Here is a 72089-nt window from a genome sequence, read left to right as displayed (position 1 = left end):
CAAATGAAAAAACACAAATACAGGCAACAGAATAAAAACTGCAAAAATTAAGCAACCCAATAGTTTTCAACTCTGATTCCTGATGGGTTGTGAGGGTCACCAAATGAAGGGATTGCATAAGAGATGCAGTTTCAGGTCCTTGGTCTACCCCAGATCAGTAGTCCATTCAGCCAGAGGATCCACTGGTCTTTTCATTTTGGTATATGAGTATCCAACCTTACTGCAATGTTCAAAGTTAGGAGTATTCAGAAGGGTTCTTCCCAAACTGAAGCCAGCTTCTCCCACCTTACACATCTGGATCAGGACCCAATTTCTTGGTTTGAACTTGTGCACAGGAAATCCTAGAGGGATTGTCTGAGAAGTAATACCTTTAAGCTGTATTTCATGCAAATACTTACCCAAAACAGCCACATACCCCTTGTATATATCTTTACTCTAAGATAGAATCCCAGTTTTTCTCAGAAAGCCCTGGATATGGATGTCCATACAAAAGCTCATAGGAAAACAATCCAATGTCTCTACAAGCTTTATTCTCATTTTTATAACTGCCAATGGCAGACACTGGTCCAAGGTGGTCTCAAAGTCTAGTTTAGTTAATTGTCTTTTGATTTCTTGATTCATTCTCTGGACCTTACTATAGGAAGGAGGATGCTAAGGAATATGAAACTTCCAAGAAATCACTAAGGCTTGCATGAGAGATTAGAGTATCTTAGCAGACAAATGTGTTCCCTGGTCCAAGTCTATTCTTCCACTATCCCATACTTGGAGATTATTAATTCCAGTATGATTTTGCTGACTGCATTTTTCAACAGATTTTTTTTGTTTTCTTAATTTCTTAATCACATTTAATGGGTGTCAGAGTCTAGTGGGCACCTTCAAAAGGCATTCTTTAAATCTTCCATGCTAAACCAAGAACTATCTTCTGGAATTCTTTCCAAAATAGTGTAGGTATGAGGAATTACTGTGTGAGAAGGCAACACTATTTTATTAATTTCCCTCAGGTCTTGCATCATTCTGTATTTCCTATCATTCTTTCTTACAGGGACTATCAGGATGTTAAATGGGGAAATGTAGGGCTCCAGCAATCCAGTCATAATGAGTCTCCCTATTACTGGCTTTAATCCCATCAAGAGAGAGATAGGTTAATTTTTTATCCTCATTATAACCCTTGGATTCCTCAGTCTAATTCTTATAAGGATAATGTACAATTTCCCAGGGTTGGAGGGACTGACCCAGACTTTAGGATTAATTTGGTTTTCTTCTACCTTTTTTATCAAGGTGGGGGGGGGAGGGAGTAGCAGAGACTCCTTAGGCATTAAGCTAATAGACAATTTAATTTTGTGAAGAGAACTAAAATTTCCCCCTTTATTCCAAACATAATTAATGTTTCTGAGGACAACCCCACTCTTTGGGATAGATGTGTGATGAAGGAGAGGGCTCCAAAATATATCAGGAATTCTAACTCATTGTCAGTGCGTCCCATCCCTACGTTTATCAAGGTGGGACTTATCTGTATCCAAGACCCCCTGATGTTCCTGATCTTAAAGTTCCAGTAAGGAGTACACTTTCTACTTCTGCTCCTGTTGATGTCAGTTTCTAAGCAAATGCCTTTCCTTTCCACAACCCCAACAGGTTAAGGGCTTTCTCTTATCTCCTCTTTGAGACTTTCTGGCTCTGCCCACTGTCTTGGGGGCCTGCATCTCCTTTTTTGGAGGATGGACCTTTCTGTTCTCCAACTTCTCTGATAATTGGTACTAATATCCTAGCTTTTTGCTTATATCCCTCCTCACATACATTTTGATTGCTTCCTCCAATGGTCTATGATTCCACCTATCTATCTTTTGTAATTTCCTACTTAAGTCTGGCCATGCATTTGTCATGAAATGTCCTTTCAACATAGACTCATTATCTCTATCAGAGGGATCCAAACCTGAGTATTTCCTTGTACTTTCTTTCAGCCTGTCTTAAAACTCAGAAGGGGTTCCTCTTTCCTATGCATTATGTCAAATGTTTTCTTCAGATTCTGAGGTTTGGATTTTTGATTCCTATTCCTCTGATTATTAAATCTCTTAGGTCTTAAATATGACCCTAACAACCCTCAGGGGTCTGATTGAGGTATTTTCAATCAGATGATGCTACCTCATTTTCAGGAGGATGTGACAAGGCAGCCCTCCTTACTAAAGCTCTCTCCTCTGGAGAAAAAAGTATATTCAATATAGACATCAACTTTCCCTAGGTGTATATATACACACACACACACACACCTAGACCCCAAAATTGGTCTAATTGTTCTGATAGATCTGTTGGGTCTTCCTTGAGTGACTTCATTTCTTTTTTTTTTAATAAATCCTAATGTTCCTTGGGTTAAAAATACCACCATTAGAGTGTACATATGGATCCCCAGAGTAAATGGATCTGTTCTCAGATGTCTTTAGATAGGAGTGGAAGGGATTAACAGGTGCTAGAACTAGAAGGAATTTTGAATAAGGCCATAGGGTGAACACAGCCCCACCATCTAGAGAGGATAGGGAGCATATGGGACAAGGAAAGAGCAAATGGGGTCCAATAAGTATGGCAGGACCAATTCCTGTTCTGTCCTCCCTTTCTCATCTTTTTTTTTTATTTGTGAAAGGAAGAGATGGACCTCTGATAACCAAAGATTTGCATAAATGACTTCCTCTGGATTTAGAGGATCTTTTCCATTCACATCCATATTTAGCTTTTAACATACCCAATCCTCAGAAGACCCACATTTTGGCTAAATTGTCCCTCCTTCATTGTCTTCGTTCCCCCATATAAAACAGCAATATGTTATAATTTTCTTTTATATCTTTTATATTTTTGCAATTCATTCTAATTGTGTAGCTGACTTCCTAGACTTATCTGGTAGTATTTAGATTTTTGCTTCAAAGACTTGGTTTTGGACTATTCTTTTTCCATTCTGTTGAAGGTCTGGGGGCAGGAGCTCTAATTCAATGAGCTTGTGATGTTGTAAAATATGGAGTCAGCTTTCTGACTCAGATCAGCTAGTTCGATAGGATCACCTCCACCAAGCTGTCACGAGGAGTGCTCCCTCTCTATGCCCATTTATCAGAACCTTCCCTTCTAAGTAGGGCAGTTCAAGGATACAGGAACAATCCTTCCCTCCAGGTTATGTACACAAAAGTTGTTGACTGTACTCTCAACAATTGGTTGGGCTTCTTCAGAGACTTTTGCTTTCTGTTTTTACCAAGTTCCTAGGTTTTGGGCTGATACTTCCCAGATATGGGAAGCCTGATTCCCAGGAATGTTGGAGAAAATCTCTCAATGGGTCCCGCATCAGAACCCAACTGTGTCTCTGGGAAGTTATATGATCCTGGACGAGACCACCAAAATGTATGGGATGGAGACATAGGTCCTTCTAGCCAAATTAAGTACTTGAAGGCCTCTGCAGGTACAAACAGAAAGTATTTGTTTCTTGTAAGAAGTGGACCAACTTGTTAACTGGGTCCAATAAAGTGTGGTACTTTACAGGAGGAAGAGCAGGGTGATATAGCCCCAAACCCCGAATCCTCCCCCATCCTATTGACCTAAACATTTTTTGACTACAATAATATGTGAGGAACAAGGAAGAGAAAACCTTAGCCAATGTTAAGACATAATATCTTATTTGGCACATCTAGTGCTGATGTGGCTCAAATTTTTCAGTTTCACTATATTCATATGATCCTCAGGAACCTGAAACTTAGACCTAGGGTCTGATCTACTTTACTTTGGAAAATCTTCATGAATTCCATTTGTCTGATTGGGTGGAATTAGTGTCTGAGCACTGAAGAAAAACATTCTGCACTTGTTAAATGTCTCACACCAAAGTGGATTCAAGGATGTGATAGACTCATTCCTGGATAGATTGTTATATTTTTACCATTAACAAATACACTAAAGAATCAACAAATGTTACATATTAAATCTTAGGTGTATTGTTCATTGATTTCCTAGGATTAAGAAATTCATGGAGAAAATTTTAATAATGGAGATTAAATTTAAAAGTGTTACCTGAATACAGTTTTTAGGGAGCCAGCTGGTTAACATTTACTAGCATATTGTTAATTTACCATTGAATGGAATTCAACATAAGCCCCAAGTGCAAGAGTCAGTTTGAACATCCTTGAAGGAATTACACTTTGGAGAGATTTTCTTTTATTTTTCTCCCACAGATTTGAACTTTATTTGCTTTGGATGTAAGAATTCCTCTTTAGAGGAGTTTTTGAGAAGTAATGATATCTAAGGTCATTATCTCTTTTGCCAGCTTGTTGGTTCAGTGACTCAGAATACCTTATTATAATGAAGTCATCTTCATAATAGTTTTTTTTTGCAAAACACTTTTCATAAATGCAATATAAGATGACCAATTTGTTCATGATTTTTTTTTTAGTTGTTAGTTATATTACTTGTTGGCACACAACAAATTAACACTTTTATTTTATTTTTTTTTATTTCCTGTAGAATCCTTGAATCAATTTTTTTAAGCTACAACTTTTTTGTTATAGTTTTACTTCTAGCACAAATGTGAAAATAATTATGTTTCAATTTCTAGTATGTCCATTCTTTAGACCCCAGAATATATGTGGGATGCTGAGGCTCTTACTCAAAAGGATTGCTCATATGCATCTCTAGGTACAAAAGAGAAAGGCTTTGCTATTCATTTCTTTGAAGAAGTTGATTTCACCCCCATTAGGCAGTCTAGTAAAATGAGGCACAATACAGAAGCAGGATGATTATATAGCCAAAATCCACAATTTCCCCCCATCACTTATTGACTTTTAAATTCATTAGTTTGTGACTCTCAGGCAGAAACAAGGAAAAGAATTTTTGTCCAATGTAAACTCATTAATACATTATTTGACTCAAAGGATCCTGAGAAGGCACAGAAGCAAGGACATTACATAAGGTGGAAACCTAAAAAAAAAAAATTGTACAGCTCCTTATTTCCATAAATCATGAGATTTCTAGGAAACCAAATTTACACCTATGATCTTATCTAATTTACCCCATAGTATCTTTTTTTTTTATTATTATTATAACTTTTTATTGACAGAACATATGCATGGGTAATTTTTTACATTATCCCTTGCACTCACTTCTGTTCTGACTTTTCCCTTCCCTCCCTCCACCTCCTCCCCTAGATGGCAGGCCGTCTTATACATGCTAAATATGCTATAGTATATCCTAGATATAATATACATGTGCAGAATCATACAGTTCTCTTGTTGCACAAGAAGAATTGGATTCAGAAGATAAAAATAACCTGGATAAAAAAAATGCAAGTCTACATTCATTTCTCAGTGCCCCTTCTTTGGGTATAGCTGATTCTGTACACCATTGATCAGTTGGAACTGAATTAGCTCTTCTCTGTGTTGAAGATATCCACTTCCACCAGAATATATCCTCGCACAGTATAGTTGTTGAAGTGTTAATGATCTCCTGATTCTGCTCATTTCATTCAGCATCAGTTAATGTAAGTCTCTCCAAGCCTCTCTGTATTCATCCTGCTGGTCATTTCTTACAGAACAATAATATTCCATAACATTAATATACCACAATTTATCCAACCATTCTCAAGTTGATAGGCATCCTTTCATTTTTCAGTATCTAACCACTACAAAAAGGGCTGCCACAAACATTCTGGCACATACAGGTCCCTTTCCCTTCTTTAGTATTTCTTTGGGATATAAGCCCAGTGGTAGCACTGTTGGATCAAAGGGTATGCACAGTTTGATAACTTTTTAGATCATAATTCCAGATTGCTCTCCAGAATGGTTGGATTCATTCACAACTCCACCAAAAATGCATCTGTGCCCCAGTTTTCCCACAGCCCCTCCAACACTCATCATTATTTGTTCCTGTCATCTTAGCCAATCTGACAGGTGTGTAGTGGTATCTCAGAGTTGTCTTAATTTGCATTTCTCTGATCAATAGTGATTTGGAACACTCTTTCATATGAGTAGAAATAATTTCAATTTCATCATCTGAAAATTGTCTCTTCATATCCTTTGACCATTTGTCAATTGGAGAATGGCTTGATTTTTTTATAAATTAAAATCAATTCTCTCTATATTTTGGAAGTTAGGCCTTTATCATAACCTTTAACTGTAAAAATGTTTTCCCAGTTTGTTGTTTCTCTTCTAATATTGTTTGCATTAGTGTTGTTTATACAAAGGCTTTTTAATTTGATATAATTAAAATTTTCTATTTTGAGATCCATAATGATCTCTAGTTCTTCTTTGGTCACAAATTCCTTCCACCTCCACAAGTCTGAGAGGTAAACTATCCTATGTTCCTCTAGTTTATTTATAATCTCATTCTTTATGTATAAATCATGGACCCATTTTGATCTTATCTTGGTGTAATGTGTTAAGTATGCGTCCATGCCTAATTTCTGCCATTACCCCATAGTTTCTTAAGAAGTCTTCACTTAACTAACCACTCAAATAGAAGGCTATAGCATTTAGAGTATGAAAAGTTAAGTTAATGTATACAAATGTTAGTAAAACTTAATTTTAGTTTTTGACCTCTTCCCTTCATGTCATTCAGGAATTTACATAAAAATAGAGGGAACTAACAAGTTGTGGTATATGAAGGTAATAAAATATTATTGTGGTACAAAAAAATGAACACATTGATTTTAGAAAAGCCTAGAAAGATTTATATGAACTGATGCTGAGCCAAACAAACAGAACCAGGAATACATTGTACACAATAACACCAAGAATGTGTGATGATTAACTGTAAAAGACTTGGTTCTTTTCAGTGGTTCAAAAAGCCAAAGCAATCCCAGCCAAAGCAATCCTAGTAGACATTAGACAGAAAATGCCATCTGCATTCAGAAAAAGAGCTAAGGAGACTGAATGTAAATTAAGAATGTTTTTCCTGTTTTTTAATCTCTCTATTATTTTTCCCTTTTGCTCTGATTTTTTTTGTCCTCCAACATGATTCATAAAATTATGTGAATTAAAAATAAATTTATCAGGGAAAAAAAAAAAGTAGAAAGAACTGCTTATACTAAAACAGGGCTCTTTGAGAATTTTTCTTATTTTTAAAAATTTCTATTACCAATGAATTAATGCTCAAACAGTAACATGGAGTTTAAAAATAGTTATTACGAAAATTTATTATATAATTATGAAACAATATATTCAAATTAATTGGGTAAGTGCTCATCTGCAACATATTTTTTCAGCTTTTATTTTAGCTATAAAAATATACTTTTTACTTAAAATGTTGACTTTTTTCATTCCATTAATATCAATAGTTATTTAGATTTTGCAAATGGGAAGTGCTATATAATTATAATCCATTAATATAAGATGTTACACAGATTTATAAAGTTTAGGGGGTATTATATAAATGTTTTCATAAGGAACATGTTGGGTTGAATTGCTTTTCTAATATAACTTGTCTAAATTATTGAAGATTGAGGTAAAAAATTGAAAGCTTTTCAATGAGCTCTCACAATTTGGAAGTACAATTTCACTATCAGGAAATAAACTATTGTAAAGTTAAATTTCTTGAGTACATTTGATATTCTTACTAAATCTCCACACATGAAATTGGTGAGGGTGGAATATATAATCTTAAGAAAATTTTCTGGAGTCCCTAGAAAAGAATAAATTTTGTAATCAATCTATGTAATACTATGATATATACTCCATTTTTGTGAATTAGAAAAGAACTAAAAAGAAATTTATCAAAAGCAACTTCCAAACCAAGATTTATCTGACTGGGAAAAGATAGCATCTAAAATCTGTGGAGGACACATTCACATTTTGCAATCAATCATATCTTTAAATCTCTGAGCAGTGTTCATTTCATAATATATGCTGTTTTGAGAAATATTTTTCTTTTTAGAAATCTTTACTTCATCATTATTATCTTTTATAGTGCCCATTAGTTTGGGACCTAAGAGTCACAACCATTTAGATCAGGACAATGTACATACTGAAACATCTGAGAAACACCAATTTTTCATCTTACCTCTTCTATGCAAAATACTGTGCCAGAAAATGTAAATAAAAAACAAATATTTATTTCTAGAAAAACAAAATAGTTATTTGCACTTTTCTACTATAAAATCAATATTTTAATAGAGTAAGGAAAAGAAACATAATTATTTTTAAATTATTATTTATGTTATTCTGTTAACAGATAATTTTGATGCACAGTATCTCTTTTTCTTCTCAAATATTTTACAAGTCCATATTTTATGCATTTATTGGTACTTAATGTTGAGTAAGACAAGACCTAGGGCCAGAATTGGTGCCTATAGGACTAGTGATAAGAGAAATTTTCTGGGGTTGAGAAGTACACTTAGGAAAATCCCAGGCATCATCACATGTGAAGTCTCTAAAGGCCAGTAGACTGTGCCTCAATGGAAAGATGCTTGATAAAGATGGTCACATGAAGAATTCTAGCTAAGTGCATATTTTTTGAAAATTATATAGAAAACAAAGAACCACAGATCTATTCTAGAGCTATGGGCTAGCATCTCCAACTACATCTTTCATCTTTCATGTAATCCAAATTGGATATCCCATATCTTTCAATTTCAATTTTCCTGATATGCTATGAACCAGTTATGAGGAGAGAGTCCCCAATGGGCAAGAGAATATGACACATGGTTCCTTTGTCCTGCCTTGTTTGCTTGCTTTCTCCCAGGATGTTCACCACATCCTGCTTGCCCACTGGGGGTTGTGGCTACGAACAATTAATCTCAGCCTGAGTACTCCATTTTAATGTCTTAAACAAAAACACAAAAAAATGGTTTCTAGTGGAATCAGGCCAAACAATTCAGGTTCTTTGGATACTTTTTTGATAAAGACCAGGCTGGCAGCCAGTAAGAATTAATGCATCAATCACACTTTAATAAGGCACAAAGAAAACTGAGGCAAATAGTATGAGAAGGGGAAAAGAGACGAAAGGGGTACAAAAATTCACTTCTGTAACTGCAAAAGATTTGATTGTATTTTGGGAACAGAGTTGAGAACACTGGCAATATGGACTGTAGCAGATGGAAGAGTACTCAGGGGCCAGAATTTGTGGGTTCCATTCTTATAGGTTTATGATGGTTGATTTATCTGTACCATCTTATAAATTCACTCATTAACATATCAATATTATCAAAAAGTTTTTTTGGCCATTGTGGGCTTATTTAATTTCCATAATATTTCTATGGTTTTACTGTGCATATTTGGAGTTTATTTGCATTTGAGGGGCCATGATATTGTGAGTTTTCAGGCTTTTCCTAATTGAGCACATTGTCTATGGATGTAGTCTTAATAACTTAAGGGACAGTTTGGGATAAGTAATTACTTTGTCAGCCATTGTATTATCAATTCCTCTTTTCTATTTATTGTGATCTTACACCAGCCACTTATAAATCTACTTATTATCATAACTGGAAGGGTGATCAGGAGGATCATAAAGTGATAGAATTTCAACACAATGTCCCAAAAAGAACTCATTATCTTTTTCTCAACACATTCCCTTATTCCTAATATTGTCAAAAATATCACTAGTCCCCTAATCATATAGACTTAAAATAATTGTCATCTTTAAAACCTTACTCTCAACCTATCGTCATATTTTTTTTTCATCTTCACAGTGCTGGCCCTATAAATTGCATGCTCTTTATTGCTCACTGTCATCCTTTTTACGCATATAGGTATCATATATTTTATACATATATATCTCTCTCCTCACTTTTACCTTTTACTCTCTCTTGAAGGAGAGCAAGTCCATGGATAAAGGGTTCAAAGAAAGTTTCCTTTTTATACACAGGAGAAATCATGTTCTGCACTATAGGATGAAGAATAAAAATATAATTAGCCTCTCCATGCTTATTTTATACCTTAAAATTATCTATCAAATTTAGGAACTGCAGTTCATAAATTAGTAGATCTTTAGCTAGAAAGCTACCTTTCCTGAGGAAAGGAGCTGAGATGGGGAAAAATCCAGTGTGGGAGGAAGGATGATGAATCAGTGAAACAAAGTGGCTGATACTAAGGGATTGCAATTAATGGCATTCTTAGAACTGATTAAAATTGCCTAATTTTATAAGGGTTTCATTTAAAGAAATTGTTAGTACATTTCATTTACTTCAGCTAAGATGTGATATTACACAAAGATGGCATCCCATTTAAAGAAAATGTCAAGTAGATTTCAATTTTATCAGCTTGCAATAACATTACCTGGTTTATGAAAGCAATCTTTAAGAGCTCAAAAGACAAAGAATAAGTTGATGAAAGTGTCCTCACTAAGAGCAAATTATGAAAAGAAAAAATAAAAGCAAAAAAAAATCCTGTCTATATTTATTTTGAACTTAGAAAATAAGTTGATTTCTTTCTTTTTAACTTTTTCCCTTGTACTTTATTTTCCCCAATTAAATGTAAAAACAACTCTTAACATTCATTATTAAAACCTCTAGTTCTAAATTATTTCTCTTCTCTCCCCATCCTTTCTCATTAAGAAAGTAAATAATTTGGCAGGTAGCTATGCAAACCCTTTCCTTAATACTCATGTGACTATGATGGAAAATGGCCCCTTTGCTCCTCATCTCCCCAAATAAACCCTCAGGAAAACTAAGAAAGTTTAAAAAACAGTATGTTTTTATATGTGTTCAGGCACTCTCAGTTCTTTCTTTGGTAATGGTTGGTATTTTTCATCAAAAGTTCTTTAGAGTTGTCTTAGATCACTAATTTTCTAAGAATAATTCATTTGCATCTATATCTTACAATATTGCTGTTACTTTGTAGGTAGTATGCTTTACTTTTGAATCAGCTCATGTAAGTCTTTCCAGGTTTTTCTGAGAGAACCCTATTCATTATTTGTTGTAGCAGGAGAATATTCCACCATAATCCCATACCATAATTTATTCAGCCATTCTGCAGCTGATGGGCATCCCCTCAATTTCTAATTCTTTGCCACCAAAAAAACAGCTGCTACAAATATTTATTTTATATATGTTTTTTCCTTTTTGTTATTTATATTTTTGGGGTTATAGACCCAGTAGTGGTAGGCATGGTTTTATAGATTTTTGTGATAATTTCAAATTGCTATACAAAATAGTTGAATCAGTTAACAATTTCAGCAACAGTTCATTTGTCATTTTTCCTATATTTCTTCTAATATTTCTCATTTTCCTTTTCTATTCTATTAATTAATCCAGTTGGTATGAGGTAGTATCTCTGTATTATTTTAATTTGTACTTCTCCAATCAAGGGTGAGGTAGAACATTTTTACATGGCTATAGTTTTGATTACTTCATCTGAAAACTGTTCGTATCTTTGCTCATTTATCAGTTGGGAAATGGATCTTGTTTTTTATAAATTTGACTCAGTTCTCTACATTTTTGAGAAATGAGGCTTGTATGAGAAAAGCTTGTTTGAATTTTTTTTCACATACTAAAAAAGTGAAAGGGACCTGTATGTGCCAAAATGTTTGTGGCAGCCCTTTTCATAGTGACTAGAAACTGGAAGATGAATGGATGCCCATCAATTAGAGAATGGTTGGGTAAATTATGGTATATGAATGTTATGGAATATTATTGTTCTGTAAGAAATTACCAACAGGAGGAATACAGAGAGGCTTGGAGAGACTTACACCAACTGATGCTGAGTGAAATGAGCAGAACTAGGAGATCATTATACACTTCAACAATGATACTGTATGAGGATGTATTCTGATAGAAGTGGATATTTTTGACAAAGAGAGGATCTAATTCAGTTTCAATTGATGGACAGAATCAATACATCCAGAAAAGGAACACTGGGAAATGAGTATAAACTGTGGGCATTGTTTTTGTTTGTTTGTTTGTTTTGTTTTGTTTCTCTTCCCAGATTATTTTTACCTTCCTAATACAATCCTTCATTTGCAACAGCAACAACAACAAATTTCGGTTCTGCACATATATATTGTACCTAGGATATACTATAAGATATTTTATATGTATGGGAATGCCTGCCATCTAGGGAAGGGAGTGGAGAGAAGGAGGGGAAAAACTCGGAACAGAAGGGAGTACAAGGGATAATGTAAAAAAAAAAAAAAAAAATTACCTATGAATATGTACTGTCAAAGGAAATGTTATAATTATAAAAATTAATAAAAATATTTTTTTCACAATTTTTACTGCAAACTGTATTTTCCTGTATTCTATTTACACTTCCCCCTTTTATTTTATTCTCTCTTCTTTCACCCTGTCCCTCCTAAAAATGTTTTGCTTCTATCACTTCCCCAATCTGCTCTCCTTTTTATCACCACCCCCTTTCTCTTCTCCCCTTTCCCTCTTACTTTCCTGTATGGTAATATAGATTTTTATACCCAACTGAATATGTATTTTATTCCCTTTTTGAGACAATTCTAATGAAAGTAAGGTTCACTCACTCCACCCTACCTATCTCATCTTCTCTCTCCACTGTAAAAGCTTTTTATTTACCCTTTTATGTGAGATAATTTACTCCATTCTACCTTTTTTCCCCCTCTTTCTCCCAGTACATTCCTCTCTTTCCCCTAATTTTTATTTGTTTAGTTAATTCAAATTCAACATATATATATATATATATATATATACATATACATATATATATACATATATGTAAAACACACGCCCACACGTTTATCTTTCCTGTTTATCTTTTTTATGTTCCTTTAAGCTACAGGATTTTTTTTTCTGTTGTTTGCTCATTTCCCCAGTCTTCTAGTTGACTTTTAACTCTTTGTTAAAGTAGGACTCTGTTACCAGGATAGAGGGGGAATGTCCCAAACTTCAGGGGTTTTGTGCAACTGTTTTCAGAAATAATTTTTCAGTTCCTCCAAGGTGTTTGATTTAAGGAGAGGTATGTTTAACTCTTCTCCTGGTCTATGCTGTTCTGTGGGTGACTGCAAGATCTCTCTTCTGTCCTAGAACTTTGAGGATTATTGATCCACTGTGGCTACAAACTCTGGTGTGCAAGTGCTTCTCCTCACTTGGAGACTGCTACCCAAGTACAGTCTGAATGCTAGCAAAGAAACCTCATGTAATCTCCTTCTGTAAACTGTTCAGCCTCCTTAACTGTCTTTGATCTGAGTGATCAAGAAGCAGCCACTGCTCCTGCTAATTTAATGGCTCCCAAGAGATGCTCCTGGTTTGCTAAGGGCAGGTCTGATTTACTGGTGAGCTCTGAGTTGGACTATGCTCCACTGTCACCTAAATACGGCAGGCCTTTCCTGCTGACATCATAATTTGTCTTCGGGTTCTATGGGCTGAGAGGTCTGGAGACCCCAGTTGCTGGCACTAATTCAGTCACCCTGAAGCCTGCTTCTGCTGTGTTGGGGTCCAGCCTGCACTGGTACAACCTGAACTGGACTCTGCTTTATTTTTACCCTGGTGCAACAGAACTTTCCTGTCAAGCATCTAAGCTGTCTAGAGCTAGAAAATAGTTTCACTTCACCTTTTTTTTTTTTTTCAGGTCCTGATGAGTTAGAATTTGTTTAATCTTTATTTAAAGATATTTGGAGGTTTTTGGGGGAGAACTCAGGGAAGCCTCTTCCTTTCCTCTCCCATCTTGGCTTGCTTTCTTATATCTACATTATTTTTGCTTGGTTGCTTTAGATTATGAGTTTTTAGTGTTTAGTGGCGACATTTAACTTTTCTTCAAGAACTACCAGTCTATATAGCAGGGATCCAAGGCACATTGTAAATGAGCCTTTGCCTAAATAGGTGAGGGCTAAGTGGATAATTAAATGGAAACCCTTAGCACCTACTCTCCAACTAACCAATTATTCTTCCAACACTGAAGTCAGATATATATATTATTTTATACCTTCCTCTCCATAGAATCATCATTTAGGCACTTGAGGGATGGAGGACTTTCTTTTCTACCACAGTTTTAAGCCCACTCTGATTATGTTCCCCTATTTTAGGGACCTAGTGAATAGTACCTCAATGCATTTTTCTACTTAACATTAAATAAACTTTTATAAAGGGATCTTTGCTTCAAATACATAGTAAGGACAAGTAAAAACATCCCCCCTCCCCACCCCACCCCCAAAAAAGAGAAAGGAGTCATAATTCACCTATATACCATCCAAGTTTCTGGAAAGGAATGGAGGACAGATTTCAGACTCCAAGTTTAGCTTCTACTTAGTATTAGTCACACCAAGCTCAAGTCCAAGGCCCTTGGGGTGTGATCTAGGCTGGTTGCAATTCTTATTTTGAACTGCATTCCTAGATGCTAGGACCCTCACTCACTATCCAACTTGCTTTAATTTCCTGAGCTAGATGAGAGGTTCCATTCTTTGAATAAAAATGAAAAGAAAACTAATGCCCTGGGGCATTTATAGGGACCTCAAGGCCTGAGTAAGGGTGTCATAAAAAGATTTTCAGTATCTCCAAATTTATCACACCTTGTGAGAAAAGTGCTTCACCATCACTTGTAAATGTAGGAAAAACCCCAAGGATGCTCACTCAAGCAGTTTTGAAGACATTGAAGTTCAGAGAAAGAAAAAAAAATAATAATCTACACATTTTATTTATGTTGTAAAGGTATATTTTAGTAGTGTCCAACTTTTTGTGATGGCCTTTGGAGTTTTCTTGGCAAAGTCACAGGAGTGCTTTGGCAGTTCCTTCTCCAATTCATTTTATATATGAGGAAACTGAGGTTCATATAGCTACTAAATGGCTGATACCAAATTTTAATTTAAGATGATGGGTCTTTCTGACTCTAGGCTCCAGCACTAATTGTTCTAATCCAAAGAATAGGGATACTTAAATTTTGATTGTTAGCTCCTTTAGATCAGAGGCTATTTACTTTTGCCTTTGTGGTCCCAATACTTATTACAGAGTTGAGCAATAATTGGTGCTTATTTTGTGCTTGTTGATTAAATGAGACAAGATCTAATTTGAACTAAACTTTTGTTATTGTTGTTGAGTAACTTCAGTCACATCTGCCCTTTGGGTTTCCATTTTGTTTTCTTTTTTTGGCAAAGGTAATGGAGTAACTTTTTATTTTCCTCTATATGTCATTGTACAAATGAGAAAACTTATGCAAAAGGAAAAGTGATTTTTCCTGCACTGCACAACTAGTAAGAGTTTGAGACTGAATTTGAACTCAGGAAGATGAGTCTTCCTGACTCCAGGCCTGCTGCTCTATCCTACTATGCCTCCAAGTTGCTTTTGAAATAAACTTAGATGAGCTCCTACATTAACACCTAAAATATATTCACTGAAAAGCAAGGTGAATGGGAATTCCCTTGTGTTATGAGAGAAATATTTCTTTTTTGAATTCATGTGCTGGGTAATTGCTGCCAAATATACATTTATCATAATTCAGAAATTATTGAGGTAAAAATCTTGGTTTTAGTTTTATGCTCAAGCATATGTTCAGCCCGTAGAGAAAACCTGAACTCTCATGTGGATTCTGACAAAGCTTATTATATGCAAAATTATGTCAGAGTGAGAGAAATAATTCATTTACATATTGTAATCTTGTGCTCTTTTTTTTCCTTAGGCCATAAAAATTAAAGAAAAGATAGATCCATAATGTCATGCTTCCTTCAATGTATAAAAGTTGAAGAAATTTAGATATACAGTCCTAATCTCATGTATTTCCTGAAAAAACAAACTTCAACAGACAATTCCTAGAGGTAAACATTTCAGGACAGAGATTAAACTACATTTAGAGGAAAAAGGCTGTTTGAGAAAGATTTATATATTCTTAGGATCCCCACAATTTCCAATATTTTACCACCATGAAAGGACTGCTATAAGTATTTTTGCACATGTAGGTCCTTTACCTTTTTAATGATCTCTTTGGGACACTGATTTAGCAATGGTATTGCTGTATCAGAAATATGCACAATTTGATATACTTTTGGGAATAGTTCAAAATTGCTCTCCAAAATGATTTGATCATTTCACAACTCCACCAACAATGCATTAGTGCTTCAATTTTCTTATATCCTTCCAACATTTATTATTTTCCTTTTCTGTAATATTAGACAATCTGACAGATGTGAAGCAATAAGGTGAGGTTTATATCAAGATAGACTTGTAGTTATTTTATCAAGACCTTCATAATGATATTCCCTATGGAATTTCTGGATTTTATAGATGGTACAGGGAAGGCTTTTAAAGGTAAATTTTCTTGTTTTCCATCTGATTTAAGATGACTATTCCTTGATCCACCTGAGAGAAATCTAATATCGAATAAAAACCAGGGAAAACTTTTACAGAACTCAAAGATTTAGAAAATGACTTAAATATGCATCTCATTTAATGGTCACAACTTATTCAGATAGGCTCTATTATATCAAAAATTTTATAGATAAAACAGAGGTATAGAGAATTTTAATGATATGTCCATAATCAGGCAGCTAGCAAATATCATAGTTATCATTGAGACCCTATATGTCTTAACATTGGTTTGTGTTCTATTTCCATGACGCCCTAGGTGATAATATCAGCTTTCCCTAGGGAATAAGGAGGAAATCCATCTTTTTTACTAAGGCTTCTGAGAACATAAGGTTCTCTTTGTATAAGTTTTTGGCAGCCATAACTTTAAGTTACTTAGGATTCCTAAGTATCCTATAAGTTTGGGTCAAAATCACAGAGCCATTGTTTCTAGAAACCTCAGGCACAGAAACCAAGGGGTACTCTTAGAGGGACTATATCCAAGCAGAAACAATAAGAAACAAACATACAAATAATAAACTTCAACAACAAAACTTTATCCAAAACTATTCAGCTTTAAAAATTTTTAAAAGGTACATGCTTATTATGTCATTCATTCACTTTGCAAAGCATAAGAAGTGAAATATATCAAAACAATGTAAAAACTGACATACATTTTTCAAAGCCTTTGTCCAGATGTTACCTAATGAGGATGGCTCTGACTCCACCTCCAATAAATGTGTCCTTGTCACAAATGTCATATTAGTTGTTGACAAAACATAGTGTTCATTTAGTACATCTTCCTTGGACCTCATTTACACTTGCCAGAGACCTTTTGAAAACTATATTGTTTTATTCTGAGGCACTCTTGTCCTTCAATTTTTCCATATATAAAAAAGAGGTTTGCATCTAGCTCTATGACATTCATTTAAGGGCACTCAGCAAATGCTACCTCAAGATAATGATGCCCAAATGTCTAATGAAAAGAATGACCAAGCATAAAGAATAATGAAAATATTAAAGTAAATATTGAAAATTGCAAATTGCATTCTCATTGATATGGCATTACCCATAAATTATCATTTTGAATACATTCTCAGTTAATTCTCCTCCAGCCTTGTGCTCCAGAAAGACCTGGGAAATTAATCTCTCAGATGAATGTGAGTTAGTAAAAAATAAATTAAATGATATTATTTTAGCCCTCATTCCCCAAGTGTCTGTACATTTGGTCCCCTAATTATTTTCGAATGGAGACATAGAAGATTAGCCAATACATTCTATATTTTTTTCATTTCTTTTTCTATCCATTTGAGGAATAAGTGTACTTAAAGGTTGATATCTGTCATAATTAGCTCTTATTTGCTCCATTTATGATCTTCAGTGAAGTCAGAGGCCAAGCATTTTAAGTATTTTTTTCCTGATTGAATGTTAAAACTATGCAGCCAAATAAAGTCAGTGAAGTGCACACAATCATATTATCCAATGATGTCTGGGAAGCTTTAACTCACTTTGCCTCACAGCTAAAGAAAAATGTGTGCTCATCGTAGGAGTAATAAACATGGGTAATTATGCATAATTATGGAGATTAAGTTCCAATTAAGGTTCAATTTCTGTAATAACCCTATCCAAAAATCTATTCAAGTTTTTGGTGGCACTAATGAAGATCAAGGTAACTCAAGGTATAAAAGCCCTCTCATGGTTAGAGATAAAGACATTAAAAAAAAATCCTGGGTGGGTTTATGTGCATACCAGTATTCTAGAAGCATTAAGTTTTAGAGCACATACTCCCCTCTGCTTCAACACTTTTAATGCTTCCCTATAGTAGCATCATTGAGCCAAGAAAGGGTTTTTATATCAGGCAGTTACACTCTGTGATCCACTCTAAGAAAGGCTAAATACTCTGTTTTGCATCTAATTGTGGCAATTGAAGAATTTTTTTTCCTTCAGTATCACTTGTACAGCAGGCTTCACAATTTTGTTTCACCTAAATATAGTACTATCCTTGTATAATCATACTAAGAACACGCTTGAAAAATCTAAAATGTTATTTTGCAAATACTGTCAGGTAATAAAGAAATGTCCCTCTCTCCTTTCTTTTTTGTCTCCTCCCTCCTTTCTTTCTCTTCCTCCCTCTTCCCCTTCCTCTCTCTCTTCTTCCTTCCTTCTCTCCGTCCCTCTTTTCTCCTTCCCTCCTTCCTTCTCTTTTTCCCTCCTTCCTTCCCTACTCCCTCCCACCTTCTTTAGCTCACTCTTTTCCTTCCTTCTCTCCGTCCCTCTTTTCTCCTTCTTTCCTTCCTTCCTTCCTTTCTTCCTTCCTTCCTTCCTTCCTTCCTTCCTTCCTTCCTTCCTTCCTTCCTTCCTTCCTTCCTTCCTTCCTTCCTTCCTTCCTTCCTTCCTTTTCTTCACCGAGCAATTGAGAAGCTAAATAGGAAAGAAGGGAGGGAGGAACAAAGGGAGAGAAGGAAGGAGGAAGAATTTACATGGATTCCCTGACTCTAAGTTCAAATTGCTAGCTATTATACACACTGCCTCTTATCCTGCCAAATCTGATTACATACACTAATGGGAAATACACACACACACACACACACACACACACACACACACACAGTATTGGTTTGTTTTTTGAAAGGACGTTTCAGTTGCTAATTTTACAACCTTAGAAAAGAGCATATTATGAATTTTATGGAATATTATTCTTCTATAAGAATTGATCAGTAATATGATTTCAGAAAGGCCTGGAGAGACTTAGATGAACTGATAAGCGAATTGAGTAGAACCAGGAAAACATAGTACACAGCAACAACAAGGTTATGTGGCTCTTTTCAACTACTCAATTTTCAGGGTTTTTCCCATTATGAGCCCCCAAATTATCTTTTATTTTATCTCAAGCTTCTTTTCAGATCCTTACTTCCTCTCAATTTTATAACATTGGTCAAAATTAAGGTTACAGGAAAAATTCTCCAACACTATTTCCTGTTTATTATGAAAGACATGTAAATGAGAAAAATCAAAAATTTATTCAATTCCAGGCCTTCCCATCTAAAATTTCTATCTTTGAGTAGAAAAATAACAACAAAACAGCAACCACAACAGTCATGCTAATGTCTTTCAATAATGATTGATTAGACCAACCAAAATTTTTTAAAACTTGTGCCTTTCAATATTCTTAATATTTTTCAACTATCCACCTACTTTCTATGTAGGTATCTTTTTTTGTTTGTTTTTCTTTTCTTTTCTTTCTCTTCTTTCTTTCCTTCTTCCTTCCTTCCTCAGATAATTGGGGTTAAGTGACTTGCCCAGAGTCACATAGCTAGGAAGTGTTAAGTATCTAAGGTGAGATTTGAACTCAGGTCTTCCTGACTTCAGGGCTGGTGTTGTATCCACTGTGCCACCTAGCTGTCCTAAGTTTTTATTTTCTAATTACATAATTTAAAAAATATACTTTGCTTTATGAGTCATGTTGGAAAAGAAAACTCAGAGCAAAAGGAAAAACTATGGTAGAGGAAAAAACAACAGAAAAAAGAAGTGAACATATCATGTATTGATTTACACTCAATCTCTACAATTCTTTTCTGGATGCAGATGGTATTTTTTGTCCAAAGTCTATCAGGATGGCCTTGCATCACTGAACCACAGAGAAGAACCATGTCTTTCAAAGTTGATCATTGGACATTCTTGCTGTTATTGTACACAATGTATTCTTGGTATTGCTTGTTTTGTTCAACATCAGTTCATATAAATTTTCCCAGGTTTTTCTAAAATCATCTTTATCACCACTTTTTAATAAAATAATAATGTTTCATTACTTTCATATACCACAACTTAATCAGCCATTTCCCAATTGATGGGCAATTTCTCATTTTCTAATTATTAGTTCCCACAAAAAGAGCTGCTATAAAGATTTTTTGCACATGTGATTCCCTTTCCCTCCTTTATGATTTCCTTGAGATACAGACCTAGTAGTGGCACTGCTGGGGCAAAGGGTATGCACATTTTGATAGCTTTTGATAGCAAGTTCCAGCTTGTTCTCTAAAATGGTCGGATCATTTCACAACTCCACCAACAATGCCCAGTTTTTCCATATCCCCTTTAACATATATTGTGAATTTTTCCTGCCATCTTTAGCAATCTGAGAGGTGTGCAGTAGTACCTCAGAGTTACTTTAATTTGCATTTATCTAAAAATAGTGATTTAGAGTCATTTTTCAAATGACTATAGATGATTTTAATTTTGTCATCTGAAAATCATTCATATCCTTTGTTTTTCAATTGAGGAATGATTTGTAGTCTTATAAATTTGACACAATTCTTTTTATGTTTCAGAAATGAAACACTTATATTTCTTAAACATACTTATTCTAAATAATTTTCAAATTCTCCCTTAAAATATAGTTTCATGATTAGAGAGGACAGAGAAATTACAGTAATTTCCTTCTGTATCATTACATACTTTTTTAAAAAACTCATTCCGTTTTCTATTAAGTCCTAATTATGTGAGCCAAAATCTTTTTTTTTTTTTGGATCAGTAGTATCAGGAAGTAGAAAGTAAAATTACAAATCTCTAGAAAGCAAGGAGTACTCTTATTTAAGTCTTGTTTTTTTTTTTTTAATAATCATGAAGAAATAGGTACTTAATATTATTTTGGTATTTGTATATGATGACATTTTTGAAATTCATGTTATCTTAAATTTCACACAGACTAATGGTAGCAAAGATATTTTCAGACATAATTTAGAAGAAAAATAATTCTACTATTTTATAATGACTTAGCATTGAACTTTAAATTAGAAGTCTTAGATGCTCTTCTCATTACAACTTATATAGTGTTTTGCTTATCACAACCTTTTAGTTTTCTCAGATTAAAAATGAAAATTAAACAATGTTTATAAAACCAACAAGACAGAGTTGTTGGGATCAAAAGAAAAAATCTTATTGAACCATTAAGTACTATTCAAAGTTGATTACTATTATGATGATGGTGACACTAATATAACAAGGATAACATTGCATCCTCTGTGATGAAAGCCTGATCTTAAATTTCTTAGAAGACATCACATTTTTGTTGTCAAAAGATGAACATATTAGGGTCCCCTCAAAAAATCATTACATGCTTATGTGCATTTTACATAAATTATAAATAGCTTTTTATCATTGATATATAAACATTTATAAGAAAATATATAAGGGGGAAGAAGAAAAATATCAAACCAAAAAGCAAATCCTAAAACCCTAAGTATTGTTGTTCATCTACAGTGTGATGTCTTGACTGGCACATGATTAAATTTAAGTGAGATAGAATGACACAAAGTCATCAGTCTCTGTTAGAATCATTGAAATTCAGTGACAAAAGAAAAATCAATATCACTGATCTTAGACCAGGATGCAGTAGATGGCTCTGGGTACCAATGGTGGTGACCAATCTCTCAATACTACACAGAGCCTATTTCTGCTGCTTCATCCCATTGGACTAGATTTTTCTCATCTCTCCATTCATTTGGGAAGCAATTTGAAGATACTTCACACCAGGGTGTTTATTATAAGCTGATGAAATTTTCCTGCTAAACTCCTTGATATTAGCTGCCACCTGTATAATCATAAAAAATAGTTCTTATCATGTTTATAATGTTTTAAGTTTTATACTTAGGATTTTCCCATCCTGAAAATAGAAGTAACGAAAATATAGGTGATATTTTTGAGCATTACCTTGGAATTTTCTTCTAATTCATTTCAGTTCATTTCTATATTAACAGTTTTTTCATGTTTTTAAATCATGTTTATTAGATTTCCCAAAGCATCACTTGACAACATGTTTGAATTTATAGCTGTTTTCATGTCAATTGACATTGCTTCTTTGGCAGCCAAAAAAACCCTTACGCTAGCATAGTACCATTCAACATTCAAGTTGAAAAGTAATTGTCTTCATTATGAGCATCTCCAAATGTATCACAAGTGTTTGGTTTTTAGATAAAACTTCCTAGTGTTTTTTTGTTTTTTTTTTCCCTTCTACTCTTACAAATCAAGGCACTTGTGCACAATTTGTCTTTATCTCTTCTATTTTACTTATACTTAAAAAAAGTAAAGAAATCATCATATTAACAATTTATTAATCAGTTAATAATCAATACAAACTTCTTTATTTTTTTTTAAATAGAAGATACTATCTTGGCTGGAAAAAGTCAATTCCTTAACAATATTGGTCTCGGGGGGCGGAGCCAAGATGGCGGAGAAGAAACACACGACTCAGTGAACGTCCTCACTCCCTCACAACCAATTAGATAAATTAAGTCTCAAAATAAGCCCAGGACTGATAGATACCACAAGGACTGGAAGCACGACTTACCAGCTGAAGAGAATCTGGAGTTTCAACAGACAAGGTCAGTCTCCAGGGGAGGAAGAAGAGAGGCCAGCACAGACGGCTGGGTGCTCGCATACTCTGCCGATCGCGCTGGGAAGGGCTCTGGGATCAGAGAAGCCACTGAGATAAAGGAATCTGGCACAGGCTGTTAGCTCTTCTCTGCTAATTATTTAGCAGTTCAGAAGAGAAAGCCAAAATATTTTAAAACTCAGATTAGATTTTCCCCGGACCCTGGAGGTGACTCAGCAGATCTCGGCACCAGGGGGTGTGGCCTCAGCTACCACCTGAGAATAGTTAAGAGATTGACAAGTGAGTGGATACGGCCCAAGGCAACACACACTGCCTAGCTTAGCTGGAGGGAGTGGAACTCAGCTCCAGGAAGTCCCAGAGAAGCAGAACCTTTGAACTAGGGACCGCGGTTTCTGGCAGACACTTCCAGTTTGAGCACAGGGGCTTTTCATGTCACCTGTTGCAGACATTAACGCCCCACTCAGACACATAGGCTGGGCTTTGTGCTGTCTTTACTATTCAACGCCCTCGAGCACAGCAGTGCTAATCACCTCTGAGGCACTTCCAGGGAGGGGGTGGGGAACTCTCTCCCAGAGCTCTATCTTAGCTCAGGCGCAGGGGCCGCTGCATCCATCCGGTCTGGGAGGAAGCTGGTAAAGAAGTAAATAAATAATTTCCTACCCCAGGGACAGACCCCAAAAGATTTTTTAAATATGAGCAAAAAGGCCAGAGAAACCATAGATTCCTTCTACACAGAGAAAGAGCGGGTATCCAACCCCGAGGAAGTTAACAGCAGAGAGACAGCAGATAACAACTTAAAGGGGAATGATTCCTGCCCCCCATCACATAACTCTCTCCTAGAAGAAACTCTTAAAAAATTGAGGGAGTTTGAAGAAAAATGGGGAAAGGAAAAGGAAGCTATGATAGAGAATAACAACGTCCTGAAATTGGAGTTGGAAAAAATAAAGAATTCACAGGAGATGCAGGGAAACAAAATTTATGAATTAGAAAAGGTTAAAAAAACACAGGAAAGTAGGATTTCTGAATTGGAAAAGATAAAAAAGTCTCAAGAAAATAGAATTTCTGAATTGGAAAAAGAAAATAATTCTCAAAAAAAAATTAGGGAAATGGAAAAATAATTCATTTAAAAACGAAATTGGGCATTTACAAAAAGAACTAAAAACTGTGAAAGAAGAAAATAAATCCTTAAAAGTCAGGATGGAACAAATAGAAATGAATGATTCACAGAGAACCCAAGAATCAGTCAAACAAAACAAAAAAAATGAGAAGCTGGAGAACAACGTCAAATACTTACTGGGAAAATCTATAGATCTGGAAAATAGATCTAGGAGAGATAATCTGCAGATCATTGGACTTCCAGAAAACTATGACCAAAAAAAGAGCCTAGATTCTATTTTACAGGAAATTATCAAAGAGAACTGTCCAGAGATAATAGAAACGGGGAAAGTAGATGTGGAAAGAATTCATCGAACTCCTTCTGAAATAGACCCTAAAAAAAGAACACCACGGAATATAGTGGCTAAGCTGCAGAATTACCACACAAAGGAGAAAATCCTGCAAGCAGCTAGAAAAAAACAATTTAAATACCAAGGTGCCACAATAAGGGTCACTCAAGATCTGGCTGCCTCCACATTAAAAGATAGAAGGAACTGGAACCTGATATTCCGTAAGGCAAAAGATCAAGGACTGCAACCAAGAATGAACTACCCAGCTAAGTTTAGCATCTTTTTCCATGGAAGAAGATGATCATTCAATGAAACAGAGGAATTCTATACGTTTCTAAGAAAAAAAAAAACAGACTTAAACAAAAAATTTGATCTACATCCAGAAGACTGAAGAGAAACAGAAAAAGGTACACAGAACCCTTGAGAACTGTAACTCTATTGTGGGTATATAAAAAGTACTCAAGGATAATTTGATTTTACTGATATAAAAGAAAAAAAGGGGGGTGTAGTAAAGGGAAGGAGGTCAGTTCAGAAAAAGGGGAAGGAATGATAAAAAGAGGGAAACTACATCCCAGGAAGAGGCATAGAAAATACACCATATCTGAGGGAACTTAGTGAAGGGGAGAATCATTGTGTGAATCTTACTCTCATCAGGAGAGGCTCAAAGAGTAAATAATTAACATATTTGTTTTTCAGAGAATTTTCTCTCACCTCATTAAAAGGGGGGAGAGGAAAAGGGAAAAGGAAAAGGAGAATAAGTGATGGGACTTGGAGGGAGGGGGGAGGGATCCTAAAAAAAAAAAAAAAAAAGAGGGAGGGTTGCGCGTCACAAGGGGGGTCTGTAAATTAAATATCGGGGAGGGGGACCAGGGGGGTCAAGGGAAAAAAGCATAATCTGGGGATAATACGATGGCAGGAAATACAGAATTAGTAATTTTAACTGTAAATGTAAATGGGATGAACGATCCCATCAAATGGAGACAGATAGCAGATTGGATCAAAAAGCAGAACCCTACAATATGTTGCCTACAGGAAACACACTTAAAGCAGGGAGATACATACAGAGTAAAGGTAAAAGGTTGGAACAGAGCCTATTATGCTTCAGGTAAAGCCAAAAAAGCAGGGGTAGCTATCCTTATCTCAGATCAAGCAAAAGCAGAAGTAGATCTCGTTAAAAAAGATAAGGAAGGAAACTATATCCTGCTGAAAGGTAGCATAAATAATGAAGCCATATCAATACTAAACATATATGCACCAAGTGGTATAGCATCTAACTTTCTAAAGGAAAAATTAAGAGAACTGCAAGAAGAAATAGACAGTAAAACTATAATAGTGGGAGATCTCAACCTTGCACTCTCAGATTTAGACAAATCAAACCACAAAACAAACAAGAAAGAAATTAATAAAGTAAATAGAACATTAGAAAAACTAGGTATGATAGACCTTTGGAGAAAACTGAATGGCAATAGGAAGGAATATACTTTCTTCTCAGCAGTTCATGGATCCTATACAAAAATTGACCATATATTAGGACATAAAGATCTCAAAATTAAATGTAGGAAGGCAGAAATAATAAATGCCTTCTTCTCAGATCACAATGCAATAAAAGCTACATTCAGTAAAAAGTTAAGGGTAAATAGACCAAAAAGTACTTGGAAACTGAATAATCTCATCTTAAAGAATGACTGGGTGAAAGAGCAAATTATAGAAACAATTAACAATTTCACCCAAGATAATGACAATGATGAGACATCATATCACAATCTTTGGGATGCAGCTAAAGCAGTAATAAGGGGAAATTTTATATCTTTAGAAGCTTATTTGAAGAAAATAGAGAAAGAGAAGATTAACGAATTGGGCTTACAACTTAAAAGGCTAGAAAAAGACCAAATTATAAACCCCCAACCAAAAATTAAACTTCAAATACAAAAATTAAAAGGAGAAATCAATAATATTGAAAGTAAAAAAAAACTATTGAATTAATAAATAAAACCAAGAGTTGGTTTTATGAAAAAGCCAATAAAATAGATAAACCTTTGGTAAATTTGATCAAAAAAAAAGAAAGAGGAAAATCAAATTGATAGTCTTACAAATGAAAAGGGGGATCTTTCCACCAATGAAGAGGAAATTAGAGAAATAATAAGGAGTTACTTTGCCCAACTTTATGCCAATAAATTTGATAACTTAAGTGAAATGGATGTCTTCCTCCAAAAATATAGGCTCCCTAGATTAACAGAGGAGGAGATAAATTGCTTAAATAGTCCCATTTCAGAAAAAGAAATAGAACAAGCTATTAATCAACTCCCCAGGAAAAAATCCCCAGGGCCAGATGGATTCACATGTGAATTCTACCAAACATTTAAAGAACAATTAGTCCCAATGTTATATAAATTATTTGGAAAAATAGGGGATAAAGGAGTCCTAGCAAACTCCTTTTATGACACAGACATGGTACTGATACCTAAACCAGGTAGATCGAAAACTGAGAAAGAAAATTATAGACCAATCTCCTTAATGAATATTGATGCTAAAATCTTAAATAAGATATTAGCAAAAAGACTTCAGAAAATCATCTCCAGGATAATACACTATGATCAAGTAGGATTTATTCCAGGAATGCAGGGCTGGTTTAATATTAAGAAAACTATTAATATAATTGACCATATTAATAATCAAATTAATAAGAACCATATGATCATCTCAATAGATGCAGAAAAAGCATTTGACAAAATCCAACATCCATTCCTACTCTTGAGAGTATAGGAATAAATGGACTATTCCTTAGAATAATCAGGAGCATATATTTAAGACCGTCAGTAAGCATAATATGCAATAGAAATAAACTGCAACCTTTCCCAGTAAGATCAGGAGTGAAACAAGGTTGCCCACTATCACCATTACTATTCAATATAGTACTAGAAACGCTAGCCTCGGCAATAAGAGCCGAGAAATAGATTCAAGGAATTAGAGTAGGAAATGAGGAAATTAAACTATCACTTTTTGCAGATGACATGATGGTATATTTAGAGAACCCCAAAGACTCTGCTAAAAAGCTACTAGAAATAATTCAAAATTTCAGCAAAGTGGCAGGATACAAAATAAATCCACATAAATCCTCGGCCTTTTTATATATCACTAACAAAATGCAACAGCAAGAGATACAAAGAGAAATTCCATTCCAAACAAATGTTGAGAGTATAAAATATTTGGGAATCCATCTACCAAAGAAAAGTCAGGAATTATATGAGAAAAATTACAAAACACTTGCCACAAAAATAAAATCAGATTTAAAAAATTGGAAAGACATTCAGTGCTCTTGGATAGGCCGAGCGAATATAATAAAGATGACAATACTCCCCAAACTAATCTATTTATTTAGTGCTATACCAATCAGACTCCCAAGAAACTATTTCAATGACCTAGAAAAAATAACAACAAAATTCATATGGAAGAATAAAAGGTCAAGAATTGCAAGGGAACTAATGAAAAAAAACTCAGAGGAAGGTGGTCTAAGTGTACCTGATCTAAAGCTATATTATATAGCAGCAGTCACCAAAACCATTTGGTATTGGCTAAGAAATAGACCGGTAGATCAGTGGAACAGATTAGATACATAGGACAAAAAAGGGTACATCTATAGCAACCTAATCTTTGACAAACCCAAAGATACCAACATTAGGGATAAAAATTCATTATTTGGAAAAAACTGTTGGGAAAACTGGAAATTAGTATGGCAGAAATTAGATATGGATCCACACTTAACACCATATACCAAGATAAGATCAAAATGGGTCCATGATTTAGGCATAAAGAGGGAGATAATAAATAGATTAGAGGAACAGAGGATAATCTACCTCTCAGACTTGTGGAGGAAGAAGGAATTTATGACCAGAGGAGAACTAGAGATCATTATTGATCACAAAATAGAAGATTTTGATTACATCAAACTAAAAAGTTTCTGTACAAATAATACTAATGCAAACAAGATTAGAAGGGAAGTAACAAATTGGGAAAATATTTTTAAAAACAAAGGTTCTGACAAAGGTCTCATTTCCAAAATATATAGAGAACTGACCATAATTTATAAGAAACCGAACCATTCTCCAATTGATAAATGGTCAAAGGATATGAACAGACAATTCTCAGAGGAAGAAATTGAAACTATATCCACTCACATGAAAGAGTGTTCCAAATCACTACTGATCAGAGAAATGCAAATTAAGACCACTCTGAGATACCACTACACACCTGTCAGATTGGCTAAGATGACAGGAACAAATAATGATGAATGTTGGAGGGGATGTGGGGAAACTGGGACACTAATACATTGCTGGTGGAGTTGCGAAAGAATCCAGCCATTCTGGAGAGCAATCTGGAATTATGCCCAAAAAGTTATCAAACTGTGCATACCCTTTGACCCAGCAGTGCTACTACTGGGATTATATCCCAAAGAAATACTAAAGAGCAGAAAGAGACATATATGTGCCAAAATGTTTGTGGCAGCTCTTTTTGTTGTAGCTTGAAACTGGAAGATGAATGGATGTCCATCAGTTGGAGAATGGTTGGGTAAATTGTGCTATATGAATGTTATGGAATATTATTGCTCTGTAAGAAATGACCAGTAGGAGGAATACAGAGAGGCCTGGAGAGACTTAAATCAACTGATGCTGAGTGAAATGAGCAGAACCAGAAGATCACTGTACACTTCAACAACAATACTGTATGAGGATGTATTCTGATGGAAGTGGAAATCTTCAACATAAAGAAGATCCAACTCACTTCCAGTTGATCAATGATGGACAGAGGTAGCTACACCCAGAGAAGAAACACTGGGAAGTGAATGTAAATTGTTAGCACTAATATCTGTCTGCCCAGGTTGCATGTACCTTCGGATTCTAATGTTTATTGTGCAACAAAAAAATGATATTCACACACATGTATTGTACCTAGACTATATTGTAACACATGTAAAATGTATGGGATTGCCTGTCATCAGCGGGAGGGAATAGAGGGAGGGGGGGATAATTTGGAAAAATGAATACAAGGGATAATATTATAAAAATATATATATAATAAAAAATTAAAAAAAACAATATTTGTCTCAACAGAAATTAGTTGAAAACAACAAAACATTAATTTGTATCATGATTAGAGACAATATTTTAAAGCAAAATTGAACTAGATTAAAATTAATTCTTTTAATAATATAATTGCATCTTGTAGTAGTGCACACACTTTTGTGGGTTTGAAATCATCTCCCAAAACTAAGAACAGTGTGAATATAAATTCAATTTAGAAAATCAAATATGTTTTTCAAAGAAAATTATCCTGATATCATCACTATGAGTAAGGAGGACACTCTAAATCATGTCTTGAGGACCTTTTTCAAAAGAATAATTAAAATACAACAAATCAGACAACAGAATAGAGCATTCTGTCTCAATTAATACAACGATTTAAATTATATTAAATATATATTATTGTGTTCAAAAAATATGAACAGACAATTCTCAGATGATGAAATGGAAACTATTTCCACTCATATGAAAGAGTGTTCCAAATCACTATTGATCAGATAAATGCAAATTAAGACAACTCTGAGATACTACTATACACCTGTCAGATTGGCTAAGATGACAGGAAAAAAATAATGATGAATGTTGGAGGGGATGTGGAAAAACTGGGATACTGATGCGTTGTTGGTGGAGTTGTGAATGAATCCAACCATTCTGGAGAGCAATCTGGAATTATGTTCAAAAAGTGATCAAACTGTAAAAAAAACTGTATGCACAGTTTGATCCAGCAGTGCTACTACTGGGCTTATATCCCAAAGAGATACGAAGAGAAAGGGACCTGTATGTGCCAAAATGTTTGTGGCAGCCCTTTTTGTAGGGGCTAGAACCTGGAAAATGAATGGATGCCATCAACTGGAAAATGGTTGGGTAAATTGTGGTATATGAATGTTATGGAATATTATTGTTCTCTAAGAAATGACCAGCAGAATGAATACAGAGAGGCTTGGAGAGACTTACATGAACTGATGCTGAGTGAAATGAGCAGAACCAGAAGATCATTATACATTTCAACAACAATACTGTATGAGGATGTATTCTGATGGAAGTGGATATCTTTGACAAAGAGAAGATCTAATTCAGTTTCAATTGATCAATGATCGACAAAATCAGCTACACCCAGGGAAGGAACACTGGGAATGAGTGTAAACTGTTTGCATTTTTGTTTTTTTTCCCAGGTTATTTTTACCTTTAAATACAATTCTTCCTATGCAACAAGAAATTCAGTTCTGCACCTAGGATATACTATAACATATTTAACATGTATAAGATTGCCTGCCATCTAGGGGAAGGGTGGAGAGAAGGAAGTGAAAAATTGGAACAGAAGTGAGTGCGAGAGGTAATAATTACCCATGCATATGTACTGTCAAAAAATTTATAATTATAAAATAAAAAAATAAAAAAAATATGTCATTGTAATTATTTGTATTTTCACTACCACTTTGTCCCCTCTGAATCAAAACTACTATTCCCTTAATAAAGATCCCAGTTAAATGTTGAAAGCATCTGATTCAAACTAAGAAATGAATGAGTAACTGATATAGAGTGTATTTCAGGCAAGTATAAATGTATGGAAATTGAAGTTGGGGTGACATATGTGAGAAAAAGACAAAAGGTCAGTTTGTACAAAGTCTGAATGAAAGACAGTAACATATATTAGCTAAATAGTGAAAAGCAATTAATGAAATATCTTCATTTATTTCAATTAATTTTAACATAGTTTAGTTTATAAATTCTTCACCATACTGATCTGCCTTTTCTAGATATGTTTCTATTTGTTAATGTCCTTTGCAATAAGTATCTCTCAAAATTCAACATTAAGCTCTGATGTAGTCTGATCCTTATAATAAGGTATTATGGAATAATATCTTTCCTTATTCTAGACAGCATGTCCATTGATGAAATTTCTAGTGCTACCCTCTATGACCATACCAATGAGTTACCAATAAAAAATATATTATTTTCTATTTAAATGCTATTAGGTCATCTTGGCTTCTTAATTCCAATTTTATTCCTTTAGATTCTTGTGTATTTATATATTAAAAGAGCATTCTGGTTTACACATTATCAAAGAATTCATTCTATATTTTCCTCTGTATCCCAAAATGACAGTTTGCTTTTATTCAGAAATATTTTCATCCTTGCTCTTCAAGGAAATGTAGATTATCAGAGATAATAGAAAATTTAGGGGTAATCTAGTCTAAAGTCTTAACATTACAAATGAGCAGTCTGAGGGCCAAGAGAAAAGAATTACTTATTCAATAATTATATAATTAGGTCATTACCCAATTTGGAGTAGAATCCAAATTTTCCTGTGCTGTTTTCAGTATACGACCCTGCTACTTTTGGACAAAATACAAGTGTATATAAAAGAGTGTATAAATTATATAAGATTCAGCATATTGGAAGGATTTTACTTTAACATTCTAGTACAATAGAACTTTCTAAACCGTTTCTCTATTGACATCTTTAAGAATCTAACATCCTTTCCATGTCTGATGAAATTTTAGAAAAGGACTTCCAAAATCAGTCAGTACTGATGTTACAAACCTAAATTATAGTAACAGACAATGATTATGAAAAAGGTCAACTATAATAGCTAATAAATGTCATACTTTAAAGCTTAAAAATATTTTCCTTACATGAGGTTATGTGATGTTAGTCTTTATTTTATATCCAAGAAAAACTGCTGCTCAGCAAACAACCAAACTTATAAAAACCTTATAAGAATAAGGATAATCACCCAGAATTATTTTTCCCCTGAGGCAAATGAACTTAAGTGACTTGCCCAGGGTCACATAGCTAGGAAGTGTTAAAAGTCTGAAACCAGATTTGAAATCAAGTCCTCCTGACTTCAGGGCTGGTATTCTATAATATGTGCCACTTAGCTGCTCCGCAACCTAGAATTCTTCATTAAAATTTCAAGTTCTTTTCCCTTCATTTCACAAAACTCAGTCACTGTATTAAAATGTGTTTGGAGTCTTGTCATATTTACTAGATGACAATGAACTGAAATATTACTAAAAGATAACATGGGAGGATGGAGCCAAGATGGTAGAGAGTAGCTTTCTAAGCTCCTCTCATACTCTCACTACTAATTACCAAATTCAACTTCAAAAATAGTGTTTGACTGGTAAAATCCACAAAGATTGGAAGTACAACAACTTACCAGTGGAAGATAATCTGGAAGATCACCAGAAAAGGTTTGTCCTGACTTGTGGGAGCAGGCCAGCACAATCTGGGAGATAGAACCAGAGGCTACCACACTGAGCAGACTGGGGCAGAGGGCAGTCTCTGTGGCTGGAAAATTTGCAGGGAGAACTCTACCATAGATTGGTTTCTCTGCTTTGGTTGCAAAGCAGTTAGCAGAGAAATTAAAGCCAAAGGCAGAGTGTACTAACAAAAAAAGTCAGAATCTAACAGGATCTGGCTATACCTACACAGCACTGTAAGTGAGTGACTCAACACAGACTACAGCACAGCTGTGCAGCAGTATTCTGCAGCATGGGGCTTTTGCCTGGGACAGTCACAAATTTGCACAACAGGGTGTGTCAGCCCAAAGCAACCTCTAGTTTGCACATTGGGGAGGTTGGCCTGGGGCAATAAAACTTCTGCAGGGCAACTGGGCTCCCCAGAGCAGAGACACTTCCCTTGCAGTGAGAAGCTATTCACAGGTTAACAGCTTATACCTACAGCAGGCTTCTTCCTGGGGTAGTGACACTTTTGCTGCTCAGATTCTAGCCCCAGGGCAATTGCTAATCTGCACAGTGGGGCTTTTAGATGGCACATTCCCTGCTCCACCTGTGCTCCCCAGGGCAGAGACACTTCCAATACAGAGCTTTTTCCAGAGCACTTCTACAGCTTGGCAGCTCTTTGCAGCTACTGTCCATATAGCTATCCCTGCTCTGCAGAGGAATTATAATTAACCTCCTTGCCGTGAAGGCAGACTCTAAGGGCTTTGAAAAAATGAGTAAATGTAAAGGTATTTAACCTAGATGCAAGGTAACCTAGCACTTAGGGCTAATCACCACTTGGACAATTCTCTATTAACATGTTTGGAGGATGACCCTACTCAACTCTATGCTGGCTCAATCTGTGGGTGTGGTGAGAGAAAGGAGGAGAGATCAGCAGATGGAGGAGGAGGAGGAGGAGATTCATACTTTTGATCATTTCTACACAGAAAGAGAGCAAGTTTTCAATCTTAAGGAGACTAATAGTAGATAGTTTCCAGACAAAACCCCAAAGGGGGATGTAACCTAGTCCCCATCACACAAGGCTATCCTTTAAAAAAAAATAAATAAAAATAAAAAATCTTAAAAGAGAACTAGAAGAAAAATGGGGAAAAGAAAAGAGAAGCTATGCAAGACTGTACAGAAAAGGCTTATTACTCATTTAAAGAAAAACATTTTTTTTTCCCTGAGCCTGGGGTTAAGTGACTTGCCCAAGGTCACACAGTTAGGAAGTGTTAAGTGTCTGAGACCAGATTTGAACTCCGGTCCTCCTGAATTGAGGGCTAGTGCTCTATCCACTTCGCCACCTAGCTGCCCCAAAGAAAAATGTAATAAATTGGAAAAAGAAAACAACTTCCTCAAAGATAAACTGGAAAAGACAAAGAATTCCCAAAAAAGTAGTATCTGTGAATTCAGTAAAAAAAAAAAAAAAAAAAAATAGGGAAATGGAAAAAATATATATAGAGAGAGCAAAACAACTCATTTAAAAACTCAATTGGACATATACAAAAAGAAGTTAAAAATGCTAAGGAGAAAATAACTCATTAAAAATCAGAATTGAACAAATAGAAATGAATGATTCATAAGGAATCAGTCAAGCAAAACCAAAAAAAAAAAATAAATAAAAAACAAAAAATTAGAAAAAAATGTTAAATATCTACTTGGAAAAACAGTAGACTGGAAAATAGATCTAGGAGAGATAATCTGCAGATTATTGGACTTCCTGAAAATTATGGTTAAAAACAAACAAACAACAACAACAAAAAAAAAAACCTAGACACTATTTTACAGGAAATCATCAAAAAGATGTGCCCAGAGGAAATAGAATCAAAAGGTAAAATAAGTATTTAAAGAATTCATCGAAAACATTCTGGAAAAGACCCTAAAATAAAAATTACAAAGAATATTGTGGTTAAATTTGAGAACTATCAGACCAAGGAAAAAAAATATTACAAGCAACTAGAAAAATACTGAGGTGTCACAATATTTGAAGAGCCTGGAATATGATATATTTTGAAAGGAAAAATAACTCAGAATGAAGCCAAGAATAAACTGCACAGCTAAGGTGATCATTTTCTTCCATGGAAGAAGATGGACATTCAATGAAACAGATGAATTCCATTTGTTTCTAAGGAAGAAAGCAGAACTAAACAAAAAATTTTACCTCCAACCATAGGACTCAAGAGAACCAGAAAAAAAAAAAGGTTAACAAAAAAAAAAAAAAAAAAAAATTTGAGAACTATATTTCTATTAAGGACATACATAGAGAGTGCATATATAATTTGATTTTACTGATAAAATATAAAACAATGGAAGTAAAATGGAAAGTGGATAGTATCAGAAAAAAGGGAAAAGGGGAGATAGAAATAGAGAAATTACATCCCACAAAGAGGCAAAGGAAACCTATCATATTTGAGGGAATTAAGCAAGGGAGAGGAACATTGTATGAATCTTACTCTCATCAAATTTGGCTTAAAGAGAAAATATTAGACATATTTGGTTTACAGAGAAACTTCTCTCACCTCATTAAAAAGTGGCAGAGGAAATGGGAAAAGGAAATGTGTAAACTAAATAGAAGGGAATACAGAAAAATAAGGGAAAGGCATAAGAAAGGGGGAGAGACTCAAAGGGGGTGGTTTTCCCACCCCCACTTCAAGATTTGTTATTATCTCTTCCTTTCCTATTATCCAATTAGAGAGGTTTGTAGTGATAGCTCAGTTGTCTTAATTTGCATTTCTCTGATCAATAGTTGTAAAGAGCTAAAACTCTTGGGTTGATGCACTGAGGTTGGACAACGGAGCACTTAAGGCTAATTACCGATTGGACAATACTCTATTAGCATGTACTTGGAAAATGGCCCTTCTTACTATTCTGTGCTAGTTCAACTGTTTGGTGTATACAGAGAATTTGGGAAGGATTAGAGGACGGAGTAAAACAAACCAGAGTCACTTTGGCAGTGGAAGAAGAAAAGGAAGGTTACAGAGATTCTGTGTCCATTTCCTTTACTTCTCCCCTTAAAGACCAAGAATAAAAACCAAGGACTTTTATTTATCCTGACTCCAGCTGATTTTGGTGCATCCAGGGTACTAACTTGGTCTTTACATTTGGTGCCTAATGTGTGGACCGACCCTAATTTCACTGAAGAAGTCCCTGGTGACAAGGAAATAGGGTGAGTATTTTAATAAACAAATATGGAATTTACTTTGCTAAGGGCTAAACTAGTTGAAATGGGGCAAATATTAGGAAAAGGTTCTCCCCCACCCCCACCCCCGACCCAAAGGAGTGCTATAGAAAGCATACTTAAGTTAATCAAGGGACAAGGCTTAATTATAACTTGGGAACAGATTGCTAGACTCTTACATACATTAGAATGCATGTCCCCTTGGTTCTTAAAGGATGAAGAAATGGGGCCAGACAATTGGAAACTAGTAGGAGACCAATTATGTGAATACTACAATGACAAAGGTCCTCATTCAATTTCCAAGGAAACATGCTCTCTCTCTCTCTCTCTCTCTCTCTCTCTCTCTCTCTCTCTCTCTCTCTCTCTCTCTCTCTGTCTCTCTCTATATATATCTATATATCTATATATCTATATATCTATGTAAATATATATATATATATATATATATATATATATATAACATAATAAAATTGGCCTTAAAGAATCCTGCAAGTTACAGAAAAAAGAAAAAAAATTAAGACCAGCCAGATGAGGAAGTGTTAGGAAAAAGAGGAAGACAAAGAACAGATTAATGGCTATATCACCAGAGAGCATGAGGAATTAAGTGAGGTTCAAGGGAGTGGTGATTTGAGCTCTCACAAGGCAGCTTCAAATCTGCCTACAGAGCATATCCTTGACACACCCCTATAAACATCATCTTCCAGAATAGAGGGAAGAAAAGTAGTGAGAGGGGCAGTGATAGCACCAGCAACTCACCCCAGCAATCACCCCCCTCCTATAACTAGATTTCAAAAGAGACTTCTTAAAGCCACAGAAGAACGGCAAGATTTAGCTGAATTGAAAATAGGAATGTCTCCTGTAATTCACCAGTATAACTCTTCAGGAAAAGAAAGTGGAAGATATACTCCTTTTGATATAGAAATCCTCAAAGACCTAAAAAAGGCTTGCACTCTTTATGGGGCTACATCAGCTTATGTTAAGATGTTATTACAGAATTTGGCTTATGAAGTCTTAAGGCCTAGAGATTGGAAATCTATAACAAGGACATGCTTAGAAACTGGACAAAACTTCTTGTAGCTTTCTGAATATAGTGAGCTCTGCAGGAGATAAGCCCAACAAAACAGTCATAGTAGAGTTAATCCTTCAATTACCTATGACCAACTAACAGGTGTAGGTTCTCATGCAGACATTTCAGTACAGATTAATTACCCTATAACAGCATATGAACAAATTGTTGCTGCTACTCTCAAAGAATGGACATTTCTCCCCAGTAAAAATGACAAGGGTGAGGCCTTCACAAAAATTGCACAAGGGCCAAATGAACCTGTGCCTATTTTGTGGGATGTTTGCAAACAACTATCATACAGACTAATGGTGAAAATGCAGTAACAGACATTTTGATAAGGCAATTTGCTAAAGAAAAATGCCAATGAGGTTTGTAGGATTATACTAAGACTATGCAAGGATGCTCCTTTAGAGGAGATCATAAGGCGCTGTGCCACAGTGGGCACAAATACCCTTTATAGCCAGACTATGATGCAGAATTCCCAAGAACGAAACATGAGAAGACAGGGTCCTTTTTGGCAAAGGACTTCCAGAGAGACTTGTCAATGATTTCAATGTGGTAAAGTAAAGCATCTGAAGCTCAATGTTGGCATAGAGACAGAGTAAGAAACAGGGTGGGAGGACAAGACCCAAAGCTCCATGTCCAAAATGCAACAAAAGCTTCCATTGGGTATTAAAATGTAGACTGATTCAGGGAAACAGGATGAGGGGCCCAGTTCCAGGGCCCAAGGCAAAAAATACTTGGGGCATGATGGCAGTGATGCTACACCCAGAGAGTGCCTAGAAGTTCAGTACCCAATAAGCCATATAATGACCAATAAGCCAGGAAGCAATCTGATGGGAGAAAATAATTACAATTGGGGAGAATAGAGTTGTATGCAGCTGGGACAAGTGAGAAACCCCCTGGAGAGGTGAGACCTGTTCCTCTCCAGCCTATGGATCCCTTGCCTCCAGAAACAGTAGGCTTGATCATTTTACCTCCTGAGAGTACCTACAAAACAGTGTCCATCAATACATTGATGTGGGAAACTGGAGAAGGTGTAGATAATATCCCAGTCACTAATATAGGTAGACAATGTGTGACTTATCAACCAGGGGAAGTAGTAGCATCAGGTTTACTGATACAGACTCCTAATAAGCAATCTGGTGATAGGCACCAAGATTCTGCCTCCAAGCAACAAAATCCAGGAATATACTGGACAGCAACTGTGACAGCTGACCAACCTATGCTCACCATCTATATAAATGACATACTATTTGAAGGACTGGTAAATACAGGTGCAGATCGCACAGTCATTAGAGGTGCCAACTGGCCCAGTCAGTGGCCAAACATTAAGGCAGACACCTAGATATCTAGTGTAGGAGGATCAATAGCAGCTGAAGTTAGTGCTACCCCTTTGAGATGGATATTTGAAGGTGAAACAGGAGTTTTTACTTCTTTTATAGGTGAAAAATTCCCATCTATCTGTCGGGAAGAGACATTTTACAACAATTAGGATTAAATTCGGTTTTTTAGGCAAGGCTGCTGTTGAAGGCCTGCCAACACTTTCACCTGTTCTTATCCAATGGAAAACTAATACACCAGTGTGGATAAAACAGTGGCCCTTAGGTAGCAATAAAATTCAGGCCTTATTTGATAAAGTACAGGAGCAACTTGACCAAGGACACTTACAACCTTCTCTATGTCCTTGGAATTTCCCTGTATTTGTTGTAAAAAAGAAATCTGTAAAATGAAGCATGTTGACTGATTTAAGAAAGGTAAATGAACGTATGGAAACTATAGGAACTCTTCAACCTGGACTTCCATCTCCTACTCAATTGCCTAGAGAATGGACTCTTTGGGTTATAGGCATTAAGGATTATTTATATTCTATCCATCTAGATAAGGAGGATATGAAATATTTGCCTTTTCAATGCCCAACGTTAATTTAGCTAAGCCGTATAAAAGGTATGAATGGACAGTTTTTCCAGAGAGAATAAAAAAACAGCCCTACTATATGTCAAATGTATGTTGCTGCTGCTCTTACTCCAGTAAGAAAAACAGTTCCAAAAATAAAGTTATTACATTACATGGATGATATATTGGGATGTCCACCTGAGGAATAAATGTTAGAAGCATGTCTCCAAAAGACCATGGAAACACTAAGGAACTAGAAATGGCACATAGCTCCAGAAAAATTTCAAAGACATGTTCCTTTTCAATATTTAGGACATGAAGTATACCCTAAGGTGCTTACAGTTCAAAAACTTTCCTTAAGAAGAGAGAAGCTAAACACCTTAAATGACTTTCAGATATTGATGGGAGATATCCAATGGATGGGTCCAGTGTAAGGCTTGACTACCTTTTAATTACAACCATTATAAGACAGTTTAAGGGGAAACAGTGCTTTAAACTCACCATGCCAGTTTACAAAAGAAGCTCAAGAGGCTTTGAAAGAAGTTGAACTGGCTTTATCTAATGTGGTTGAAAGAGTCTCTCAAAAACCCTTGGAACTATCAGTTTTTGATACACAAGAGGCACCCACAGCATTCCTGCATCAAGGAGACAGTATGATAGAGTGGGTGAACCTCCCAGCACAACCAGAACAAAGCCTTACTCCTTACCCAGTGCTTGTGGCTAGAATTTTATTAAAAGTCAGTACGGGAGCAGTACAATTACCTGGGATAAGACCTGACAAGATAGACACATTTTATACAAATGTACAAATTAATGTATGCTGTGAAACTATCCCAGAGTGGCAAATTTTAATAGCCGCGGTTTCAAATTTTACACACGTGTCTCCATTAAAGATAACCAGACAATTACATAATTGACAATGGATTCCTGAAGAAAAGATTTCTAAAGTTTCTCTTAAAGCACCACCACAGCTGCATCCAGACATAATATTTGTGCTGTATACTCTTATGACTTAACTATAAAGAGAGTAATCAGAACTACTTTTTAGTCCACTCAGCAGAATGTATTTTATGCAATCATTCTAGCTCTTACTTATTATCCAGGAGATATAAATATAATATCTGATTCGGCCTATTCAGGAGGTGTGGTACAGAGAATTGTCACAGCCCAAATAAAATTGTTCCCTCTAATATATCAGCTCTTCAGCTCTTTAAGGAACTTCAAGAGCAAGTGAGAAAGCATCCAGGTATTGGTACTTTTCATCTCCCTTCCTGAGATGTCAGGAAGGGGGTGTGAGCACCTCCTTTTTAGTGTTTTCACCTCCTTTTCTGAGAAGTCAGGAATGGCAAGACCACCTGTGGTTCTAGAACAAAAGAGAGCTGGAGATGTAAAGGGCTGAAACTCTGAGTAGGTGCACTTGGACAACTAAGAACTTAAGGCTAATTACCAATTGGACAATACTCTATTAGCATATGCTTGGAAAATGGCCCTTCTCACTATTCTGTGCTGTTTCAATCTTTTGGTGTATACAGAGGATTATAGGAAGAATTAGAGGGTGGAGTAAGACAAGCCAGAGTCACTTTGGCAGTGAAAAAAGAAAAGGAAGGTCACTGAGATCCTGTGTCCATTCCCTTCACTTCTACCCCTAAAGACCAAGAATAAAGACCAAAGACTTTTGCTTATCCTGACTCCAGCTGATTCTGGGGCATCCAGGCTGCTAACTTGGTTTTCACAAATAGTTATTTAGAGCTCCTTTTCAGATAACTAGAAATGGTTTTAATTTCTTCATTTGAAAGTTGTTCATATACTTTGACCATTTATTAATTGGAAAATGGCTTGAAATTTTATCAATTTGAGTCAATTCTCTATATATTTTAGAAATGTAAACATTTCTCCCCAGCTTATGGCTTCCCTTCTAATCTTGTCTGCATTGGTTTTATCTGTGCAAATCCTTTTTAACTTTATATAATCAAATGTAAGCAAAATTATCCATTTTGCATTCAATAATGTACTCTAGTTCTTCTGGCATTGCAAATTTCTTCATCACAGATCTGAGAGGTAAAATAACCATTCCCTCTCCCGCTCCATTTGCTTATATTATTACTCTTTATGTCTAAATCATGAACCCATTTTGACCCTATCTTGGTATAGGATGTCTGGTGTGGATAAGTGCATACTTTATGCCATAGTAATTTCTAATTTTCCCAGAAGTTTTTGTCAAATAGGGAGTTTTTATCTCAAAAGCTGGGGTCTTTGAGTTTGTCAAAACCAAGATTACTATAATTATTGACTAATTTGTCCTTTTAACTTCACTCATTCCACTGATCAACTACTATACTTCTTAACCAATACCAAATGGTTTAATTTATAATATCTGCTTTATATTGTAATTTTTGGTCTGGTTCAGCTAGGCCACATTCATTTGCATTTTTCCATTAAGTCCCTTGAAATTTTTAATCTTTTGTTCTTCCAGATGAACTTTGTTATTTTTTTTTTTTAGCTCTGTAAAATAATTTCTTCAGAGTTTGATTGGTATGACACTGAATAAGTGGATTAATTTAGGTAATATTGCCATTTTTATTATATTAGGTTGGCCTACCCATGAGCACTTGATATTTTTCCAGTTGATTAGATCTGACTTTATTTGTGTGGAAAATGTTTTGTAGTTATGTTAATATAGTTTCTGACTTTGCCTTAGCAGGTGGACTCTCAAATGTTTTATATTATCTACAGTTATTTTAAATGGAATTTCCTTTTGTATTTCTTCTGGACTTTGTTGGTAATATATAAAAATGCTAATGATTTATGTGGATTTATATTGTATACTGCAACTTTGCTAAAGGTGTGAATTGTTCCTTGTTGGTTTTTAATTCATTCTCTAGGATTCTCTAAATATACTATCATATCATCTGCAAAGAGTGATATTTGGGGAAAGTGATAATTTCAAGAACAGCTTGAGGAAGTAGGACATAAATGTCTATTGTTTGTTTTACATAATAAACCCAAACTACAGAACAAGCAACCAAAACAAAGCAAAACCAAAAATCAAAGATACATGGTCAGCTCCTTAAAGTTCTAATTCTGAGATATATGAATTAGATGGCACATTAAAAATACATAATACTAAAATATTGCTCATTTGTTTCAGTTGTTTCCTATTCTAAGGCTGCATTTGGGGTTTCTTAGTAAAGATAATGAATATGCACCAAGTGGTATAGCATCTAACTTTCTAAAGGAAAAGTTAGGAGAACTGCAAGAAGAAATAGACAGTAAAACTATAATAGTGGGAGATCTCAACCTTGCACTCTCAGATTTAGACAAATCAAACCACAAAACAAACAAGAAAGAAATTTAAAAAGTAAATAGAACATTAGAAAAACTAGGTATGATAGACCTTTGGAGAAAACTGAATGGCAATAGGAAGGAATATACTTTCTTCTCAGCAGTTCATGGATCCTATACAAAAATTGACCATATACTAGGACATAAAGATCTCAAAATTAAATGTAGGAAGGCAGAAATAATAAATGCCTTCTTCTCAGATCACAATGCAATAAAAGCTACATTCAGTAAAAAGTTAGGGGTAAATAGACCAAAAAGTAATTGGAAACTGAATAATCTCATCTTAAAGAATGACTGGGTGAAAGAGCAAATTATAGAAACAATTAATAATTTCACCCAAGATAATGATAATGATGAGACATCATATCAAAATCTTTGGGATGCAGCTAAAGCAGTAATAAGGGGAAATTTTATATCTTTAGAGGCTTATTTGAAGAAAATTGAGAAAGAGAAGATTAACGAATTGGGCTTACAACTTAAAAGGCTAGAAAAAGACCAAATTGTAAACCCCCAACCAAAAATTAAACTCGAAATACAAAAATTAAAAGGAGAAATCAATAAAATTGAAAGTAAAAAAACTATTGAATTAATAAATAAAACCAAGAGTTGGTTTTATGAAAAAGCCAATAAAATAGATAAACCTTTGGTAAATTTGATCAAAAAAAAGAAAGAGGAAAATCAAATTGATAGTCTTACAAATGAAAAGGGGGATCTTTCCACCAATGAAGAGGAAATTAGAGAAATAATAAGGAGTTACTTTGCCCAACTTTATGCCAATAAATTTGATAACTTAAGTGAAATGGATGACTTCCTCCAAAAATATAGGCTCCCTAGATTAACAGAGGAGGAGATAAATTGCTTAAATAGTCCCATTTCAGAAAAAGAAATAGAACAAGCTATTAATCAACTCCCCAGGAAAAAATCCCCAGGGCCAGATGGATTCACATGTGAATTCTACCAAACATTTAAAGAACAATTAGCCCCAATGTTATATAAATTATTTGAAAAAATAGGGGATGAAGGAGTCCTACCAAATTCCTTTTATGACACAGACATGGTACTGATACCTAAACCTGGTAGATCGAAAACTGAGAAAGAAAATTATAGACCAATCTCCTTAATGAATATTGATGCTAAAATCTTAAATAAGATATTAGCAAAAAGACTTCAGAAAATTATCTCCAAGATAATACACTATGATCAAGTAGGATTTATTCCAGGAATGCAGGGCTGGTTTAATATTAGGAAAACTATTAATATAATTGACCATATTAATAATCAAATTAATAAGAACCATATGATCATCTCAATAGATGCAGAAAAAGCATTTGACAAAATCCAACATCCATTCCTACTAAAAACTCTTGAGAGTATAGGAATAAATGGATTATTCCTTAGAATAATCAGGAGTATATATTTAAGACCGTCAGTAAGCATAATATGCAATAGAAATAAACTGCAACCTTTCCCAGTAAGATCAGGAGTGAAACAAGGTTGCCCACTATCACCATTACTATTCAATATAGTACTAGAAACGCTAGCCTCGGCAATAAGAGCCGAGAAAGAGATTCAAGGAATTAGAGTAGGAAATGAGGAAATTAAACTATCACTTTTTGCAGATGACATGATGGTATACTTAGAGAACCCCAAAGACTCTGCTAAAAAGCTACTAGAAATAATTCAAAATTTCAGCAAAGTGGCAGGATACAAAATAAATCCACATAAATCCTTGGCATTTTTATATATCACTAACAAAATGCAACAGCAAGAGATACAAAGAGAAATTCCATTCCAAACAAATGTTGAGAGTATAAAATATTTGGGAATCCATCTACCCAAGAAAAGTCAGGAATTATATGAGAAAAATTACAAAACACTTGCCACAAAAATAAAATCAGATTTAAATAATTGGAAAGACATTCAGTGCTCTTGGATAGGCCGAGCGAATATAATAAAGATGACAATACTCCCCAAACTAATCTATTTATTTAGTGCTATACCAATCAGACTCCCAAGAAACTATTTTAATGACCTAGAAAAAATAACAACAAAATTCATATGGAAGAATAAAAGGTCAAGAATTGCAAGGGAACTAATGAAAAAAAACTCAGAGGAAGGTGGTCTAAGTGTACCTGATCTAAAGCTATATTATATAGCAGCAGTCACCAAAACCATTTGGTATTGGCTAAGAAATAGACCGGTAGATCAGTGGAACAGATTAGATACAAAGGACAAAAAAGGGTACATCTATAGCAATCTAATCTTTGACAAACCCAAAGATTCCAACATTAGGGATAAAAATTCATTATTTGGAAAAAACTGTTGGGAAAACTGGAAATTAGTATGGCAGAAATTAGATATGGATCCACACTTAACACCATATACCAAGATAAGATCAAAATGGGTCCATGATTTAGGCATAAAGAGGGAGATAATAAATAGATTAGAGGAACAGAGGATAATCTACCTCTCAGACTTGTGGAGGAGGAAGGAATTTATGACCAGAGGAGAACTAGAGATCATTATTGATCACAAAATAGAAGATTTTGATTACATCAAACTAAAAAGTTTCTGTACAAATAATACTAATGCAAACAAGATTAGAAGGGAAGTAACAAATTGGGAAAATATTTTTAAAAACAAAGGTTCTGACAAAGGTCTCATTTCCAAAATATATAGAGAACTGACCATAATTTATAAGAAACCGAACCATTCTCCAATTGATAAATGGTCAAAGGATATGAACAGACAATTCTCAGAGGAAGAAATTGAAACTATATCCACTCACATGAAAGAGTGTTCCAAATCACTACTGATCAGAGAAATGCAAATTAAGACCACTCTGGGATACCACTACACACCTGTCAGATTGGCTAAGATGACAGGAACAAATAATGACAAATGTTGGAGGGGATGTGGGGAAATTGGGACACTAATACATTGCTGGTGGAGTTGTGAATAAATCCAGCCATTCTGGAGAGCAATCTGGAATTATGCCCAAAAAGTTATCAAACTGTGCATACCCTTTGACCCAGCAGCGCTACTACTGGGATTATATCCCAAAGAAATACTAAAGAGCGGAAAGAGACATATATGTGCCAAAATGTTTGTGGCAGCTCTTTTTGTTGTAGCTAGAAACTGGAAGATGAATGGATGTCCATCAGTTGGAGAATGGTTGGGTAAATTGTGGTATATGAAGGTTATGGAATATTATTGCTCGGTAAGAAATGACCAGCAGGAGGAATACAGAGAGGGTTGGAGAGACTTAAATCAACTGATGCTGATTGAAATGAGCAGAACCAGAAGATCACTGTACACTTCAACAACAATACTGTATGAGGATGTATTCTGATGGAAGTGGAAATCTTCAACATAAAGAAGATCCAACTCACTTCCAGTTGATCAATGATGGACAGAAATAACTATACCCAGAGAAGGAACACTGGGAAGCGAATGTAAATTGTTAGCACTAATATCTGTCTGCCCAGGTTGCATGTACCTTCGGATTCTAATGTTTATTGTGCAACAAGAAAATGATATTCACACACATGTATTGTACCTAGACTATATTGTAACACATGTAAAATGTATGGTATTGCCTGTCGTCGGGGGGAGGGAATAGAGGGAGGGGGGGCAATTTGGAAAAATGAATACAAGGGATAATATTATAAAATATATATATAATAATAAAAAAAAAAAAAGTAAAGATAATGAAGTGATTTGATATTTCCTTTTCCTGCTTATTTTGCAGATGAAGAAACTGAGTGAAGCAGGGTCCAATGACCTGTCCAGGGTCATTCAACCAGTAAATGCCTAAGGTCAAATTTGAATTCAAGTCTTTCTGACTCTAGGCTTCACTTTCTTTCCAGTACACCATCTCACTGCTCTAATATTATAGTAGACATACAGAAATGTACACAGGCTTCCTGCATAATACTTCCAATAACTTGCTATTCAGTAAAAGCATCAAATTTTTTTTTGTTGTTCTAAATATATACTTAACTTTTTTCCATATGACTTTGATGCAACCATTTTACAAAGATCTATTTTTACCTCCTTTACTTCAGATTTTCTCCTCTCATACTGAATTGAGATCCCTTCCCCATTTTCCATGCATACAACTTTTACTGTCATTATTTTTTTTTTGGTTTGTTTGTTTTCTTCTTATATTTAGTTCAGTTAAGTTGGATTGTGGAGATGTTTTGCTCAAGTGCCTTCACCTCTCTGATGAAAGAAATCATCTTTTGGATGATACATTTGGAACATATATATATCAGCTACTAGGCAGTGAAAGAAATGTAAACATTATACTGAATGAGCATATTTGAAAAATTTTACACACTCTATGCTGATTGAGATTCATGGCCATTTTTCTATAAATTGTGGGTATTTTCATGTCACATTTAAGCATAAAATTAAAATCTTATTATCAATTGTTCTTAACTTGATAGCCTCTGGGGAAAATTACCTTTCTATGATCTCAAGAACTATACAAACTCACTCTACTTTTCTTCCTCTTTGATCCAAATTTATGAGTTTTCCCAATCCATTCATCCACCTTACACATATGATATACCAACCAATTTATTCCATTTAATTTTTCTTACTTAGTTTATACTGTCAATTTTCTTCTCTTTTTCTTTCCTAATAAGTACTTCTTAAGAATTGAAGGTACATATTCATTAATCATCATTATATGAAATCTTCCTAGAATCTTTCTTCTTTTAATTTTCTCTCAGAAAAGCTAAAGCAGAATTTGCTCCTGGAGATTTTAGTCCTTGAAATAGTCCTCATTTTTGTCCAAATTTCCCTAAATTAAATCTCTCTTTAATCTCAGGCCTTTTTTAGGAATCCAAGTACCCTGCACTTTATCTACCACTTGGTTCTTCTGTTTTAAATCAAGTTTTATTTTCTGCTGCTCTCTTACCCTAAAGTCCTTTCCCAAATAAGCCATATGCTTACATTAGGAGATTTGATTCTTTTTGAGGATTAGTTACACCAGTACCTTCTCATTCTGTACAAATTTTGTCCACGTTCTCTTATAGATTCTACATTGTAATCTTCCTTTATTTGTAATTTTGCTCTAGTTAATTTATTTTTTATTCCCTGAGAATCCTTGCCACATTCAGACTGTTATCTATCACTAGAATTAGTAAAACTAATTCCTCTTCTCATATGTATTTCCTGGATAATGTTCTTAGAAGAATAGCCCTCATATCATAATGTACTCACAGCTATAATCCATTTTTTTCCTTTTTTTTTCTTTTTTAGGTTATCTGTAATTTTGATCATTTAGAGAATTATAGAGTTTCATGCTTTGTAATCATATAGTATCAACAGAAAATTGAAGTTAAAATAAATGGATTTTATGCTGAGGAGCTCCTCTTAGATATATGGACTTTATGATAACTCAAAGTATCACCTATTGAATTGTTCACCATACTCTGGAAAACAGGCGTTTTTCATTCACTTGCTAATTTCATTTATTTTGTTAGGCTGATTTATTTTGCTTAAACATGGATCTTATTGACACAGTTTGGAATGTTCTAATCCTTATTATAATTAAAACAGTGATACCAAAAAAACAAGAATGTTTTAGAGACCTACTCCATCTATAATAAAACTTCTTCTAAGTTTCAAGGCCAGGACATCCTCTATGGGAGGGGCAAATTAAACCTCTTCCAGTTTCATGTCTTATTTCATCTTGATAAATCAGGATATTCATTATTATTATTATTTTTTTTTACTATGCTGCATTTATAGCTGGTATGGGGCATTTAGATGAATCTTAGATAATTCTAATAAATGATTCTAATACATACCCTGAGATTTCATGAATAAATATACTGTATTTGAAAGCATAAATCATATACAATTCCAAAGAATAGAAAGAAGACTTTAATTCTTTATTGGCTTGCTTTGTCATTGATTTGGTGTGTGACCTTGAATTTACTTAAATCCTCTATGCCTATGTCTAAAATGAGGAGAAACAATCCTTATCTTATTTATTCAAAATCTGTTATAAAATTATATTGTGTTGAATAACATCTTTATCCCAATGATTTTTAAACATAATTTGATAGAGATATTGAAAATTTGTATTTTTTTCATATTTTTTATTAATTTTTATAATTATAACATTTTCTTTGACAGTACATATGCATAGGAAATGTTTTTACAACATTATTCCTTGTACTCCCTTCTGTTTTTCCCCTCCTTCCCTCTACTCCTCCCCTAGATGGCAGGCATTCCCATACATATTAAATATTTTGTAGGATATCCTAGGTACATATATGTGCAGAACCGAATTTTGTTGTTGTTGTTGTTGTTGCAAAGGAAGGATTGTATTCACAAGGTAAAAATAATCTGGGAAGAGAAACAAAACAAAACAAAACAATGCTCACAATAATATTCCATAACATTCATATACCATAATTTATCCAACCATTCTCCAATTGATGGATATCCATTCATTTTCCAGCTTCTAGCAACTATGAAAAGGGCTGCCACAAATATTTTGGCACATACAGGTCCCTTTCCCTTTTTTAGTATTTCTTTGGGATATAAGCCCAGTAGTAGTATGGCTGGGTTAAAAGGTATGCACATTTTGATAACTTTTTGAGCATAATTACAGATTGCTCTCCAGAATGGTTGGATTCTTTCACAACTCCACCAACAATGCATCAGTGTCCCAGTTTTCCCACAGCCTCTTCAACATTCATCGTTATTTGTTCCTGTCATCTTAGCCAATCTGACAGGTGTGTAATGATATCTCAGAGTTGTCTTAATTTGCATTTCTCTGATCAATAGTGATTTGGAACACTTTGTCATATGAGTGGAAATAGATTTAATTTCATCATCTGAAAATTGTCTGTTCATATCCTTTGACCATTTATCAATTGGAGAATAGCTTCATTTCTTTTAAATTAAAGTCAATTCTCTGTATATTTTGGATTTGAGGCCTTTATCAGAATCTTTAACTGTAAAAATGTTTTCCCAATTTGTTACTTCTCTTCTAATCTTGATTGCATTAGTTTTGTTTATGCAGAAATTTTTTAATTTGGTGTAATCAAAACTTTCTATTTTGTGATCAATAATGGTCTCTAGTTCTCCCTTGGACACAAACTCCTTCCTCCTCCACAAGTCCGAGAGGTAAACCATCCCATGTTCTTCCAATTTATTTATGATTTTGTTCTTTATACTTAAATCTTGGACCCATTTTGATCTTATCTTAGTATGTGATGTTAAATGTGGGTCCATGCCTAGTTTCTGCCATATTAATTTCCAGTTTTCCCAGCAGGTTTTGTCAAATAATGAATTCTTATCCCAAAAGTTGGGATGTTTGGGTTTGTCAAACAATAGATTACTATTTTTATTCACTATCTTGCCCTGTGAACCTAACCTATGTCACTGATCAACTAGTCTATTTCTTAGCCAATACCAAATAGTTTTGGTGACTGTTGCTTTATAATATAGTTCTAGATCAGGTATAGCTAGACCACCTTCATTTCTTTTCTTTTTTTTTTTTTTTTTTTCATTACTTCCCTTGAAATTCTCTAACTTTTGTTGTTCTATATGAATTCTGTTGTTATTTTTTCTAGGTCATTAAAATAGTTTCTTGGGAGTCTGATTGGTATAGCACTAATTAAACAGATTAGATTAGTGAGTATTGTCATCTTAATTATATTCGCTCGGCCTATCCAAGAGCACTGAATGTCTTTACAATTATTTAAATCTGACTTTATTTTTGTGGCAAGTGTTTTGTAATTTTGCTCATATAATTCCTGACTTTCCTTTGGTAGATATATTCCCAAATATTTTATACTATCGACCGTTATTTTGAATGGAATTTCTCTTTGTATCTCTTGCTGTTGGATTGTGTTGGTAATGTATGAAAATGCTGAGGATTTATATGGATTTATTTTGTATCCTGCAACTTTGCTAAAATTCTGAATTATTTCTAATAGCTTTTTAGTAGAGTCTTTGGGGTTCTCTAAGTATACCATCATGTCATCTGCAAAAAAGTGATAATTTGATTTCTTCATTTCCTACTCTAATTCCTTGAATCTCTTTCTCGGCTCTTATTGCCGAGGCTAGAGTTTCTAGTACTATATTGAATAGTAATGGTGATAGTGGGCAACCTTGTTTCACTCCTGATCTTAAGGGAAAGGTTCTAGTTTATCGCCATTACATATGATGTTTACTGATGGTTTCAAATATACGCTCGTTATTATTTTTAAAAATAGTTCATTTATTCCTATACTCTCAAGCGTTTTTAGTAGGAATGGATATTGGATTTTATCAAATGCTTTTTCTATATCTATTGAGATGATCATATATTTTTTATTGATTTGATTATTAATATCGTCAATTATACTAATAGTTTTCCTAATATTAAACCAGCCCTGCATTCCTGGTATAAATCCCACTTGGTCATAGTGTATTATCCTGGGGATGATTTTCTGAAGCCTTTTTGCTAATATCTTATTTAAGATTTTAGCATCAATTATTCATTACGGAAATTGGTCTATAGTTTTCTTTCTCAATTTTCGATCTGCCTGGTTTAGGTATCAGTACCATGTCTGTGTCATAAAAGGAATTTGGTAGGACTCCTTCAATATTTATTTTTTCTAATAGTTTACATAGCATTGGAGTTAGTTGTTCTTTAAATGTTTGTTAGAATTCACATGTAAGTCCATCTGGTTCTGGGGACTTTTTCTTAGGAAGTTGGTTAATAGCTTGTTCTATTTCTTTTTCTGAGATGGGACAATTTAGACTACTTACTTCTTCCTCTGTTAATCTGGACAAGCTATATTTTTGAAGGTATTATTCCATTTCATTTAAGTTATCGAATTGATAGGCATAAAGTTGAGCAAAGTAGCTCCTAACTATTGTTCTAATTTCTTCTTCATTAGTGGTGAGTTCTCCCTTTTCGTTTTCAAGACTAACAATTTGCTTTTTCTCTTTCCTTTTTTTAATCAGGTTTACTAAGTCTTTGTCTATTTTGTAGGTTTTTTCATAGAACCAACTCTTAGTTTTATTAATTAAATCAATAGTTTTTTTTTGTTTGTTTTATTTTGTTTTGTTTTTTGTTTTTTACTTTCAATTTTATTAATCTCACCTTTTATTTTTAGAATTTCAAGTTTTTTGTTTGTCTGGGTTTTTTTAATTTGTTCCTTTTCTAGTAATTTTAGATGTAAGCCCAATTCATTGGCCCTCTCTTTCTCTATTTTATGCAAGTAGGCCTGTAGAGATACAAAACTTCCCCTTTTTACTGCTTTGGCTGTATCTCACATATTTTGATATGATGTCTCATTATTTTCATTTTCTTGGGTGAAGTTATTAATTATGCCTATGATTTGCTGTTTTTCCCAATCATTTTTTAGTATAAGATTATTTAGTTTCCAATTATTTTTTGGTCTATTTTCCCCTGGCTTTTTATTAAATGTAATTGTGGTTGCAATGTGCTCTGAAAAGGATGCATTTACTATTTCTGCCTTACTGCATTTGATTTTGAGGTTTTTATGCCCTAATATATGATCAATTTTTGTATAGGTTCCATGAACTGCTGAGAAGAAAGTATATTCCTTTCTGTCTCCATTTAGCTTTCACCAAAGATCTATCCTATCAAACGTTTCTAGTATTCTATTTACCTCTTTGACTTCTTTCTTATTTATTTTGTGGCTGGATTTATCTAATTCTGAGAGTGCAAGGTTCAGATCTCCTACTATTATAGTTTTGCTATTTCTTTTTGCAGCTCTCTTAATTTCTCTTTTAAGAATTTAGATGCTGCACCACTTGGTGCATATATGTTTAATATTGATACAGCTTCATTATCTATGCTACCCTTTAGCAGGATATAATGCCCTTCCTTATCTCTTTTAATTAGATCAATTTTTGTTTTTGCTTGATCTGAGATGAGGATGGCTACCTCTGCTTTTTTGGCTTGGCCTGAAGCATAGTAGATTCTGCTCCATCCTTTTGCTTTTAGTTTGAATGTATCACCCTGTTTCAGGTGTGTTTCCTGTAAACAACATATAGTAGGATTCTGATTTTTAATCCAATCTGCTAACTGTTTCCTCTTTATGAGGGAGTTTACCCCATTCACATTTATAGTTAGAATGACTAATTTTATATTGCTTGCCATCCTGTTAATCCCTGCTTATGCTTTTCTCCTTTCTTTCCCTCTTACCCCTTTCCTTCTTATTTGGCCAATTTTGCTTTTTAAGGCATTCTTCTCATTAGCTTTTTGCATTTCCTTTAGTGCTACTTTCAATTCTCTTCTCAATTTTCCCTCTATCTATTTTACTTGATATTCAAAATGTGTTTTAGCTCCTTCACGACCTGAACCCAGTTCTTATTTTTCTTGGAGGTTTTGGATATAGATGCTTTGACTTTGCTATCATATTCTGAGTGTGTGTTTTGATGTTCCCTGTTACAATAAAACTTTTTTTTGTTGTCTGCTTATTTTACTAGATATTACTCTACTTTTAATTCTTTGTTAAAGTTGGACTTTGTTTCCAAGGTGAAAAGTGAGCTGTCTCAAGCTTCAGGGTTTTTCCTTCTGGGCACCTGATCACAAGTTCTCTTTTCTGCCCTGGAACTGTTAGGAGTGCCCCCACTGGAGCTGTAAGATCTAGTGTGCTAAAGTAATAGAGTCCTTACTCAGTGTCAAAAAGGAGACCTGTAAGCTGGAGCCTCCAGAAGCTGCCACTTCTATCACTGCCCATATCCACCCCTGGTATGCTTGTTTCCCCAAGCCCTCTCACCCTACTGACAAACCTTTCCTGCTGACCTACCAAGACCTTTTTGGTGTCTTTGGGCTGAGAAGTCTGGAAGCCACTGCTTTAGAGGTCCTTAAGCCTATTTCTGCTTCTTTGGCATGGGGCTGGGGCTGGGGCTGGGGCTGGGGCAGGGGATGGAGATGGGTGGCCTGCATCAGGACTGCATGCTGGATTTCCTTCCTGGTGCTACAGAACTTTCCTGCTGAGTTGTTTTAGGTTGGGAAAAGTTTTACTTCATCTTTTTGGATTTTCAAACTCTCTAAATTTTGCTGACAAACATTCTTATTAGTAGAAAGTTGCTTTCTATAGTGTCATACCTATATTTTACCTATTTAACTATAAATGTCACATTAAAATACCTCTTTTACTGTGTTCATCACTCTAGATTCTAATCCCATGCCTACTAAAAGGTCTTTGAATTACTTCTATGAATTTATTTTTACAGGCATATGAATAAACATGAACACTCTAGTTACTGGAAAAATATATACAATGTTTAAAAGAATAAAATGGTTTTATATTACAAAATAGCCTATACATTTCTGACTTTGTGAGCCATCTGTCTAATGGATAGATCCTTTTTAAATGAGATATTTATAGAAGTCTGTCGTCAATAGGCCAACAAACATTATTTACCTATTATGTGACATAATAGTCATGAAAAGTCATGTAAGGGAAAAAAATGAAGAAAATTATTCTTCTCAATGAGTTTATATTCTATCAAGTCTCCCAAGCTTAGACCAGACTGTGTATACTAGTATTTATAAATGTTCATAAGGACTATTTCTGTCTGACCTATGGCAAAAGGCACTTCTCATTTCCTTGTTTTATTACTAACCTTGCTGAAGTCAAGCTCGTGTTGTTCTGATCAGCCATAGGTGGACACACAGACTTGACTCTAACATTCAATGTTGTTTTGGACCTTTTTGAGAAGTGAACTTTAATAATCTCATCAAGATTCTCGCCAAACCACTTGGAGAATTTATCTATAAAAAATAAGTCTGGCAAGTTTCACTCATTTTATTTCTAGAGGGGGAAAGACATTTATATAGTTTTTTGTTTGTTTGTTTGTTTGTTTTTTAGTCATATTTCATTGTTAATAGTCATTTACCTTATATTCACCTCCTTTCCCTTTACACACAAATTGCATTACTCTTTATTAGTGTATAACTCCACCATGATCACTGTGGCTTGCTATTGACTGAATGAGGCACACAGGTAATTCTCTTCTCTTAATTTTACAGTTCCTCAGTGCTAGTTAAAACATTTAATTTTGAATATTAAAAATTATATGTTTGGCTCAGGGCTAGGACTTGGCATCTTGCTTTAAAAATGTAAACCCTCCATAGGGAGGAAAAGTACTTCTAAATAAGATAGGCTTAATATTTTATAAAAGCTCCAAGTAGGAAGCCTATACTCAGATATTTTATCTATTAGCACTTAAGTTGAAGGGAAGGGAGGCAGAAACAGCCTTCTTATTCTCACTGATGGTGCTGTAGGGCACTCTTTCACCATGCCTGTCTAAGTAGTTAATTTTTGAATTATTGATCATGGATTCCAGAGGAAGGTTAGAGAATAGCAACCGTATTTCATTAATTGGCAACCAGAATGAATTAATTTGTAATATTTGTTTTTAAAATAGAAAACTCCCAGAGGTCCAAATGATGATTGCACTAACATTTTTGTAAGAAAATATTTAAAGAACTTCGTTTTTAAAATATATTTCCCTGATGTTTCCACTTATTGCTGCTCATGGATATATCTCCTTTAATTTGATATCATTAACAGAAGGCTACAACTCTGCCCTTATCTCTATGAATGGCTCACTCTAAAGAAGTCCCAGGTGGAACATCTGTCCTAGGTCAGTATATCTCAGCAGATGGTTTTGTCAATGTATGGTGAGTCGAAATTTTCATTAGATTGCTTATGCTACTCTCTCGCTAAAGACTAGTGCAAGCTGAAATGGAAAGACTAGTCAATCACACAAGCCACATCTTGCTAAAACAACAACAATAAGAAACCAAGGTAGAAAAGGAAAAGTATTTATTATTGACTCTAATGAACATTTTTTAAGTTTTCAAAGTACTTTTCTTATTAAGACTCCTGTTTCATAGAAAAATAACATCCATATTAGAACTTGAAACAGACTACTTTCATTTAAATTAAAATGTATGATTTTGCTATTTTTTTAGCTGTGATTCAATTTTGCTACCATATAAGCTGCTCTCCAAAAATTAGGAAGGTGTTTTTGTAAACTTTAGTTAGTGCTCATTGTGGCCAGGAGGGGCCAAATGTTCACAGGAATATCTATTAACTTTTTGCCTCCCAAAAGTCAGTCAGATTAGGAATAGAATAGAATATGCTTTAGGAAACTTGATTTATTAGGTTAATTTACAAAAAATCTGAAAAAAATTTAGAAATTTTATTTATATATTTAAAACATGTGGTTGCAATTGAAACTTTTATTGAATATTTGAATATCATTTATAAAGAATTAGTAAAAGAAAAACATACAATAATTTGTATGACTACAAAGCCAATTGCCAGGAAAAGCTTTGGTTAATCAGATGGTAGTCACAAGAAGAAAGGATTCATATTTGCTAGATTGTTATGAGTAGAATCAGAATGGCTAACTTTTTTATGATCTTTTGAGGAAAATACAAAACAAAAGACACCTCTCATTTTCTTGTTTTAATACTAAACTATTAAAGTCAACTATCTGTGGTACTTACTAGGCTCACAGAGCAACTATAGTTTTCATTAACTCATTCAGAAAACAAGTTTTATTCTGTTTAATCCCTGACTCTCTGATTTTCTCTGAAATTTAAAATCCTTCTCCTTGGGTTTGCTCTGAAGTCAGGAGGACAGAATAAAAACACCCCCTTAGGGCCATGGTTAAGTTTCCTTCTTCTGACAAATCAATATAAGATATGTGAAGCTGAAAACCTGATATCATCAACCACATGCTCTCAGTCTCACAGCAGGAAGTAAAATCATTTCCAGATTCATGGCCCCAGTGCATAAGAATGTAGTGTAATACAATTCTGCCAGTCAAACTATTTAAGTCATGCCATTTTCTCAAAATATATTACATCATATAATATCAGATTGGAAACAATTTTACTTGGAAATATAGCAAGCAAGAGTGATGCTATATGAATATATATTTCTTTTTATTGAAGCTAGAGAAAACTTACCAAGATATAATTTAGCCATATATGAATTCAAAATGATTTGGAGCAAAGCCATTTCTTTGCAAAATATTATTAACAAGAATGTTTCTGGAACCTTAATTTCCCTTCTTTCTTGCTGAGGGGCTGAAACTGTTGGCCTTCTTCCTTTCTTTGTGGAACTTCCTTCTTATACTCTTATTATACCCAGGAATTTACTGTTTCAGAACTGTGCATATTTTGTATTTATCTTTATTCCCTATGTCAGCACATCACAATGACTGGCATGGCAGAGGGAAACCCTCATACACAGCTAAAATTTTTCCCCATATCATCTAATCCTCCATATCTATTTTGGATCAAATGAAGTTGGGGCACTAGCCTGGACCCAATCAGGTAGACTAATTCAGTTTGAGGGGGAAAGACTGTGGACTCAGAGGACAGTGTCATGATAACAGAAGCCCAGTAAGAATGGGCAATTCATCTCTTAACTATGTATAAAAGGAATGATTTCTTGTTTCAAGTTAGTCTTGTTAGAAATAAGAAAGACCTATGTCTCCAAGGAATCTTCCCAATCCAATTCAAATTAAGGCATACATATATACATATACATATATACATACATAAGGTATACATACTATATAACATAGTATGTATTATGTATATATGCATATAAGTATACATGTATACATACACATATCTATGTATATTGCATATATACATATATATATATGTATATGTTATTACATAAAATGAGTGAACAAGACTAATTCTCTCTGCCTCTCTTTCTCTGTTTACCTGTGTAACTGTCTATTATTCTTTTCTTTTTCTTGTCTTGGCTTGATTCTGTTCAATTTAATGATTCAGAATTATGATCAGATAGCAAAATATTTGTGATCAATAAAATTCAATAAAATATTTTATTGTAAATAAATTGTAATTGCAATCACACAATTATCTAAAACAGACCCATTTTCTTATGCATTCACCAGGTCAGCAAAAATGAGTCAGAAAGATATCCCCCAAAAGAGGACAATTTTAGTCAGCTTTTGTATGAGCAGTTGACTTTTTGTTTTTGTTTTCTGTAGTACCTTGCTACACACAAGGAGTCTAATGACATTCAAAAGCCCTTCTTCACTTGGAAGTTCAGCCAGAGAAGAGACTGACTTCAATCTGAGGTCACTAATGAAAGAATCTGTTCACAATATTATGGGAGTATTCAATCCATCTATCATGTTATTATCATGATAAATGTGGCTTTATCAGTTCTGAGAGGTTGAGATGTATCATAAGTCTTTGGCCCACAAATACCTTTCAGTTGATGATAAAAACACTTCAGATAGTTATTATTAGTGTAAAAACAAATTCCATTTGCCTTCTAACTTAGCAAAAGATCCTGTAGCTCTCTGAGGTGCACTAGCAGTTTACTGTTGATGAGTTAAATTCTCTCTTCTTAGAGATGAATGAAATATGCTGCTGGCAAACCCATGGAGTTCTTGCTTTTCATATATGAACTTCAGAATTTCTCCATAGTTTTCCTCTAACCATTCCTGATGTTTGTGAGTGTTCTTGTCTAGATGAGTAAATCTAGTGTTGTACACAATACCTCTGAAAGATATCCACTCCTTTTCTGCTCCATTGTTGTCAACTCTGTGTTAGCTCAAATTTCCTTCCAAATTAGCAAAAATTGTTCATGCTCAGAGAACACTGTAGTTGGTTCAAATTGTCTTCAGGTATACATCTTCCATTAGAGGGCTGTCTCTTTTATTGAATGAGAATGTTTAGCTCAGCCATTATATCTATGATCATTCTAGCATTCTGCAACACACTATCACCTTCATCACTCTCACATCATTTTTCTCTTTTCTTTACAATGAAAGTATTTTAAATGCCAGTGTTTGTTGTGAGTGTGCATTTATGAAGTTTTATTGCATTAAGGTAATAAAAGGATAGTAGTGATGAGGTTATAGGACATAAAAATCTTCTGTAGTGTGACCATTGCTATTGCTGCTTCTAATTCCCAGGTAGTCTGTGCCTACTCTGACATTAAAGTCACTCAGAATAACAAGCTTATCTTCTTTCAGCACATTGATGATGAGGATCTTCAGGTCTTCATAAAATTTTCTTAGGCTTCATCAGTATTTATCATGGTGAGAGCATAGGCACTGATGATAGTGTGGCACTTTCCTGCAAATGTCAATCACATAGTCATGAGCCTGTTATTCCTTTTGAGAGGAATATGTATTTGCCTAGGTTAATTTTAACTGTGAAACCCATACTAGTTTCATGAGTTCCTCATTACTGCATTGGCTTTATAAAAAAACATGGATCCAGTTCCAACTTTGGTAGGTAACATTGTGAAATTCCAAGTGGACAACTTTAATTACATTAAATTAAAAAGGTTTTTGCAAAAAATAGCAACACAGACAAAATTAAAAAGAAAGTACAAAGCTGGGGAAATATTTATAGCCAGTGTTTCTGATAAAGGTCTCATTTCTAAGATATATAAAGAACTGTGTTAAATTTGTAGGAATATAATTTTAGTAGACTGGCCTTCATTTGCCAGCCTTGTTTCACTCAGGGCTTCTATTTGGAATGTAATATATGGCGAGTAATCTTACAACAAAAGCACTTGTCTTTCAAGTCTACTGGATTTCATATTGCCCACATAGGTACATACATTCCATGTATTGATGATAAATAGAAAGTTTTTGTCCATTTTTGTGTTTTAACTCAGGATGAGATTTCTACCTGCTGCAGTAATCATGCTAGGATGTTGTGACTGTATTAATACCCTGGATATCTTAGAATCAGCCAGAGTCAGGATAAGCAAAAGTCTTTATTCTTGGTCTTTTGGGGTTGCTGTCAAGAGACTAGATATAGAAATCTCCACACCTCCTTTCTCTCTCTCCACCGCCAAACAATGATCCCCCTTGTCCTACTCCACCCTCTGAGCTCTCTCCCCCTTCTCTGTCCACATTCACAGATGGAGCCAGCACGAAGTAGTTGAGTAGGGTCATCCTCCAAGCATATGTTAATAGAGTAATGTACAATTGGTAATTAGCCTTAAGTGCTAGGTTGTCCAAGTCCATCTGCTCAGAGTTTCAGCCCTTTACAATAGGAGATAAGCAGTGCAGTCCTTAAAAGGCTGCTCAGAAACCCATAAATCCTAGTGTTGCTTTAATCTACTGAGATGACCCTTTGTCTTAGGCTGTTTATATGTAATATTGTGATTATATCTCCCAATATATCTACATATTCTGCTTTGGCATTCCCCACTGTCATAGGACTTAGAGGTGGACAAAATAGTAAAATTGTATGAGTAATAAATGAGACATATATAACTTAGATTTAATAAACGTAGAATTTCCTGATCTAACTTCTCTTTCCAGAATCATAGGGGTCCAGTGGCAAGACAAAAGCCAAGATGATTGGAGATGACTCAGGATACAGTGAATGACTTTCATGTCTTCAATATCTAAACAAGACCTAAGCATTCAACAGAATCTGATTCAGATATCTACATACCTTTGGAACATATTGTTCTCATCCATCTATTCAGCTGGGGAAAGTCTTCACTTGCTTGAGATAGACAACCCTCACCCTTATGAAATCATTTATGGCTTTGAAACCCCTTGTTTACTCTCAAGCTGCTTTATTCCATATGCAAAACTGGCTTTTGCATATGGGTATGGCTGTTTAGCAAGCTACAACTTCTTGGAACCATTAGTAACAGGTTAATCAAGTGAATATTGAAGGTAAAAAGCAGTTCTAGAAAGAGTTTGACACCTTGCCTACTAAAGGTATTAGTTCATTCTGAATACCTCTATATCCCTGTATGGGTAATAGGGGTGTAGGTTTAGAGTTGTATGGTAATGTTAGATTTCTAAATGGGTTTTGAGATCAAACTATTGTGGTTCAGCAATTTCAGTAATTTTTGATGCTTAGTTACTCTGTTTGGAAATTTTTTGGCAAAGAAAGTACAGGAGTTTGCCATTTCCTTCTCAGTTCTTTTTTCATATGAGAAAACTGAATTAAACATAGGTAACTGGCTTGCCCAGAGTGACACAACCAGTAGGTGTCTGAGGTTAGAGTTGAGCTTAAAATACAAACTACTGTTGTTTTTGTACAATTGTTTTTCATATATAACTGATTCTTAATAATTTCTTTTGTCAATTCTTGGCAAAGGAAGAATAGAAATGTTAGAGAGCAAGAAGCAAGGATGGGCAATTGAACCTCATGTCTTCTCTCAGAAGAAGAATTTTTTTTTTATTTGTTTGGATCACAATAAATCACTTAGTAACTGCACAAATTAATTGGCAGTTGAGTAAATTTAGCCACATGGAAGAACAAGTAGAAATTCCTTCCTGGTTTTACTCCAACTAATACTTTATTTCTAAGGTTAAATTCTAGGTACTCTTGCTTAATTAGTTATTTACATACTGTAATTCCAATTGGGATATGAGCTGCTGAAGAGTGGGGATTTTTGAATAATTAGTTAGAACCAATGGGAACCAGTTTTCCATCACACCCACAAACACACACACACACACACACACACACACACACACACACACACAGAATTAAGTTAATAGTATTTTATTTGTTTCAAATATATCCAAAGATAGTTTTAAACATTTACTTTTGCAAAAAGTCATGTTCCAATTTTTCTCCCTTTCAATCCCCCCAAGACAGCAAGCAATTTTATATAAATTAAATGTGTGCATTTCATCTACATATATTTCCCTATTTATCATGCTATGCAAAAAGAAAGAAAAAAACAAGAGATCAAAAGGGGGAAAAAACATGAGAAACAAAAAATAAATCAAACAACAATAGCAAAAAAGATGAAAATTCTATGCTTTGATCCCTTTTCAGTCTCTATAGTTCTCTTTTTGGATGTGGATGGCACATTCCATCGCAAGTGTATTGTAATTACCTTGAATTACAATATTGTTGAAAAGAACCAAGCTATAAAGTATTTTTAATTAAAGTTTTTTTTATATTTTTATTTTGAACTTTGCAAACAAGTTTTCTTCATACATAGAATAGGAAAAAGGACTCATATATTAAACTGATTATCTCTAATAAGGCAGCCTTGCATTTAAAAAATATATGTTCAGCCTATCAATTTCAGAGCTATTTTGCTTATCTGTCTCCTTATCTACCACTTTATGTTTCCTTTTGTTCATTAAATATAATATAATGTTTTTTTTTTCTCTTTTTTTTTTCACTTTTGGAAGAGAGATGGGCATAATAATTACTAGTTTTATCCTCCTCAAACTGTATCTGGCTTAAGAAAAAAAGAAAATGCATTTTTATAAATAAATGTAGTCAAGTAAAATTGGTACTGTCCAAAAATCTACATCTTGATAGACATCTCAAACTCCCTTTCTCTTAGTGAGTAGATAGCATAGTATACTAATGATATCCTGATTGGTCATTGTATTTATCAGAATAATTGTCTTATAAAATTGTTTTTCTTGATAATGTTATAGTTATTGTACAGATTGTTTTCCTGATTCTATTTACTTCATTATATGTCCGTTCATAGAAATATTCCCAGAACTCTGTGGCTACATCTCTTTCATATTCCTTACCATGCTTTCCTAATTAAACTAGGACAGTATATTTTCCTGGTAACAGTACTCTTGACCTTTTCTATACAGGTGATTTGTTAACATGAATAATCAAGTGTAGGGGATTTGGAATTGTCCTAAGAAATAGATGTGATAGTAGCATTTGAGGGATTAGAAACATTTTGACCTTGGTTCAAATTGAGTCTAAGCTCCTGTAGTTGGGAATGGGAAGGAGGACTAGAGGAAGAATTGAAATCTCTGCTGTTGGCTTATAAAACTATGCACAGACTTGCAACTTTGAGAAAAATTCAGTTTTGCCTTCAGATTTTAACTCAACTAAGTAAACCTAAGGACTAACCATTATCTTCTTTTTAATTTCTTTCTTTTTTCTTGAAAAAATTAAGTGTTGGCTTTGTGATCCTGAGCAAGTCACTTAACCCTAATTGCCTCAGCAAAAAGAAAAAAATGTTTTATTTTTTTCTGGTTATACATGTATATTAACTTTTTAAATACATATTTCTTTATGAATCATGTAGAAAGAGAAAAATAAAAACAAACTAAAAAAATCTAAGAAAAAAATGGGAAAAAAATGAACATAGCAAGTGTTGATCTACATTAAATCTCCATAAGTTTTTTTCTGAACATAGATGGATGGTGTTTTCTACCCAAAGTTTATTGGGATTACTTTGAATCCCTGAACTACTGAGAAGAACCATGTGTTTCATAGTTGATCATTGCATATTCTTGTTATTATCATGTACAATGTATTCTTGATGTTGCTTATTTCACTCAGCATTAGTTCATGTAAATCTATCCAGGCCTTTCTAAAATCATAAAATCAGCTTCTCCTCATTATTCAATTCTTTGTTATCACAAAAAGGGTGGCTACAAACATTTTTGCACATATGGTCCTTTTTCCTTCCTTGTGTTTTTGTTTGTTTGTTTGTTTGTTTTTTATTGGATACAGACACAGTAGTGGTACTGCTACATCAAACAATATGCAAAGTTTTATAACCTGTTGACTTTTCCATCTGAAAATTGGGGAATTTATCAATTTGGGGAATGACATATTCTTACAAATTTGATACAGTTCTTTATATATGTTAGAAATGAGAACTTTTATCAGAAACACTGGCTGTAACTATTTTCCCCAGTTTTGTACTTCCTTTTTAATTTTGTTTGTGTTGGTGTTGTTTGTGCAAAATCTTTTAAATTTAATGTAATTAAAATTATTCACTTGGCATTTTGTAATGTTGCCTAGTTTTTGTTTGTTTTTTTGGTCAAAAATTCCTCCTTTCTTAAAAGACCTGATTGGTAAACTGTAAAGGGCTAGAACTGAGCAGATGCACTTAATGGAGATAACAGAGCACTTGAGGCTAATTACCAATTGGACAATACTCTATTAACATATGCATGGAGGATGACTCTGCTCAATTATTCTGTGCTGGCTTGATCTGTGGGTGTGGACAGAGAAGGGTGAGAGAGCTCAGAGGGTGGAGTAGGACAAGGGGATCATTCTTTGGCAGTGGAGAGAGAGAAAGGAGGTGTGGAGGTTCCTATATCTAATCCATTGAGAGCTACCTCAAAAGACCAAAAATAAAGACTTTTGCTTATCCTGACTCTGGCTGATTCTAAGATATACAGGGTGCTCCTGCAGTAAACTATCCATTGATGTCCAAATTTGCTTACAATGTCACCTTTTACACCCAAATCAAATATCTGTTTTGACCTCATTTTTCTATATAAGGTGTGAGATATAGGCCTAAGTAAAGTTTCTGACATTATTTTTCAGTTTTTCCAGCAATGTTTTTGAAATAGTGAGTTCTTATCCCAGAAGGTAGAATTTGGGGGATTATTAAATACTAGATTGCTATAGCCAATGATTCTTGTGTCATGTGTACCTAACTTGTTACACTAATCCACTACTATATTTCTTATGCTATACCAAATGGTTTTGATAACTGTTACTTTATAATATGGTTTTAAATCTGGTATTGCTAGGCCAGCATGCTTTGGATTTTTAAAAATTAATTCCCTTGATATTCTTGCCCTTTTGTTCTTCCAGTTGAATGTTGTTCTTATTTTTTCTACCTCTATAAAATAATTTTCCAGCAGTTTGGTTGATATGGACTGGAAAAAAGTAGACCAAATTATCTCAAATTGTCATTTGTATTATATTTGCTCAGTTGAACCATGATTAATTAAAGTCATAACCTTCCTAAAAGATGACGCTTTCTCTTGCTGGCTATTAATTGTATCCCTAGGTTCTTTGGCTCCTGGAATAAGGTATTCTAGACTCTCTGATCCTTTATTCTAGATTCTGCCAGATCTGATACTTGAATTGCTTTTGTTTGGCAGCAGTATTTTTTCCTTGAAATCTCAAGTTTTGCAACAATGTTCCTTGAGGTTTTCTTTGTGGGATCTCTTTCTAGAGGTGATTGATGGATTCTTTCAATGACTATTTCCCCCTCTGATTCTAATATTTCATGGCAATTTTCCTTGTTGATGTATTAAAAAAGCTATTGAGGCTGTTTTTTTGGTCATGGCCTCTATGTAGACCAATTTTTTTTTTTTTTAATTGAATCTCATGCATCTATTTTCCTTGTCAGTTTTTTTTTTTTTTCCAGTAAAGTATTTTATATTTTCTTCCATTTTTTCATTATTTTTAGTTTGACTGATTTTTTGATGTCTTATAGAGTCATTAGCTTCCATTTGCCTCATTCTAGTTTTTAATGTGTGATTTTCTTGAATTAGCTTTTGTAACTCTTTTTTCATTTGATCAGTTCTATTTCTTAAGGTGGTTTTCTTCAGTGGATTTTTTTTTTAATATTTGGGCTATTGTGTTTTTATTATTATTATTATTATTTTGCATTTGGCCAATTATATTTTTCTTCTCCTCTCTTATTTGCCTTTTAAAATCTTTTATGAGCACTTTCAAAAAGCATCTTTGAGTCTAAGACCAATTCATATCTCTCTTTGAGATTTCCTCTATGGACATTTTTTCCTCATTTGAGTTGGTGTTGTGATTTTCCTTGTCACCATATTAGCTTTTTATGGTTATAGTTCTTTTCTTTTTCTTCCTATTTTATCCCCTTTTCTTTTTGTATTTCCTTTTTTTGGTGACTTTTATGGTCGAGGGGGAGTTATTTTAAGCTTCCTGTGAATCTCTGAGCCTTGACTTTGAGGACCTGCTCTTTCCAAGAAAAAGCCTGGTTTCTCAGAATCTGCCTTCAAATCTGAATACTAGGGACTGTCCCACTGATCTGCTCCTTTCTTGAGCCAGGACTGAAAGTATCAATTGCTGATCTATATATGCTGAGCTATGATTAAAACTCTCTCACTGGCTTTCCCAGACTCTTTCTGAGGTGGACTATATATCCCTTGCACCTCAGTGAAATCCTTCCATTATCTCTTGAGCTGGAGAGTGGTTTAATTCTGTCAAACTCTGTTTAGAGGTTGGATTTCACTTGGATTGTGAGGAAAATGAAGCTTCCTGGCTTTACTCTGCTATCTTGGCTTTACCCTTAGAGCACAGAGCTTATTTTTAGTATTGTTATTACTTCATTGTCTATGGAACCTTTTAACAAAATGTAGCTTCCTTTCCTATATCTCTTAGGTAGGTTTATTTTTGATATTACTTTTTTTCTGAGATCCTGTTTGTTTGTTTTTTATTTAGCTGAAGCATGATAGATTCTGCTGTAGCCTTTTACCTTTGCTCTTTGTGTGTCTCTATGCTTCAAATGTGTTTGTTGTAAATAATATATAATAGGATTCTGGTTTTTAATCCATTCTTCTATCTCTTTCCATTTTATTGGTGAGTTTATCCCATTCACATTTACAGTTATTTCCTGTTTATCTTTTTCTCTCTCCTTTCATCATTTCCTTATCAGTGCTTCATTTCTTTTTTTTTTTTTATATTATATTTTTTTATAATATTATCCCTTGTATTAAATTTTCCAAATTACCCCCCCTCCCTCTACTCCCTCCCCCCAATGACAAGCAATCCCATACATTTTACATGTGTTACAATATAACCTAGATACAATACATGTGTGTAAATACCATTTTCTTGTTGCACAATAAGCATTAGATTCCGAAGGTACATGTAACCTGGGCAGACAGATATTAGTGCTAACAATTTACATTCACTTCCCAGTGTTTCTTCTCTGGGTATAGCTACCTCTGTCCATCATTGATCAACTGGAAGTGAGTTGGATCTTCTTTATGTTGAAGATTTCCACTTCCATCAGAATATATCCTCATAAAGTATTGTTGTTGAAGTGTATAGTGATCTTCTGGTTCTGCTCATTTCACTCAGCATCAGTTCATGTAAGTCTCTCCAAGTCTCTATGTATTCCTCCTGCTGGTCATTTCTTACAGAGCAATAATATTCCATAACCTTCATATACCACAATTTACCCAACCATTCTTCAATTGATGGACATCCATTCATCTTCCAGTTTCTAGCTACAACAAAAAGAGCTGCCACAAACATTTTGGCACATACAGGTCTCTTTCTGTTCTTTAGTATTTCTTTGGGATATAAGCCCAGTAGTAGTACTGCTGGGTCAAAGGGTATGCACAGTTTGATAACTTTTTGGGCATAGTTGCAAATTGCTCTCCAGAATGGCTGGATTCTTTCACAACTCCACCAGCAATGTATTAGTGTCCCAGTTTCCCCACATCCCCTCCAACATTCATCATTATTTGTTCCTGTCATCTTAGCCAATCTAACAGGTGTGTAGTGGTATCTCAGAGTTGTCTTAATTTGCATTTCTCTGATCTGTAGTGATTTGGAACACTCTTTCATATGAGTGGATATGGTTTCAATTTCTTCATCTGAGAATTGTCTGTTCATATCCTTTGACCATTTATCAATTGGAGAATGGTTCGGTTTCTTATAAATTAGGGTCAGTTCTCTATATATTTTGGAAACGAGACCTTTGTCAGAACCTTAGTTTTTAAAAATATTTTCCCAATTTGTTACTTCCCTTCTAATCTTGTTTGCATTAGTATTATTTGTACAGAAACTTTTTAGTTTGATGTAATCAAAATCTTCTATTTTGTGATCAATAATGATCTCTAGTTCTCCTCTGGTCATAAACTCCTTCCTCCTCCACAAGTCTGAGAGGTAGACTAACCTCTGTTCCTCTAATCTATTTATTATCTCACTCTTTATGCCTAAATCATGGACCCATTTTGATCTTATCTTGGTATATGGTGTTAAGTGTGGATCCATATCTAATTTCTGCCATATTAATTTCCAGTTTTCCCAACAGTTTTTTCCAAATAATGAATTTTTATCCCTAATGTTGGTATCTTTGGGTTTGTCAAAGATTAGATTGCTATAGATGTACCCTTTTTTGTCCTTTGTATCGAATCTGTTCCACTGATCTACCGGTCTATTTCTTAGCCAATACCAAATGGTTTTGGTGACTGCTGCTATATAATATAGCTTTAGATCAGGTACACTTAGACCACCTTCCTCTGAGTTTTTTTTTCATTAGTTCCTTTGCAATTCTCGACCTTTTATTCTTCCATATGAATTTTGTTGTTATTTTTTCTAGGTCATTGAAATAGTTTCTTGAGAGTCTGATTGGTATAGCTCAGTGCTTCATTTCTGACCACCAATTAAAACCAATTCAGATGAAAATGCAGATTTAAAAGATGACAAAACATCCAAATATCTGTATTAAAAACCTCAAAGACAAACAAGATTTGGCCACAATCCAAAAAGAACTGGAAGAGCTCACAAAAGACTTCAAAATCAAAATAAGAGAGGTAGAATAAAATATGGAAACAAATTAGAATGAGAAAAGAGAATTATGAAAAAATAGAGTGAATAGCTTTATAAAGAAAGCTCAAAAATGGGGAGAAAAGGCACATAAATACTTATTGAAGAAAATAACTGCTTAAAAATTAGAAGCAGCAAGTAGAAGTCAATAACTGCATGAAACATCAAGAATCAATCAAACAAAATCAACAAAATCAAAAAATAGGAGAAATTTTAAAATTTTCATCTTCTCTGCCATTATAATAATTTTCTTTGGTAAAGTTCTTTTTGTATTTGCTTTCATTTATTTTTTTTTTTGGGGGGAAAGGAGGTATTATTTTTTTTTTCATTCTATTTTGTTATTTTAAAAATGGAGCTCTGATTCTGATCTGGAGGGCATATTGTATCAAAGCTCTTCTTCCAGGGACCCTAGGCCTTGACAGCAAGCTTACTGATGCATTTGGATTGTAGGGAAGCAGCTGTTGCACTGGAGTTGTAGGGAAGCTGATTGTTTATCTGGTACTTTGCTGGGTTACTTATGGAGGTGATTTTGCACTGGTATCATGTTGGTCTGATGCTGCGCTAGGGTATGATTAAATTGGTTTTGCTCCAGAGGCTAAGGAATGATGAGGGGGATGGAGGTGGCTCATCTTGGTCACTGACCTTGACTGAGGCTCAATACCTCCTGGTGACTTCTCTACATAGTCTACAATGAACTGCGATTTATTTATTTATATATTTATTTATTTATTTTAAACCAAGTGAGACCTCTTTTTAGATGTCTTGGTTTGGAAAATTGTTTCACCAATCTTTCATTGGTTTCACTTTCCAGAATTAATTTAATGAAATATTTTATAGTTGGTGGTGGTGAATTTGGGGGTTTCAGGACATTTACCACTTATTCAACTATAATGATTCCCTAAAGTCCACAGAACTTGACATGTTGAACTTGTAAAAGGGAGAATATAGTAAACATGTTTATATATTTATATATCTTCAAATGTTATAGTCCATGGAATGGGAATGGGAAATCATTGAGATTTATCATGGTTTAATAAAGAAAAGATAGTTCTAGCAATGTTTGTCTTCATACTGAGGAAGTCTTAAGAAATAATGCCTGGTATTTAGCAAGACATTTACACAAGCTCTTATGCTATTCTAGTGAACAGTATAGAAAAATTAAGACCTAATGTCAACATCTTTAATTTGATGTAACATAAATTGAACACCAGATCTAAAGAATAATTGATGAATGTTATGGACCTGGATAGAGGTCTTTAGAAGAATGCTACAGAAATCTGACCTTGACCTTGAGTATAGGTAGATATAACTTATACACGTGTAGATAACACAGAGGTAGAAGTGAAATCTAACATATTTGGTGACCAAAGATGCAACCTAAACAGTTCTCTGACAGACTGAAAGGATAGCTTAGGAAAGTTGCAGATTGTAATAAATACAAAGCTATTCTATTTGATTTTTAAAAAATATTAATTGACAAGTACAGCACAGAATGATATGACTAGGTAAGAGAAAAAATTATAAATGTAAGATCTGGGAAGTTTTTGCTTCATAACCTCAAGATATATCAACATTCTGACACAAATCAAAAAGGCAAATTTAATAATAGTCTACATTAATAGAAGCTCAATGTCCTGAATAAAAAAAAAAATGTTTTTCTCTATAAGTGGACTTGGCACGGAAGAGTACAGAAGGATTGTATTCAGTTCTGAGTCTAAGCTTTTGGCTAAAATATTGATAGACAACATATAAAACATTCAGATCATTGATGTGATAGGAACGATACTAAAAGGAGACTATTTGATGGAACTGAACATGTTGAGCTTGTAAAAGGGAAGACTAAGGGGGGATATAATTTTATCTTTAAGTATATTTATTTTTCATGGATGGAACATATATTAAAAATGTTTTGCTTGTCTCCAGGTATCAGAATAAGAGAAAATGATGAAGGATGTTGACAGGCATATTGCAAATTTTATTAAAATATTTTAAAAGACAAAATCTTCCTGACTAGAATGTGAATTTTTAATCAGAGATGGCTTTTGAGTAAAGATGGGATGACAATTTAGTGGACATATTATAGAGGGATTCCAAATGAGATATTAGCTAAGATATGCATGACCTCTGAGAATACTTCAAATCCATCCTTTAATTTTGTCATTAAAAAAAATCAAAATTCAAGAGTATATTTTATAAAAGAAATGTGTTCACATCCATGTGAGAGTAATTTTGCCATTATACTACAGTGTAAAGCTAAATGTAAATGATTTTAAAGTCATCTTTTTATCCTTTTTTTACTCCATTATCATGTAAAATCTTCTAAGACCAATACTATTGAAGTTTATTAGAATTATAATATATTCATGTTGTGTATAGAAATTGTTTGAAATCTCTTTTTTTAAATTGAATCTTGGTCCATATTTGAATATTATTATGAAATATCCTAGTCAAGAATGCCTGAATAAAATGTCAGTTTCAGCTAGAAGTAGTTTGTGAGGGAGTAGTGTCTCCAGATGTTTCAAACAATGAATTTCTGTGTTATAATAGAGTATATAACAAGTAATCATGGGTAAATAGGAAGGATGTGCTTGAAAAATTATAATAGACCAAAAATTAAAAAAGAAATCTATGATGACTTATTCCAAACAACCTCAACAAAATCAACCTGCAAAGAATTCTCAGCTGTTTAATGCTATTGAGAAGAATGTTTGAATTCTTCTTCATATTTGAATGCACTAGAACATTTGCTTAGGAAGAGACAGATTTGTTCTCAGTAGGTTCTGGACTTAATCCAAAGTACTTGGCAATGATTCCTGAACTGCATACACACTGAAGACTATTGCATTGAAAAGAAAATTTTAAATTAATCTTGACACTTTTTTAAACAAAAAGGTTCCTTCTTATTAAATCTTAGTAAAATCTGATTTGCTCCTACAGAGCTCCTCCTCTGGTATTCTGAGCAGCTGGTGTAAAAACAAATCTGATTCACCCACTTAAAATATGATTCATAATTTGTACCTATTAAAACACAAATATTTACAAATCATAATAGATTATGACTGAAATCAGTCAGATAATTAACAGCAAATTGTTTGAATCCAAATTGTAGATTTTCTATGAGCATTATGAATAATCTCCTTACTAGATTAATGTCCTGATAGAAAAGAACTACCCATCAGTATAAGATTCAATTCAAATGTTTTTTTTTTTCTTTTTTATACATAGAACTCTAATTAAAATTGAGAATACTTTATCATATAGAAAACTCACTGGAGTTTAGAAGTCTTCTAGTCTTCTTCAATCATTTTCAGTCTGTCTGACTCTTTGTAACCCCATTTAGGGTTTTCATAACACAGATATTAGAGTCCTTTGCCATTTGATTCCTCAGATCCTCAGGTCCTTTTATAGATGGGGAGATTGAGGGAAACAGGGTAAAGTAATGTGCCAAGGGTCATACAGCTAGTAAGTATATGAAGTCAGATTTGAATTCAGAAAAATGAGTCATCCTCACTCCAGGCTTGGGCACTTTATGTCCCATGCCACATAGTTAATCAACCCCACTTATTAGGACAGATGAAAACATTGAAGTTCAAATAGTAAAATGACTTGGCCAGGGACACATTGGTATTTAGTAATAGAGGAAGTTCTTGAACTAAGTTTCTTTTACTGCAAAATAAGGCTTGTGAGGCATATTGAGCCCCTTTCCCCTCCTCCTCAACATACAATATTGTGCCAACAATGAGCCGGATTTATTTTCATATATTATTATTTTTTTTTTCTTCTCTCCTTACTTAAAAGAAGCCAGTTAAGCAGGTGGTTGGATGGAATGATGAGGCATAATGAAAATGAGGGAAAGAGATTTCCACATTGTTTTAAAAGTGGAAATTTATTTATGTGCATTTGGAGACAAATTAATTTCAAGCTAAATTTAACTATTAACTACTCAAAAAATATTTCTTTCTCCAGATAGATATGCATTTTGTCACAAGAGATGAAAAAGATACCTTAAAAACCTGTAAAACTTACATGAACTTATGCAAAGTGAAAGTAATACAATGAGAACAATATAGTAACAGAAATACTGTTTGATGCTCAATTATGAATGACTTAGATCTTTTCAGCAATTCAGTGATCTAAGACAATTCCAAAGGACTCATTATGGAAAATGTTTTCCACATTTAAAGAATGAAATAATGAAGACTGTTTGAAGCTTACTGGGTTTTTTGTTTGTTTGTTTGGTTGGTTGTTTTTTTTTTTTTTTTTTTTTTATGTTTTTCCCTTCTTTTTGGTCTTTTTCTTCTCACAACATGAATAAACTAATGTGAAAATAAGCTTTCTTTGTGTTTTCCTTTTGTGCATGTTTAATCTCTATTAAATTGCTTATTGTTTTCAATAAGGAGAGGAAAAAAGGGAGCAAGAATTTTTTTTTTAAAAGAATGTTAAAAGTATCTTACATATAATTGGAAAAAAAAGAACCCCAAATACTATTTATTAAAATAAAGAAAATTACAGGGGAAGAACCAAGATAGTAGAGAGAAGATGTGTCTTTATCTGAGATCTCTCTGATGTCACTCACATCAAGGTCAAATGAAGCCTCTGACCTGGTTTTGGTGTGACAGAATCCACAAATATTTGGAGTGTAACAATTTTTCCAGCAGAAGATATTTTGGAAGAACTTCAGAAAAGGTCTCTTTCAGTCAGACATGGAGAGTGGCACAGTGCAGGGATGTAAGGTTTAATGGGGTCTGGACTTTGGAGAATCTACTGGGAGAAATCTTCAAAAGTGTTGGCTACTCTGTCTTGGTTGCAAGCCAGCAGATAAGCACATTAGGTGTGATATATTCAACACAAATAAAAAAGGCAAATAGTGAGTCAGTGAACCCCAGAATACCACAGACGTGGCCACACCCACCCATCGTAGAAGTTCATCAACAACATAGCCACTATCCCTTGTAGAGG

The sequence above is a fragment of the Sminthopsis crassicaudata genome, chromosome 3, assembly GCF_048593235.1.
Source record: "Sminthopsis crassicaudata isolate SCR6 chromosome 3, ASM4859323v1, whole genome shotgun sequence".
NCBI classification, from domain to species: domain Eukaryota; kingdom Metazoa; phylum Chordata; class Mammalia; order Dasyuromorphia; family Dasyuridae; genus Sminthopsis; species Sminthopsis crassicaudata.
The sequence above is the reverse complement of the archived record's forward strand: the minus strand, read 5'-3'. Positions refer to the sequence as shown.